At 40.9% G+C, this 72,089-nt stretch overlaps 5 protein-coding genes across 5 annotated transcripts in view; 3 read left to right on the forward strand and 2 right to left on the reverse strand.

The window, feature by feature from the left end:
• The window catches only part of LOC149301047 (E3 ubiquitin-protein ligase RNF19B), a 5,697-nt gene extending 5,213 nt beyond the window's left edge, over positions 1-484 (forward strand). Inside the window, exon 9 of the mRNA XM_089484591.1 lies at positions 91-484. Within this exon, the coding sequence (XP_089340717.1) occupies positions 91-484 (394 nt within the window). The remainder of the gene's footprint in view (positions 1-90) is intronic.
• Positions 485-7,564: 7,080 nt separating this feature from the next.
• LOC149301048 (transmembrane protein 54-like) lies at positions 7,565-9,895 on the forward strand. The gene is made up of 5 exons (XM_089484592.1): positions 7,565-7,703; positions 8,436-8,629; positions 8,758-8,817; positions 8,926-9,114; positions 9,731-9,895. The coding sequence occupies exons 1-5, from the start codon at positions 7,565-7,567 to the stop codon at positions 9,893-9,895; spliced, it is 747 nt and encodes a 248-aa protein (XP_089340718.1).
• Positions 9,896-12,636: 2,741 nt separating this feature from the next.
• LOC149301049 (hippocalcin-like protein 1) lies at positions 12,637-15,015 on the reverse strand. The gene is made up of 3 exons (XM_089484445.1): positions 14,638-15,015; positions 12,942-13,047; positions 12,637-12,734 (listed from the first exon to the last, which is right to left on the reverse strand). The coding sequence occupies exons 1-3, from the start codon at positions 15,013-15,015 to the stop codon at positions 12,637-12,639; spliced, it is 582 nt and encodes a 193-aa protein (XP_089340571.1).
• A 5,143-nt stretch (positions 15,016-20,158) lies between these two features.
• Positions 20,159-44,892, reverse strand: LOC149301050 (S100P-binding protein-like). Its single transcript, XM_089484594.1, has 6 exons — positions 43,489-44,892; positions 42,928-43,025; positions 42,495-42,586; positions 42,055-42,139; positions 41,005-41,096; positions 20,159-20,328 (listed from the first exon to the last, which is right to left on the reverse strand). The coding sequence occupies exons 1-6, from the start codon at positions 44,890-44,892 to the stop codon at positions 20,159-20,161; spliced, it is 1,941 nt and encodes a 646-aa protein (XP_089340720.1).
• Positions 44,893-52,733: 7,841 nt separating this feature from the next.
• LOC149301051 (tyrosine--tRNA ligase, cytoplasmic) lies at positions 52,734-67,203 on the forward strand. Its single transcript, XM_089484653.1, has 13 exons — positions 52,734-52,790; positions 55,463-55,609; positions 56,591-56,766; positions 57,023-57,152; positions 57,247-57,327; positions 62,819-62,911; positions 64,496-64,631; positions 64,720-64,805; positions 64,912-65,047; positions 65,467-65,564; positions 65,983-66,176; positions 66,823-66,964; positions 67,093-67,203. Exons 1-13 carry the CDS (start codon positions 52,734-52,736, stop codon positions 67,201-67,203), a joined length of 1,587 nt encoding a protein of 528 aa, XP_089340779.1.
• The last annotated feature ends 4,886 nt before the right edge of the window (positions 67,204-72,089 follow it).

Raw genomic sequence — 72,089 nt, forward strand, 5'->3', positions numbered from 1 at the left:
CTGCCTGCAAAATTGGAATTTTATTTATGTGCCATTTACACTGCCCACAGAGGGTTAAATGACTAGCCTTTCTCTGTTCACATCTTGCAGAGAGGTAAATAACCTGGAAATTCAAGTTCATATAGAAGCAAAACCTTCCCGCTACCAGCTGATGAGTGAGAGCAGCACTGATGAATCTCTGCATACAGCAGCCCCTCTTGTGGAGGGCGAGGATGATGATGCCTGCAAGGATCAGATGCCGCCTTGCGACATAACACTAGCACAGCCTGAAAGCATCCGTAGTGATTTGGAGAGTTCTGATGCTCAGTCCGATGATGTCCCTGACCTGGCGTCAGAAGAATACGACTCTCCTCACCTTCTTCCACCTTCCCCTCCAGATCCTCCTCGTGATAGCCCACCTCCTCGGATGTGTGCTCAACAGGAAGGCCTCTGCGCCCGGGAAGAGGGGCTCTCGAAAATGGAATTCATAGAGGTGCGCGTGTGAAGGAAGTATTCTTCTACACAGTGACTTTTTTGCCCCCTCTAATTTTTCCCTAATGAAAATTCCTAATACTACTACTACGAGCGGACCGGATCACTTAGTGCGAAGCTCTGCTGTAAACCCTTCCCAAATGCTTTGTCTTGAGCATTCAAATATGTTTGCACCTCACTGTGAAAGGCTTTGTCTTGCTCTTGTAAATTTCTCTAATTTATTGGCTTTAACTGGATGTATAGGTAATCTGATTTTATGTAATATTTGCAGGGAATTTGGTGAATCTGATTTTTGTTTTCCTTTGTAAGGAATTGTTGAAAATAAAACTGGATCGACATCTTGTTAAAGTCCAGAGTTTTTTTTTTTTTTAAATTGTATTCTTTTTGTTCTGCCTTTAAGTTGAGTGATTGGTTTTGGTCATATCTAGAAAAAAACTTTTAAATTGTGTATGCTTTTGGAACCTGGCATAGTTTTATGTTGTGTAAATTATCATTTCTCCATTTATGGGTGTGTATTTTTTTTCTTCTTCTTCCTCTTAGCAACATGGCTAATTTTAGTGTTACATGTTTGATACTATATGTTCATACACTTTATATTGCTTGGGTAAATACCTTTTTTATTGGTCCCAAAGTAATCAGATGTGTATGATCCTGATCTACTAGCGCTGAAACACTGAATAGAAGGAGTTAAACTGGGCCGTTTGAGAGCGTAATGCAGAGATGTAGTTTGCGTAATATATAATATATAATACAATTAATCATTTTTCTTAGAGCTTGATAGGTCCATTGTACAAACGAGTGAAATGAATCATGGAAACCAAATTATTCCGAAGCAATATGATGTTTCACCAAGTAATTGTCAGAAGTGTTTTTATATGGCAACAAAGCTGCAGCTAATGCTCTGTGGATTATTTGTTCTTAGTTCTCCCAGAGGTAGTGGTGATGTTTGGATAAGATGATGCTGTCGCAATGATCCCAGATGGCGCATCGCAATAGTAGAACCTGTTTCTTATGAAATGAACACAGGATAGGGCAAACACTCTGCCCCGGGGTTAGGCCTCTACTTATGAAATCAATTATAAAATTCTAAGTGACAAGATTGGAAACAATGGGTTAAAATGAATCCGGGCCGTCATTAAACTGGAAACGATATAGGGCTCTGTAGTTAGGGGTTGTGAGTTTGGATTTGGGAACCAGTGGTGGGTCTGTTATAAGCAAGGCAGCAGATGTCGCAATAATCTAGATGGGATATCGTGAGGGCATACATTTGTTTCATTGTGTTTAAAAAAAAAATAAAAAAAATCCAAGAGATTTTGCAGGTGAAGGTAATGTGAGGGGAGAAGCTTTGCTTTTATTCAATCTCTCGACAGAATGTATTGGGCATCTCCGATTACAATGGTGTACATTTAACAGACAGTAACCATAAATACAATGCTTGTAATATAATAAACCGGATCCTCCAAATATATTCTCCAGGGGATGTCTTTGGTGTGGATCCAAGATAAATACGGCGCTGTGAAAAAGTATTTCTTTTCAATTTTGCTTAGTTGTCTCATTTAAATGTTTGCGATCCAACTAATTTTAATATAAGACAAAAACAACATGGGTAACTGCAAAATGCAGCTTTTAAATGATTGTTTGATTTACAGAAGGTAAAGCGGTAAAACCTGTATCACCCATGTGAAACACTCCAAAATCTAGTGGAAAGCCTTCCCAGAAGAGTGGAAGTTGTTATAGCTGCAAAGGAAGGGACCAACTATATAATGTCTATGTATTCAGAATGTGATGTCATCAAAGTCCCTGTTGGTGTAATGGTCCGGTGTCCCAATACTTTTGTCCATAAAGTGTATGTGTGTGTGTATATATGTATGTGTATATATATATATATATATATATATATATATATATATATATATATATATATATATATATATATATATATATATACACACCAATGACCATAACATGTGGGTGGGAAGCAGGTAGTAAGTGAACATTTTATCCTCAAAGTTGATATGTTGTTAGAAGTAGGAAAAATGGGCAAGCGTAAGGATCTGAGCAACTTTGACAAATTATGATGGCTAGATGAACATCTCAAAAACTACAGCTCTTGTGGGGTGTTCCCGGTCTGTAGTGGTCAGTACTGATCAAAAGTAGTCCACAGGCTACAGGGCATGGGCAACCAAGGCTTATTAATGCACGAGGGAGGTGAAGGCTGTCCCGTGTGGTCAAATCCAACTGAAGAGCTGTTGTAGCTCAAATTGTTGAAAAAGTTAATGCTGGTTCTGATAGAAAGGTGTCAAAACACACAATGCATCATAGTTTGCTGTGTATGGAGCTGAGTAGCCACAGACCGGTCAGGGTGCCCATGCTGACCCCTGTTCACTACCGAAAGTGCCTATGATGAGCACAAGAACTGGACCACGGAGCAATGCAAGAAGGTGGCATGGTCGTGTGAATAGCCGGGTGCGTGTGCGTCGCTCACCTGGAGACGACAGGATACACAATATTATGCAGGTGGTCCCTCCAATTCACATGTGGTTACAGAAAATAACTTTCATTGCACAGATGGAGGAGTTGGTGTGGTCGACCAGAGCGAAGGGGTTCCAGCACACTAGGAGGTGGTTTTGGTGGCATGAGTTTGTCGCCTCCACAGATTTTCAGGTTATCCTTGGCCCTTACTTAGCTACTACCCCTATATCATCATAACCCCTACAGGCATCCTGAATGGTGACACGTCTTGGACAGGTAGGGACAGCGGACAGAACTTAAATTTTGACTCTGTTCTTTATTGGTATATTTGTCTTTTGCATTCCATTGGTGGTATACTTCATTACTATATAACGGTATACTTACCTATTTGGACGGCTTGGCATTTCTCTTCTTTCATATTTTGATTTTGTTTTTGAAATGGTCGAATGTTCTTAATTGTTTTTGGATGTTTTGACTCTAAGTCTTGCAAGAACCAATCTTACCATACATTTACGCAAGATAATCTATGCAGCGCTTTCTGATCACCGATAAAATGTTGGGCTTGTCATGACGAGTCTCACGCTCTTGTGTATCTTAGGGACTCATGTAACATTGTATGTTCTTCGCTTCTCGGTAACATCTTGATTTTGTACCCTCCATTGTTCATCGACTTTATATTTTAACCTGCTCAATAAACAGAGAATATATATAAAAAATATATATATTATGCAGGTGGTCATAATGTTATGGCTGACCAGTGTGTGTATATAAGTACAAAACACATGTTCAAAGGGTATATATATTTGGTGTGGATATTTACTGTGCCTAGGGGTTAGTTAAACAATATAGACTGTGGAATCTGTTCCTATGCTACACAATGCTATTGACTGTGTCTTAAAAAATACCACTGATATTTACTCTCTTTTCTTCCACTAGTCTAGGTGGCTCCCCGTTGACAATCCCTACTGTGCTACTGTACTACTCCCTTTTTCATGCCTAATGACTGCGGGAATCTTACTTCCATTATACTGGGATGTGCTGGGGGGGGGGTTTAAACAATTATTATGCTCTTTTATTTCTATTCACGCAAAAAAATTTATAGATGGAAAATAGGAGAGTTGCTAGCACAATGAATGGGTTAAGTTTATTACATAGTTGACTGTGACATACCAACAATGTACCCAACCAGGGTACCATTGAGTCACGTGTAGAATATGCCATATAAATAAAAAGAATACGTAGGAGACGTTGCGCCATCATGTGACATTTAGCCCATGATTCGTAGAGGGTGGCATGTTTTGCACTTTTGCACTACCAACAGCCCAATAAAAAGGAAACTTAGTGACAGCATAGACATTGCAAATTTGGGACAGCTGACAGCTATGAAGTCAGATGACAGAATGTATCCATAGCCATCTCAGGTTATATGTGCTCCGTGCATTGTAATGTGGCTTATTTTTACCAGGTTTCCCCATAATGGGTACATTACCTGCATATTATTTTATGGATCTGCAAAGAGCCTCATAAATCTATGCATTTACTTGGCTCAAGGAACGCGTTCACCATTTTCCTCAGAAGGGTTATAAAGATCTGCTTCTTATGAGCTGTTCATTATTCAATAGTACTAAATATTTAATAGAATTTTGATGTTGGAATCGTATATTAACAAATGAATAATAAATCCGGCCACCTATGGTCTCTATAGTTCCAGATGTATACTATTCATTGTTTTTATGTATAAATATTTGAGTGCAAGGCTGTAAAGCAATTTTTTTCACTTTCATTTACAGCTAATATGAAAATCCTCCAAATACCAAATAGGTGTATTTCGGACCTTGCGCTGACATAAAGAGGGTTATTCACTAAAGAGTTTGCTGGAGAGTTGTGTTTCAGCTCTTTGACTTCACTATACATTACAAAGGTCCATCCCAGTGAGCTTCTACTTCAGAAAGGGCTTGACTGGCCCCGTATAATGTATAGTTAAGCCATTGGAATTTACTCAAAGTCTCTTCACTCATTGAGTTATGCATTAAGCAGATCCAGCTCAAACCTTCTTGCTAGAGAAACTTTTTAGTGTTGGCTCTTCGTAATGAACAGTGAATTCCCTTTAGTGAATAGACCCCTATGCATTGCAATACTTTGCACATGTTTCACGTATGCAGGACTTAGTAAAACTCTGGGTGGAACAAAGCCTATATATGTCAGGGCACAAATGTACATAAACACGGAAATCTCTTACAGCATCAAATAAATATAATGACTGACGTACAGACATTTACTGCAGGATTGGTGAGTCACTATTATTACCTCCTCTCACAAGCAAAGATCATAGGTGCCCACAAAACACATATCTGCAAGCACTGGACTCACGCACACACACACATTCTCGCTATAAAGCATACTTTACAACCGTGCACGTTATACCCCGTCATCAACTCATTCATCTCGGCATCCAGTGCTAATGGGCTTCAGCTTGGCAAATCATCACCGAATTACCAGATTCCTTATTATTGAGCACGGCATCAGCAAAACGCTTTCACCGCATTTATGTAGAAGGGGAAGCAGTCGTATCAATAAAGCAAGCAATGCAATGGTGCAATGAACCCTACATATATATATATTTTTTTATATGTGTATATATATATATTTATATATCTATATATATATATGGTATATATATTTATATATATATATATATACCATACCCTACATATATATTTAAAACATGGGAATAACATGGGAGCGGGACTAAAAATAAAAACCCTGTAAAGGCGAAGCAGCCCAGTGTGAAGTGAACAGCTTGTAAAAATGAATAACTTTTTTTTTTTATAATCCTTTATTTTGTCACCCCCGTGTGCAGGAGGAGCTCCTAATCCGGTTTGACTAGGTAGGAGCTGCGCCTCTTCCATGGGAGGGACTACAAATTTCAGACCGGGGACCAGTACATGGAGAGGGAGTTTTGAGACAAACATACTGAGGGGCAGCAGGCACCATGTGCGGACCCAGTAAGTGATCTTTCATTGGGGATGGTAACAGGGCATCTTGGGATCCTGGGATAAACTAAATACATAAGACACTTCATTTCAGTAATTGCATTGATCTCGTTGTAGATTTGTATGGCAGCAATGCCTGTCGATAGAAAATCTCAATGACAATAAATCCCTCTGCCTTGCTTATTAGTATTACAGCAAAAGACTTCGTCAGTGGGACAAATGGGTTCGTAAAGTTCTCCTGCACTGTAGCCCTTGGTAAAACTGCTCGATTGTAAGCCAGTCTGAGAACGACCCTTGTTTCTTCAAATCAAGTTGTTATGTTTTATACTACTTTTTATGTCCTGGTTATCCATTGTACAGCGCTGCGGAATATGATGGCGCTACGTAATAACTATACATAATAATATTATGCCCTATAGCTAATCGGAAAGTGTTGTTGATTAAGGAGGCATATAACCTAATGCACATACTAAAGAAATGACAGTATTGGTATTGTTATTATTTGTTTAGCTAAAACTTTCCAGTTATCACCGACAGTATACATTTCCAGATCTACGTGATTTGGATTAAAGCCGGGACGTTGTTTTGGTCTGTTTTGTGAACTTTACCCGGTGATTGAAAATTTTACATTTGTGCAAAGTGCCTTATAAACATTATTGTTTAACCCTTTGTTTCTTGGTGTGTGTATGTGTGTGTCACTTCCCTGTGACACCTAGGGGCCAGTATTGCAGTAAATGCTCAATATCACTACATAAATGAAACTTTGCATCTAACTGGAGATAATGAATCTCCTGAAGTATGATTCACAGGGAGATCGTGTTAACGAGTAAAATTCAGTACATGCTATGGCCACTGCTCTTAGTAGTACCAAAAAAAGGGGCAATGTCACTAATCCACCCAACATTAATTAACAAGTGAAAGCCCCTTATCGGTTAGCAAACTTCACTGACCTCCCTTACAACAACAGTCTGTTAATAATTACGTTATGTTTATTCTAAAGCTACATAGTCCCTGAAAGAGACATAAGAATGATGCATCCCCTATAGTTTATGCTTCAGAGCCCAGTTTAGGTAGAACTGCCACCCTACTTAGTGGTGAGTAGGACAGCTTAATGCTAGATCTCTTCTTTTTCCTGACCAGTGTTCTTGATATTTAGCTATTTTCCCATTGCCCAATCCATTTTTAGATCATTCACCCAATGCACATTTTCTTTTATTACACAAGCCTCTCCAAGCAGCTTTCCAAAGGACATTTTAAACCACCTTCTAGGCTCGTACAAGCCACAGCTCTAAGACCGTTCTGTGTTTCATAAGTATTCATAACTTTTGATATTTCAGGTGCCATGTTCAGGTGCCACTGTAAGCGCCACCTTTCTGGCTTAATGTAGTGTGAGTTGTAGGCATAGCAAATGGACCGGCAGGTCACCTTTCCTTTCACATAAATTATCCCGCTTTGCTCACTCCTCATCAAGTGCAATCTAACATGAAGATGCTCATTTTGAGCAAATGCAGGGTCAATGGCCTTCTATGCTCCTCTGATTTAAAGACTTTTGGGCCACTACCTAAAGTAGTGGCTGGATATGAGACACTACGTTCTTATGTTCACATAGCGTGCGGCCAGTGTTCCAGATGGCCCGTCCAGGCCTTTATACAGACGCTGGCCATGTCCATACCTGGGAACTTGTTGGCCCGGAGCTTCCCGGAGCCTACCCTTGCGGGATGCAGCCAGGACTGCCCACTCAACTGGCCACATCCGGAGAGTTCCCAGGTTTGGGCATGTCCAAGATAACAATGGACTGGATCCTTTCTGTCCTTTTCTAATGGATAGGACAGAGCCGAGTAGTGCGTTTGCATGAACTTGCGCCCATGGCAGATTGTTACAAGCTCTCTACTGGGAGTGTGCAACCCATGTGGTGGCCATTTTGTTGCTTATATTGATACCATACAGCAAATTGGCCAGCACAATAAATATGATGGATCTTCCATATTTGCATGAGAGCTTAACTAGTCCTGGCTATTATTATTGACAAGAGTCCCATGATGCTTGGTCAATTTAAAGACAGTCTGAGAATCATGGGATATGTAGTCCCCAAAATAGTGCTGATTCTAAGGATCGGGGGAAATTATATATTGGAGGATTGGTGGCGCGCATCTTTGGTCTGAATAAAAGACGACCTAGATTATAGGATGAGGTCTTTGTTTCAATTTTTTTTTTTTTTTTTTTAAACTAGTCGTATAACCGAGCAAATATGGCAATTGAGCTAGAAAGAATATCAGGCTTTGCTTTGACCGAGGGGAAAGGACATAACTTTTATTGCAACCAAACTGTTTACTTATGGGTTGACATAGCAACAAAACACAAATAAACCTGTTAACACACAAATACTAATATATTTAAAGGTACCTGTTTATCTATGTTTCTAGTTAATGCTATTTATTTCCCCTCTTACTACGAATGTGATAGTTGCAATATTTAACGTATTACTCAATGGTTTTGCAGGAAAACTTGAAGCCCCGCCATTTGGGAAGATTCTAATGAAACAGGGCCTGGGCTTGATTGTTGTCGGGCACCTGAATTTTATAGTGGGGGCTATTGTCCATGGACTAGTCCTGAGACACGTGGCTAGGCTTCAGGACACAGCATCGTTGCAATATTCCGTAGCCAACATCACAGCTGTGATATCTGCGATCTTGGTAGGTGACATGTAGGTTTGTTTGGAGTTAATATTCAATTTTCAATCTTCAGAACAAGTAATATTTCAGTCTTGTTTGTGTTGTATGTAGTATGTACCTTTTAATACTATGTTTTTATCTTATATCAGAGCATCTCCTGTGGGATCGTGGCCATTGTCCTATCTCGATACCTTAAACATAGATCTCTGGTGAGAATAAATTGTGTGCTCATAATGAAGTTTCTAGTAGATTTTATTGCTCTTCACATCAGTATTTTGTTCTTATTTCAAGCATTTTGACCATGTCTTTTTTTTCAGCGCTGGGCAGCAGTGGTACTCAGCATAATTAATGCCCTGCTATCTGCTGCCTGTACTATTGGTATCGCCATCTCCATTATAATCACTGTGGTAAATCAGGGTAGCACGCTGCTATCCTCTTGCACGTTTCCCGACCTGGAACTCATTCAGATCTCATACGAGTGTCCATTTGACCCAACACGGATCTATGTAAGTGATGTCTGCTATCTATATTAAAGGATGACCGTAAACCTTTCAGAAAGAGATAGATAGATAGAAGAGATACATGCCCTGCATCATGAGAATAAGCTATGGAGTCTGATGCTCCATTTACACATTGAAAGGTACATGTTGCACAACAGGTGATGGACGGATAGCTTTAAGCCTATTAGACACAGTTACTGAGAAATGTAGTAGTTTGCCTGGGCACATATTAAGGAAAACAGGACAATTCTGGTGTGACATGCTAGAATTGGAGCAGTCAGCAGGTGCATTCCATTGGTTGCCATGGTGATTGCTCTATATGGGCCCTAGAGTGTCCTCATCACTACAGCCCTTCTCCACACCCACCCACAACACGTGTAGGACACGTGTAGGACATTTCACAGGTTTAATGCCATGTACTATGTGCACCTGCAACCCCTTAATATCCAGTGCATCAGGAAACCATAACATACTGGACAATCCTGTCCAGTCCTCACTTGGACTCAGGTATGACAGCTTAATATTGTCATTTATCTACTATAGGTATTATTTCCTGTAAAGCCCTTCTTTTCTTGTGAGGCACAATTAGAGACTACAGCTCCCTAACGCTCTTTCTTTGCAGAGCACTACTCTTTGTCTTTGGGTACTATCCATCTTACTGGATATCACAGAGGTTGTGTTCAGCTGCCAGTGTTTTTTCACTGTACTTCACCTAATGGATATCTACCTCTGCCACAAATGGAGGAGAAGAAGGAAGGTGAGTACTCTTTCTCAAAGTGTATTTTAATGATGTCAAAGTTAGCATTGAACATTGTTTTAGCTAAAATGTCCATTGTTTAAAAAAGAGAAAACACAGGCAATGTAACAGTTAAGCTGAATGACAAAGCATTTTGTATCATCTAGGTGGGTCTAGGTATTAAGGGCCCCTAAGCAAAACAATTTCAAGGATACGTTTCTAGAACATGAAATAGATTTAAATATACACAAAATAACAGAATGTATTTCACATGCTCACAGCTTTTGTTCTGTAGATATATTCTAGAAATGTAGCTTTATGATAACTCTTTGTCATACCTGGACACCCTTCAGTTGGGACTGAAGGATCAATAATGACCAAAAACAACTGCCCAATCCATTTATGTGATACCACCACCTGTAGATCATTCCAAAACAGGGTCGGCATCAGGAGAGGAGCTGTCCTTTTTTAACATGGGGGCACATCTTAAAATCAAGCCTTTATTATGTTCTCTGCTGCCATGAAAATAGTTGTATTTAACACCTATTATGACTGCATGGAGAACCATTGATCAAGTAGGAGTGCAAGAAGCCTTGCTGGAGCCAATGGCCTGTGTCTCATGAGAAAAGGCCACCCGTGTCCAGAGTATGTACCCTCAGTCAGGGAAAAGTGAAATTTACAGTATCTATAGTCATCTTTACATTCAAGTTGTTGCACAAACATATAAAGTTCATACATGCATGAGTATAAATCATTCCTATAATTTTCCTTGTCAGGTCAAGCTACAATTTGCACAGGTAGCGAATGACATGGAATCAGAAAACGAAGGGTTAAATCCTGAAGAAAGTTGCAGTGTGTGGCTGTGACAACTGACCCATATGGTTGTAACACAAGGACTGAACACACAAACTGAATTGCAGAGAACCCTTCAACATCTGAGGTAGAGGACAAGATTCCATTGGTGTCATGTGATAAAGGATGTTCTCTAAGGAGAGGTCTGATGCAGGAACAAGTACGGCCGCCGTGTAAACCTGTCTGCACAAAAAACTATCCTACCAAATGGAGGGATACACTACTGGGTAGTATTTATGTATGTAACATTGTCAGTCATTTCTAATGCAGCCAGTAATATACGACTAAAATGTAGATCTTGTTGGTGTTCTACAGGGTAATATACTTCCAATCTGGGCGTCATTTATATGGAAAATTCAGGTACAGAGAGATGAAATTGCCATAGCAACCAGTGATATGTTCATGCTGATTATTCCAATTATATCCAGTACCCCCATTGTCTTGACAACAAGCTCTAATATCAGAGGTTTCACGGTGGTTCATGAGATCAGTTTTCATTTGCGACATCTTCCACGAATCAAGTCCACACAGAGGGACTATGTGCCAAAGTTTTGTAATTTGTGCAAAGTTTTGCAAAATGTACTTTCCATACCGCGATAGAAGCATTTAACTTGGTCTAAAAAACCAAACTGCAATTTGTGAGGCCCCTGTTGTTGGATTGGTATAGGTGTGAAGGTACACTGGGGTGTGGTAGACAGGTTACCTTTATATGACGAGCCAGTCATTCAGTAAAAGAAGCAAGTATGTTCATTACATGCCAGTAGACAGTACAGGCACTCCCTGACACTTAGGAGGTGATTTATAAATGGTGGCGCTATGAGAAAACTAGCAATAAATTCATTTTGCAAAAGTCATAACTAATTTCTAAACAAATCGCAACTTTTTAAAATATTTTTGCATTGTGTGCCAAGATTTTTTAAAATGTGGAAATTTCCAAAAAAATATCGTTCACAATCACAATCGCACCTACAGTCACAGACATAGAAGATGTCAAGTATTGGTGTTTTATAGAGAACTTCTTGTGAATTTTGGAAATGTATACAAAGGTTGTATAGATGTCAATATGATGATACATTACATTTACATATCATCAAACTTTTCAATAGCGCCACCCTCTAAAAATAGCCCCCATAGTACATAGCCCATACTAAACATAACATCCTATCCTGTAAGGGGTAACTGTACATCCATCAGTAGCAGCTATGATGAATACACGTATAGAGGTGTGTGCAATATGCTTTTCTATTTGCATATTATCCGAGTTAATTCTTTTTATATGCCTATGAACAGACGGACTGGAAGAACTGCACTTTAATACTGTGCTGTATCTACACATTGGTAGTGTTCCTAAATTCTGGGCTATGTACATATATGCAGTATATAAATAAGATATATCAATCTGGAAATGATCACCTGGCAATGGAGGGTTAAGGGCAACAAATTTACATGCAGCTTTTCCCCCTGATACTAAAATACACTAAACCTACCCCTACCAAAAGGAACGTGCATAGATATTTTATGTGTTTAGTGCAACAAAGTTGCAGCTCACATTAATGTGGCTGCTGTGCACCTCTGCCAAGCAATATGGATCAGAACCACAAAATACTGCTGCTGCAAAATTATCCCTACTATGCAGCATCTGTAACGCTCTCTCAACGTGGCCCTGGCCCCTTTCATTCTGTTCAATACCCCCACCCACTCACTCTTAGATCCCAAACACTCCATGCACCCCAATTGTCCCTCCATAAAATATACAGAATAACAATATATAGCATAATAAATAAACAGGGGATGGGTAATGGGCTGACTGACTGGCAGTGCATTCATGTCCATCTAATGCCCAAGAGGATTCTGGGACAGGCCATTGTATGTAGTAGAGAGTATCTCTCATTGGCACTGCCTCTGGAAGAAATGGACATTTTCCCATGATGCATAAACACTCAGAACTGGGAAGCCGTGCTTGGATCACATTGCAGTAGCCGTACAATAGATGGGTCACTCTTGGCACCTTTAATGAACTCCTCGAGGGAGAGCTTACCTACAGAGGAGAGTCAAGAAACAGGTCATGAGAAAAGCAGTGATCTTGGTGGGAAAGGCAAAGAAGATCATTGGGGCATAAAGAACATTACCAATCACAAGACAGCATTCAAATAACATAGTAAGATGAAATATAGACCCTTATTCCTGCAGATGGTGGCGCAGACAGTGCCCCCTTCCATCAATACAGATCATTAGAATTGCTCACCATCATTATTTGTATCCATCTGTCTGAAAATTTTCTCTGTACGCTTCTCTGGTGTAGATTCATCCTCTGGCATCTTCATTACCGAAGAAACCATTTTATAAATTGCCTAAAAACAAAAAAAATTGTTCACACGTAGTATTAAACAACCAATAAACACCTGTTGCCACCTTAGTCCTTCTAAATTCAGTCGTAGACATTGAGGGATTTTACTAAATAATGATGAAACACCCCCTGCAACACAAATCTCTGCAACCTCAGTTGGAATATGATTCTTTTTGTGAAAACTTACCAACCAATTAGGATTTTAGTATTAAATCAACATAAAAAGAAAAGATCAGCGCACTCAAAGCCAAATATAGTTCACTTTAAAGGCTGGTTGGACGAAAATCAATTTTTTTTGTACATAACCCCTGAAGGAACACAAAAATGCTTTTTTAGATTAAAGCGCATGACAGGAGAAAGTCTTCAGATTGCATAATTATTTTATACATGTTAGATCTGTGACCACCAGCTGCTTCTAAAGTTGTGAATTGTTGGGTGTGAACGTATTTACAGGAAAAATAGTCTCCCGGGAGAAATTACAGCCACTCCAGGCACTGGAGAAATATACCTGTAGAATAATTACATGTGACACACGTGCAGAGTGAATGTGCGGGACATATCTCAAGTCTTCAACGTGAAACAAGCAGTGTGTTTGGCCCACGTAGCTGCCCATATGCTCTGTACTGAGTATGCAGTGGCTTCCAGTAATTCCTGGAGCAGAGCGCATGTAGGAGGCCTCTATTCATACATGCTGCTCTATGAGATCCAGAACGCCTGTGCCAACAGAGGGTGAGGCAGCTGTTAAGCTAAACGGGTGCACCTAGCAACAAACATTTAGACAGCTAAACATGCTGAATCGTCCTGCAATCCATATGAAATCTGTCAAATGAAAACAATTTTTTTATATATATATGTACCCAATGATTATGATTTCGTTGGAAGGGACATTTCGCACATTTAAAGTTTTTTTTGTTATAATAAAATATCTATGGTATCTGGGGTTTTTACTATCTGTTATGTATGCACTGATCTATTAATGTACATTGTACTATAATGAAGAATTAAAGGGGAAGGTGTAGTCTTATTTTTGCAAAGTACCAGCAAAGATGACCAAAAATTGAAAAACATTTCTGTGAGATATGATGTGCTTGCGCACACAGTGTACTTATACATCCCACCTAGTGACTGGGCTTAGAGTTTAAAATTTAACCCGTGTGGTAGTAGCGGCAGCTCGCATACAACGTGCAAGCTGCACTACAGATAAGGGCTCCATGTATGAGGTAAGAGGAGGGAACGTTCTACTGCAGATAGTATAAGGGAAGAGAAGGAGACTAGAAGAGGTAATAGAGGAATGGGAGAAGGAGAGGGTGTGTGTTAGTGTATGGTGTTAATGTGTGTGTGTGCAATGAAGCATGCGCATGAAGGTGTTAAGTGTGAGTGTGTATGAGTGTATGAGTGTATGGTGTCGAGGTTGATCCTAGGGTTAGCAGCCCCTGGGAGAGGAAGAGTGTCTATGTATGCTTAAGTGAATGCTTCTTGTAAGCTTGAGTGTTTGTTAGCACATGGTGTTATAGCGAGTTTGAGTGTTAGTGTGTGTTATTTACAAATGCTGCACCTAGGCTCCAATAACCCTAGACTCACCCCCTTCACTTACCTGAACAATCTCCAGCATCTCCTCCCGACTGATGTAGCCATTTCCATCCAAGTCATACATGCTGAATGCCCACTTTAGTTTCTGCTCCAATTTCCCCCTTGACGTAACACTCAGGGCAATGATAAACTCACGAAAATCAATAGTCCCGTCGCCATTGGTGTCAAACGTGCGGAAGACATGCTCAGCAAATTTTGAGGCATCTCCATATGGGAAAAAATTGGCATAGATCTTCTTGAACTCTTCCACATTAAGAATGCCGGAAGGACAGTCTTTCAGGAAGCCTTTATACCACTCCTGCAGCTCATGGTCAGAGAATTCTGTGTTCTCACGCAGGTCCTGCAGCATCTCTGGCCGCAGCTTGCTGTTCTGCTTCCCCATCTTCTGTGCACCCCCCCAAATAAAAAAACTGCATATGAGGAGACATAGAGTTACATCAAATGTCATCAAATGTCTTCTAACAACACTGCAGATTTTCAATGAAGACACTAATTGAAATACGCAATAATCATGTTATCCAGCCAGTTGAGAAATGTGTACTAGTCATGCCAATCCTTCATTAACAAGAGCTTTGGTTTGGAGCTCTGTGGTTTAAGATTCTGACATTTAAGCAGGCACACCCAAGGTACTCATTGTAAGTGTTGCCTCTATTAGATTTTCCACTCCCTTTTTAATACAATAGATACTGGAAGATTTCTTAAATCCTGATGAAATTGGGAACCGCTCTTTCCATGTACATAGTACTTAACCCTTTACATTCCATAGCCTTGCTCACTCTCCTTACAGGGAAATGGTTAGCAATAGTTCCAATCGCATACATACACATAGGGTTAAGGCTGTTGCATACGATGAAAAGGATACCCTGACCTAAATAGGTTACAGTATAGCACTCGATATACTCTTGGTCATGTATAAACGGTCTTCTTGCTAGGCGTACTTAATGTCAATTATTCATCTAGTATTTGTCACTCAATGTACTGAAATGTCAAATACGTACAGAATTTAATTGGCTTGCTAGAGAAAAGTGAATTAAGTATCGTCGATTAAGTAATATTTAGTGTGGCTCCATTTAATTGCCATTGTGCAGCCTGGGAATACTGTAAAGCTTCTGGTTTAACCACGAGCCCAGCAATGTTAATTTGTGTAAAAGGGCTCGGATGGACATAGGATGAACCATGTACATTATGATGCGTGTGCACACGTTCCTGAGATGCTGGTGTGTGTGTGCCTGAGTGTCTAGCACACGCGTGTCACCTCCTCCCTGCGTGTTAGGGGAATTCATTACCGGCTGGCTGATCTTGGATTATCCCAGGGTCGGTTGCAGCTGTTCAGCACAGCTGGCGTGTGCAGACTCTCTGTGCACACCAAACCCGGCAGATGTGACCCCTTTGGGGAGCGGGGTCCATGCGGAGAGAGAATAAGAGACTTCCCCTCTTTTTTTGGCTGTGGGTGCACAAGACGGGCAACCCGTCACTAACCCTTTAGGGAAAGAAAGGGGCTCTATCCCGTGTCATGAATGAGGTTTACATTTGGGGATATGCATTTCAATAGAAATATAGAATCTGACGGCAGATAAGAACCATTCGGCCCACCTAGTACATTTTTTCCTGATGTAAAGACTCAGACCTTAACAGGTCTTTGGCCTTAAGATTCAGGGCAGCTTTATGTCCATCCTATGTATGTTTAAATTATCTCACTGTGCTAACATAAAGTTTCACTGTCATCTGTCTTATCCATCCATCTACATGTATAAACAGGACAGATGCTTATGACAACATAGTAGAACTGACCCCTATAGCGTGTTTATATTAGTAGCGCCAGAGGGACAGGCACAGAGGGGGCAAAAAAGTTAATATTATGGCGGATCATATAATCATAGTGGGATAAAGCCTTTAACTGCATTGTGTTGAGCTTCACACTGTCTGTAGATTAAAGGATCAACTAACTGATCCATTCCTAAAAACTTTGTAAAAATCAAAAGTGAAATGAAATGTACTATTAGATACATGATGACAACTTACATAATAACTGAATGAATTCGGAGTTCTGAATGTAAGCCTTTAGGTCAATTTATTAGGGTCGAGTATGTGTGGGGATTAGACTAATAGGAAAGAAAGATAGATAGATAGATAGATAGATAGATGATAGATAGATAGATAGATAGATAGATAGATAGATAGCTAGATAGATAGATAGATAGACAGACAGACAGATAAATTTGATCTTTACATATCCACATACTTGAAACAAACATATATATATATATATGTTATAGACAGGCAGTCTACTATATGCACACACCTTTATCTATGTGTTACCGTGTGTCGGTGTCCTGTCTCCGGATCAGGCTGTATTCTTCCAGTGCCCCGGTGTATGTATATTCCGGGTGTATCGTGTGATGTCCGGTGTCTGTTGTGTTCCCGGTGTGCCCCTCTCTCTCCACAGTCTCTCCGCGGTACACCAACCTCCGGTATATCTGTCTATTCTCTCCCTCCCTGAAGCAGCTGAGCGGATTGTGCAGCTTACAGACCGGCCGGGATCAGGCACTACACAGCATGAGGGGGTGGATCGCTCAAATATATATAAATACACATCCTGCGTATCAGGGTAAACTCGGATATCAACACGACAGGATAGATAGCGAGCTAACCATTCAAAAAGAAAAATGGGAATCCCGGCAGGTACGCGACAGTACCGGGGAATCTAGGAACAGTAGTTTTGCACCCCGCCCCAAACGGTGAATGGATCAGTCCAGATCACAGCTCTGGCTGAATGAGTCTGTATGGGCTAGTCACATTAGAGGTACATTTCATCTCTTGACATAAATACATGTGAATGTGTAGTAAAAAGTCTTGTTTTTATTCTTTATTGTATAAATATCGCATATTTATACATTATGCTTTCACCCCTATAAATGAGTGTCAGCATTTAATATAAAGTGGGTGAAGACTACTTAACACATGCTGTGTTCAATATTAAAGCCATAGGTGTCATGCTGTTGGTGATGGTGCCAGTGCCATTAGAAGGCCATAGAGGACTCATAGCTTTTTTTCTAGGGCTACACAACTCAAAGGGATATATAGACCCTTGCTTCCCTCTATGGTAGGATCTTCTTGACCCCCTTTCAAAGATGGGGACCACCAAAGTCTACAAGGGGATGTAGAAACCAAATGTTCCACCCACAAACCTCACCCAAAAGCCAGGTCATCAGGGACTTGGCTCAACCGTGACATTTCCAGTGTACCTTGAAAAAAGGTAACAGGTGTGCAAAAAAAGTGCAGTGTGCAGAAAAAAAGTATTTCAAACATAATATTTAATAAGATATAAAATAACTGCTTTCAACTTAAATGCTGCTTGGGAAATTAGAGTTGCCATTTTATTTGGGAAAATGTATTTGGGTTACATTTGTTACATTGCAAAAAAAGTGAAGTAGTAAAGCCATAATCAGTATGTGAAAAGAATATGTTTGAGCCTCGAGAGTATTGCAAAATTGTAAATATTTTTGATGACACTTTAGGACTTCTCATGTACTTCTTTTTTATTTGAACTCAGACTTTGCAATATGTATTTGGTTTTGTAAAGTGTGAATATTATTTTGGAAGGTCACCAAAAGCTTATATTTCACTATCAAAGCTTTTCTGATCTTGTAAACTAGGCCACACATGAAACACATTGCATAGATTACATAGAAATGACAATTTCAGAGGGGTCAATATGCCAAAAGTTAAGCCCATGAAACATGCACCAATGCCTGGGTAAAGAGGTTGCTTGAACAGTTTGAAGCTCATTAAACCGATGCTTTTCTTTACCATTTCCTACAGGCCCTTATCATAAAACATGTTACCACCATGTATGCAGCAGCTTTGTTTTTTAAGTTTGTCAAGGTGTATAGATCTCAATATAGGATGGGAACTGGCTAATTTTAGTTGAGTCCAAAATGTATGAATGGGTATGTGTGAATTAGTGAGTGCAGGAGTATTTGTGAATGAATATGTGTGAATGAGTGAATTAATATTTGTGAATGAGTATATGTGAACAAGTGAATGAATGAGTATGTGTGTGATAGCATGGACGTGTAAGTGGGTGGCAAAGATGGCACGGACAGGCTGTTTGGGGCAAAGATGGTGCAGACAGGCTGTTGTGGGGCAAGCGTGGTACAGGGAGGCCGTTTGTGGCAAAGATGGCACAGGAGGGCTGTTTTGGGACATATATGGCACAGACATGTTGTATGGTGAAAAATATGGCAAGTTCAATTTGGGTGCTAGGCAGGTCCTGTGGATGCAATCTGGGTGCTGGGACAAGTTCTATGTGTGCAATCTAGGTGCCAGGGCTGGCCTTTGTGGTTTGCGACCTGTGATATATGCCTGCAATTTAGGGTTTCCATTCATTATTCATTTTATATATACACACCTGAACTACATGAGGGAGGAAATTGAGGTGAGGTACAGTAAAGGAGGGGACAAAGAAACACTGGGGGTGATGACAGGGGACTGGGAACCCCGAGGGTGGCCTGCACAGGGTGCCTGAACACCTAAAGCCAGCCCAGACCTGCACCGTTCATTTGCTATGTGATCGGCAGAGTATTGTGCTCCTCCTCTGCCCTGCCTGTGTCACAGTAGGTTCAGAAGGAGGGAAGACCACACTGACTCTGTCAGTCTTCTCCTAATCTGCAGAGTCACTGCAGAGTCAGTTGTTGTTTTTTGTGGTGTTCCTTTGGTGTTGGAGTGGAGGGAGTATTTATATGCTAGCGGTGTGGGGGTTCCCAAGCAAGTGCTTTCCCAGGGTCCAAGAAATATTAAAAGCATCCCTGCCGTTTCCCCTCCTATCTCATCCAATAGGATGGTAAAAAAGAAAAAAACCTGCTTTTCAAACACATTTTGCATTGCTGCTTTGGATTTGCTGTCTAGGTTATATCCAACTGCAGAAAAGAACGTTGTTTTGTATATCCCTGTTTTGGGGTCACTATGAGCCAATTTTAGAACATGGAGTGTTTTTTTAATAGTATTTTAGGGGTACAGGGTGGTATAGGTGATTATTTTTGTGTTTTTATTATTTTTTTCACTTTTTTATTTTACAGAGCGGTATACTACAGCTAGAGATCCCATATTGGGCATTTTCAGGGAAAGGGAAACCTTTGTGATGTCATGATGACATCACTAGATGGGTTTTTCCTGTGCTACCAAAGTTGTGTGCTCATAGAGTACTGTACACTTAGTTTATTATTAGTTTTAATTTTCTAGAGGGAGAAACGTCTAACCTCTGCAGGAATTCTTTTTTTAAAAAAAAATCTTCACAAAGGGGATAGTAACTTAATATGCATAGTTCACAAAGAGCAAGAATACAAAATGTAATTATGCTACATCAATCCAGAACATGGTGTCCAATGACTAGTGCTGAGAAGAATAGTTGGCTGAACATATCTTATTTAAGGGGGCTTGCTTTTTAGTGTCTGTGACGGGCACGCCTTGTACCCCGGATGGGTACGCCCGTTGGTTCTGCTATGCTTCCTGCCGGGACCGAAAGGTTAACCACTACCAGCACTAGACGATTCTAGCGAGGCAGCGTCCAGGGACTGGCCTGGTGTCCTCCGGAACGTAGCACTGCAGCTCACCGAGGCGTAGCTGAATACAGTGCTGAGATTGTCCTGAAAAGGACAATAGGTTATATAGCGGGTCCCTGAAGCATTAGACGAGACTAATGGCCAGGGAAAGAAGAACACTTTATTGGGGAAATAGAGGTTAGGTGTGAGGAAGACCATAAATTATGTCCACACCTTCCCGCCCTGCCCAGACAGTCCAGCGCCACATTCAGGCCACTGAGCCCTGCAATGCCCGTACCACCTTAAACCGGCGTTTTCAGGATGATCCCGAAGGAGCGGCGGCAATCCTGGGGTACCGATAGATAGCTCGGGCAGCAGTTCAACGTTTCCCTGGGATGGACCGCGAGACAGCCGGCGTGCGATAACCGTGCCGGCCAATCTCCGCTCTCCTGGCAGCACCAGCGGCCGGGAATCTATAGGAGGCTTCTTCCCCGAATCACCCCTGGTCCGTGCCCCCACCACCTGTAGGGTATCTCCGTGCAACCGTGCTGTGGTCGGGCCGATGATGTCCAGGCTATACAGGGTTAAAAGTCCGGGGGCAGGGCATGTGGCACATGGATAGGGTAGGACATGAGGGAGAACAAAGTACACACAAGTAAACACCATGTATATGGGAAAAAAAATACATAAATCACCAATAAATCAGTACATTTTAACCCCCGGATGGTCATGACAACTACTTCAGAAGGCACCGATTAACCCAGGGCTGTCACAGTGTCTTTTTGTCTCCAGATTCATAATATACATATTCCTCTATATACATAAAATACATTTATTTTGGCCAGCCGTAGCTACTCCTAACATGACTGTTTTGCTTATCATGGAGCTGAAACAGTGAGACTGGACTTCCATTTAACCCAATGAGACTCTCCTGCAATTTAAAACCCTCTCTGGACGCCATTAATGAGGCACCAAAGATCTGGGCAGAACCTACAAAAAAGGAAGCACACCTTAAAAAACATATACATTCACATTTTGGGGTGCTGCTGAAATGGGCAACATCTACATATTACAAAGCAAGGAATCAGCCCACACAGGGGCGTAACTAGAAGCCTCAGGGCCCCCCCACCGCCAACCCAATCTACCCCCTTTCTCACACTATCTACCCCCTCTCCCTCCCTTCTCACTATCTACCCTCTCCCTACCCCCCTTCTCACTATCTACCCTCTCCCAACCCCCCCTTCTCACTATCTACCCTCTCCCTACCCCCTTCTCACTATCTACCCTCTCCCTACCCCCCCTTCTCACTATCTACCCTCTCCCTACCCCCCCTTCTCACTATCTACCCTCTCCCTACCCCCCCTTCTCACTATCTACCCTCTCCCTACCCCCCTTACCATGCAGTCCTGCGGTGGGGGCGCAAGGCCTCTGTCTCGCTGCTCTGCCGCGGTGCGCACGGCTTCACTGCTGAACGCCGGCATATGACATCACATGCCGGTGCTTAGCGTGAAGCGACGGCACCCGAGACAGACGCCTCACGCTCCCACCACTGCAGTTGGGGCAGCGCTGAGGCAGGCGACGGCAGGGGAGACAGAAGGGTGCCGAGCGGTTGCTGAAAACGACCGCTCGGCACCCCTTGGACCTCCCTGACTGGCAGAACTCCAGGGCCCGGTCCCCTGGGACCCCGGTAGTTCCGCCACTGGCCCACACCCAGCAAGTACTCGTTAATATCTGACTTGACCCTGACCATCCCTTGCGCCTCCTCAACGGTGCCAGACTACTGAGGTGGAAGTTTCTGCAGCTGCTGTGACAGGCCTCTTATAACACTTTTCCCTTGCTGTTGGGGAGCACTGGGATATGATGTGACATCCAAGTGCAGACCACTGAGGAAGAGGTCAGTGCTGGCGGCTGTGCAGGCCTCACCCTCCACTCAGATACAATTGGGCTGGATGAGGGAGCTCGCCACCAGGCCTCTTCACTTTTAATGAGAGTGCACTGGGTGTAACAATGGCCCAAAATTGCGGGTGATAAAACATCCTCATCTAAATGTGGTCAACACCCTAATAGTTTATAACTCTGGGAGTAATTCTCCCTGGGTAGTCACAATGCTATCTTTAATTTCTCCAGTTGAAAGACAACACTTGTAGAAAAACAAAAAATACAGAAAATTAAAAGTTTAAAAATTCATTGGAATGCATCAAAAGTGTTGGCCAGAAAACAGCTAGGAATACATTCATAATTTTTTCATTCATATGTTTTAATGATCTTAAATGCTATTGGAAAACACTTAAAACACATTGAATTCACTAAACAATAAAATGGTAACAAAGAATGCAACAGTAGCAGATAATTAACTTTAAAATGTGTAAACATTTTGGGTTTTTTTATGGCTTTGGGAATGTATTATCAGATAAGAAAAAAAGAAAATAGGGGTGCTTCATTGAAGGGGTTGTTTGCTAGGCCTTATTGTTTTTATAATGAAAATATACGAAATCTGCTAATGATTTACAAAAGTGACTTTACACTAAATGTGGACAACAGATTCTAAATAATGAGTCATGAGATGTTTATAAGCTTACATGTAGATACTTGTGGATGTTCAGCTAGTACTCAATTAACCGATAACCTGCGGCAGGAAAATGTTGCTTAAAAGTCTAGCATTGGATAAAAACATATAATTGGATAATAATAATAAAAGTAATGTATCTATGTAGACCATTGACGGATTTGTAACAAAGTTAGAGTAAATTAATTTATTACATTTGTAATTGTCTAAAGACAAAATACAAAACATCATAATTTTATGAACAAAGTAAGGTATACTAAATAAATTGTATAGAGGAAATCCCAAAGGTTTTTTTGTAATTTTTGATCATAACATACAGTGCTAAGGGTTTAGAGGCTACAACCATCATGTCCGCTCTTGTCTAGTAATTACCAAAAATGTAATCCTTGAAAATGTATGTTACTATGCATTTCAGCAACGACATCCACTTAAGCCACGACCCACAGTCTGTCAGTTTCCGGATTACTGGGCATGTTTACTGAACACGAAGCAATGGCTGTTTTGGAGGCTCAGTAGGCTGTTGCCCCTTTTACCCAGTGTTAAAAATGGCCCTGAATTGTTAAGATGTGTGATGTAGAAAGGTAATAGACAAGCTCTGTCCTGATCGTCCCTTTTCTATACCCTAAGCAATAAATTACGCAAGATGGATTGAGTCATGTTTTTAACACCTCTCACTTGATTTTTTTCATGAATTAAGTCCATGCTCTAAAACATGGACATGATATATCTCTTTGTTGATTAATAAAAAAGTGTGATTTAATTTTCTATTTATTTAGTATACTTTTGTAAACTAAACATTATATTTGCAAAGAAGACTCTACATACCCATTTGTGTCCATTGTAAGAGAAAAGCCCCCCCCCGAAACCTTAAAATGCCACCATTTTTCTGCCTATGCTCTATGCCAGGATAGGACTAACAATTTGTCACCCTCCCAGAAACAATATTTCGTAGATGCCCATGCTTGAAATGATCTCTATATGCACTGTAATTTTACCCCAAATATTTTAGATTTTTTCCTTATTAGGTAATGCTACTGTGCGAGGCAAGTCAATATATAGAGGGTAGATAGACATATAAAAATATTTTTTATGGAGACATAAATACACAGGTACACTGAAAGCCAGGTACATAACTGGGCCACACTTTCTCTCATGGGTACAGCTCAAAGTGCAATGTTCTGAACGTTCCTAACCTACTTATATAAATGACAGACACAGTGTACTCATGGGGCAAGAAGTGAAATGGCCTAAATCAGAATTTCCTAACCTCTGTTATGTGTACCTCGAGTTATTTCTGACAGAGCTGCGGCAAGAGTGTGCTTGAGGTGGGTGCAGGGGATGCACTGAACCAAAGGTGCAAATTTAATGCAACATCAACAAAGTATTTTCAGATTAAGGATTGTACTGTACTGTACCAACCTGGGGCGTACCTAGAGTATTTGGCACCCCCTCACTTTAAAATGTAAAGACACCCACAAAAAAATAAATGATGGCAAGAATACTTATTTTACGAATTTGTAAACTGTATGTCAACTGGAAAAAAACTAGAAATCTGAAAAAATAAATTAGTTTAACCCCTTGATGACAATTGCCGGTCCGGGCACGTCACGGAAATTCAAGTCGATAACGACAAATGACGTGCCAGGACCGGCACGTCTTTAAACGGGTGCAGAAAGCGATCTATTTTCGCTTTCTGCACCGAAACGGCGTTGCTGTAATGCCTCGACCTCGATCAACGATCGCCTCCTAAACTTAAATGGTGTCGCTGGAATGCCTCGATCAGGAGGCATCCAGCGACACCAAACACTTACCTGGGGATGGACTGTGACCACTCCAGAGAGCCGCAGCTGCCGGTGATCTTCGCCATCAGCAAGATGGCGGCGGCCCGGGAAAAAAACCAATAAAGACTAAAAATTTCGCTAGATGGTCTCCAGACCCTCTAGAGAACTCTGGCTCCACTTGCAGGTTGAATATAGGTACTGCATTCAACCATGCAAGTCAATGGAGCTCAGAATAAAATAAAATTAATAATAATGGAAAAAAAATAGTAAAAAAACAGTAAAATGTAAAAATAATTTCCCACTGATGTCACTATCAGGGGAACCTTCAAGTTGAAAAAAATGTTAAAAAAATAAAAAAAGGCAAAAAAAATATATATATATATAAAAAATATATTTTTGTGAGCAAGTCCTAAAATTAGCATATTAGCTTAAAACAATTCTCGCATGGAAAGAGTTAAAATACTGGCATATTAAATGCCCATGGGGTGTCTACTTTTAAAAAATGTACGATTTGATGGGGTAAATTGAATTGGCCGGGTTCAACAAGGTCCCAATTAACACGGCGGGAAGGATGGCCACACATCTAATTTCCAACTAGAAAAATGCACACGTACCAAATGTGGCCTTTTAGTTCCCCCCAAAAATGACAAACCCATGCATGTGGGGTATCACTGTACTCAGGAGATGTTGCTGAACACATATTGGGGTGTCGTGTGACAGCGGCATATACCAGGAGCTGTAAATTCATACATAAAGTAGGTGTGTGTGGGAAAAATACACACAAAAATCCTACTGCAAACTTTGAAAAAATGCTGGTGGTAAAATGTGTGCATGCAAAGAGTTAAAATACCAGCATTTAAAATACCCTGTGGTGTCTAGTTTTCAAAAATATATGGTTTTGTTGGGCACACTGAAATGGCCCGGCTCAAAGATGTACCAAATAGGGGATGGGCAGTGGATCCCCAAATGCCAAAGTTCAACATTGAAAAATGTGTATGCCCCAAATGTGGCCCTTTTTGCCCCCGAACAGCCAGGCAAAATCATTCATGTGGGGTATCACTGCGCTCAGGAGATGTTGCTGAACACATATTGGGGTGTTTTGTGATAGTGACATATACGAGAAATTTTTAATTCATACCTGAAGTAAAATGTGTGTGACAAAACAAATGCAAAAAAATTACTACCATAAAGTTTGACAAAGGCTGATGGTAGAATTAGTGCTTGGAAAGGGTTAAAATACCAGCATTTGGAATACCCTGGGCTGTCTAGTTTTCAAAAATATATGATTTGATGGGGTAAATTGCATTGGCCGGGTTCAAAGATACCCGAAATGGCACATGGGGGAAAGAATTACCAGATTTGGAAAAAATGGCTTTGAAATAGCAAAACGCTACCTGTACTTATTGCTCCATAACGTGCAGAAAAAAGCAAAAAAACATAAAAACATTGGGTATTTCTAAACTCAGGACAAATAGTAGAATCTATTTAGCAGGTTTTTTTATTACCTTTTATAGATGAGTAAAAAAAATTTCAACTAAAAGTTATAAACAGTCCTTTTTTTCTAAATTTTTCACCATATTTTATACTTTTTTTAATAGTAAATAATATGATACAATCAAAACAATGTCATCTAAAGAAAGCCCTTCTTGTCCTGAAAAAAACAATATCTAATGTGTGTGGGTTCAGTAAACGGGAAAGAAGAAAATTACAGCTAAACACGAGCAGCGCAGAAATGTTAAAACGGCCATTGTCACAAAGGGTACAAAAAGTAAAATCAGCCTTTGTCACAAAGGGGTTAAATAAATAACATTTACTGAACAGATATGGTACAGCGTAACCCCAGCACTATACACTATACACCATTGGGATGCGGGTCCCACGGAACCCGCCAAAAAACTTGCGGGCGGTCTTGCTGGTGTTGCAGGCGGGAGCGGGCGGTCAGACACTGCACCTGTGGGTCCCGGTAATCCCGCTAGGGTGCCTTCGCGCTGCTCCCTCACAGCGTCTCTTCTCTTGCTCCGCCCAGGAACACCTCGGAGTCACGTGATGTGACGTCACTTTCGCACACTGGAGCGCCTCTGTCAAAAGCCCCATTCAGCCCTGAAACAAGCCTGAGAACAAAATCAGTGCTTGCCTTTGACCTATACTGTCACCGGAGTAAGGAAACAAGTTAAGTAATAACAGGCCCAATGGCCTTCCTAAAATACTCTTCTAATTTCCCTAATCCCTTTTCTCTGTTCCAAATTTTCCCACCGTTGAAGCTGGCCCAGCCTACCGCCCTTTGTTCTCTATAGAGTACTCTATAGGAGTAACTGGGAAAAGCACCTTAATGGTGCTCGCTCCTAGGCACTCCCTCACTAGTTTCTTTGGTATGAGACTGTTTGGGACAGTAAACTGTCCCCTAAAATCTTCATGGTGTTCCATGGTGTCATAAAAACATGTGCAAGAAAACCTATCATGGCAGCAGTCTTAAGAAAACATCATTCACTCTCCCTATGGTCTTATGCAATCATGTGAACACACGAGATTTCTTTTTTGAATGGCTCTATTCATGGGAAGTGGGTGCTGCTGATCATTCACAAACTGATCAGCAACCTCAGAAAGGTTAAAAGAAAATTGTGATCATTGCATGGAGATGAGACTATGGTTGCCTGCTTTAATGCCAACAAAAGTAAAGTAAAAAAAATAAATATTAAAAACAGGCAGCCAGCTGACTTGTAATGACTGGAACACTGGAAAAACATTTAGGCATTATGCCACAGCCAGCCCCCTAGCTGGGAAACCACCAAAGTGTTTTTGAAAAAAGAAATAAATAATAATGGCTTAATTTTGCAAAGATTGGTGGCGAAATTGCTGCATGACAAGAGCCTAACTGCTGCTAGTTGTCCAGCTTTCCAAAAATATGTACTATGTGACTATCATACATTTTAATTTTTAATATATTATTCATACTAAATGTTGGACTATACATCTAAAACTGATATGACAAAAAAGCCCTAAAAATAAAAAGGGCAATTATAGCTAACCAAACATATTGTAAAGCCACAAAAAAAAGCTCCAGATTTTGGTGTACCCTCAGTAGTGTAGTACCCTTATTCAAGAAGGGGTTAATGCTATAATTTATTTGATCTAAATTATATATATATATATATATATATATATATATATATATGAACTATTTATTATATAGTATATCCCACTGGAAGGTAGTACCCCACATAAAGCTAGTTGCACATTCATCTGATGGCTGAAAAGGTGCAGAAGGCTAGATTTTGCCTAGGGTTCTTTGACTTTTAGATTTTAGGGTCACTGGGAGAAGGGTTTCACATATTGCATGCATGTAAAGTGATTTTGGATTTACACATGCATGCTGCCCATTTTATTGCATGTGTATTGTTAGGACTGGATATTGTGCACAGTTTGAACAGCGTGGTATGCCATTTAATGCAAGATAATGTTAATTTGCATAATATAGCTACTGCTATTAAAACAATCGTACCAAATAATACCATGTGAATGGGACATGATAACCAAAAAAAAACCTCCTATTGTGGATACCACCTCTAAGTTATCGGACTGAAGGACTTTGTTCGGTTCTGGCTGTGTTTTTAAGAATATATAATGTTATAAGCCATAACATTATTGTGTAGGTTCCCCTTTTTGCCCCCAAAACTGCCCTGACCCGTCGAGGCTTGGACTCCACTAGACCTCTGAAGGTGTGCTGTGGTATCTGGCACCAAGACGTTAGCAGCAGATCCTTTAAGTCTTGTAAGTTGCGAGGTGGGGTCTCCATTGATGCATCCCGATGCCATGTGTTCTCCAGGTAAGCGACTCACACGCATCCATGTGATGTAAAAAAAAAACACAATTCATCAGATCAGGCCACCTTCTTCCATTGCTCCGTGGTCCAGTTCTTATGCTCACGTGCCCATTGTAGGGCTTTCGGCAGTGACAGAGGTCAGTGTGGGCACCCTGACTGGTCTGAGGCTCTTACATTTTTCTCTCTACTTTTCTTTGGAGAGCTACTAGTTAATTTGCCATGTTTACAATTTAAATGCTTTAAATAACTTTGTTTTAAGTGACTTAAATACATTTGATAATAATTTCATACTTAAGAAGTTTTTGGTTACTCTCTCAGTTGGCCCCATGATGTCATGGGCCAAAGTGATATTAGAAATTATGTGTTAAAATGTCCCTTTTCTAATAAAAATATTGTGAACCTGACGTGCAGTGTGACCAAAAACCGGCACCATGAAATATGGGGTTTGTTAGTGATATACATTTGCATTATACAGGACCATCCAAGCTGTTTCTGTAGAACAAACTCACTGGGGATGGCTGTTCAGAAGGTACAGTAAAATGAAACTGTAGCTCTCCTGCAAATAACCCCAACTGAAAGTTTGTTTGGGCTAGGTAGTTAAAGTCAGATGAGAGATTAAACCAATTTTGAATCTGCACCTAAATCAGTGCAATCCATCATCTGATCACGTATTTAATTTTTTGTTTGATGTTTCACTGCTGTCTAGTGTGAAAGGTCTTAATCCTTTCGTGGCATTATACATTTTTATGACCTTGGTATTTAAACATAAGCCTTTAATAACTGAATTCAAAACAAATATACAATGGCCTGGATAATAATAATCTCTTCCTCAGGCCAGGTTTTCAAAACATTAATAATCCTTTTTTTCTGAGATTAATTTGTTAACTGCACACAGAGCTAAGCAATTGCAACAACTCCTTTAGAGTGTCCTTGTTAAGGTGCATGGGGTATAGAACCATGGATTTTAAGTACCGTATGTACCTGAACAAGGACACTCTAAAGGAGTTAGTGCAATTGCTTTAGAAATGTTTACATGACATGGACTGGCACACTCACCACCTACTCAAATGCCATCACCCACTAAACATGCAGAATTATCAGGGGCCACTGGGGCCCATTGCCCACTCTACCCCACATGGCATAGCCGCTTGTAAAGCCCCTGCTATTATCGGTTTTCAGCCAAAAATTAACACTTGTTTTAGTGGTGGTTAAAGGTGTGGCTTTAGAGAAGATGAATGTATTGTATTTACAGTATCTCCCAAAAGAGAGTACACCCCTATTTTTGTAAATATTTTATTATATCTTTTCATGTGACAACACCAAATAAATAACCCTCTGCTACAATGTAAAGTAGTGAGTGTACAGCCCTCAAAATAACAACACACAGCCATTAATGTCTAAACCTTGGCAACACTCATGCAGGCCCAGACCATGACACTCCCACCACCATGCTTGACTGTTGGCAAGACACACTTGTCTTTGTACTCCTCACCTGGTTGCCGCCACACACGCTCGACACCATCTAAACCAAATAAGTTTATCGTGGTCTCATCGGACCACAGGATATGGTTCCAGTAATCCATGTCCATAGTCTGCTTGTCTTCAGCAAACTGTTTGTTTCTTGTGCATCATCTTTGGAAGAAGCTTCCTTCGAGGACAACAGGCATGCAGACCAATTTGATGCAGTATGTGGCGTATGGTCTAAGTACTGACAGGCAGACCCCCCACCCCTTCAAATTCTGCAGCAATGCTGGATATGACGCTGAGTACGTGCGCTCAACTTCTTTGGTTGACCATGGCGAGGCCTGTTCTAAGTGGAACCTGTCCTGTGAAACCTCTGTATGGTCTTGTCCACTGTACTGCAGCTCAGTTTCAGGGTCTTAGCAATCTTATAGCCTAGGCCAGGGGTGTCCAAGTTTTTTCTGCAGTGGGCCACTTAATCAGAATTGTATACGTGCGAGGGCCGCACTCATTTTTCACTGTGAGAAAATATGGCCTTTAATAAAATATGCAGATTAAAATAAAGTAAATGACACAAAACCTTTACTTTTCCTCTCACTGATTTCTGGGCCTACAAAGTTTTGTGACTACAAATTCAGGATTCTGGATAAATAAAAATGAAATAGTTCTATTTATTTTAGGGATGCAATAAAATGAAAATTCTGGACCAAAACTGAAAATTCAGGGTTCACTTAAACGAAAACGAAAATGACCCCCCCTCACCTTTAAAAATAATAAAAAAAATCCCACACTTTTAATAAAAGTAAGTTACACACCAAAATTGTACAAAAAAGTTATATGATTGTTAACAGCAATACCCAGATTCCAGCATGTACTGGTTGGCTGGGCATGAAAGGAGTGCTGTCAACAATCATATATAAATTAATAGTTATTGTATTTTTTGTCCAATTTTAGTGCGTTAACACACCACAATCAGTGGCGTCGGCAGGGGGGGGGCCAGAGGGGGCCATGGCCCCCCCTAAATCATGCTGTGCCCCCCGGTGTGCCCCCCCAATTGAAACGCCGTCTTTTTTTTTTTTTTTTACTAGATCCGGAGGAGAGAGAGAGAGGCGCCGAGCGGTCGCTGAGGAATAAGTTCTCAGCGACCGTTCGGCGCCTCTCACTCTTTTCCGCGACCGCGAGGCCTCTGCCTTGGTCGCAGTGCCGGCATTTCAAGCCGAGCGCCGGTATATGATGTCATATCCGGCGCTCAGCAATGAAGCCGCGCACACTGCGGCAGAACCAGGAAGACAGAGACCTCGCGATCCCGCCGCTGGACTTCTACAAGCCCAAGGTAAGTGAACTTCAAAGGGGGGGGGGGGAGGGTAGAAAGTTAGGAGGGGGTTAGAGAGTGAAAAGAGGTAGATAGGAAGTGAGAAGAGGTAGATAGGGATACATTGGGAGGGAGAGAGGGGGTAGATAGGATAGATTGGGAGGGAGAGGGGGTAGTTAGGATAGATTGGGAGGGAGAGGGGGTAGTTAGGCTAGATTGGGAGGGAGAGGGGGTAGTTAGGATAGATTGGGAGGGAGAGGGGGTAGTTAGGATAGTTTGGGAGGGAGAGGGAGATATTAACATATATTGGCAGCAGGGGCTAATATTAATATTAATTGGCAGCAGGGTCTAGTATTTATATTCATATTGGCAGCAGGGTCTAGTATTTATATATATATCGGCAGCAGGGGCTAATATTAATATATATTGGCTGCAGGGGCTAAGTTTATATATATATTGGCTGCAGGGACTAATAATATATATTGGCAGTAGGGGCTAATATTAATATATACTGGTAGCAGGATCAAATATTAATATATATCGGCAGCAGGGTATAATTTTTATGTATATCGGCAGCAGGGTATAATATAAGTATATATCCGCAGCAGGGGCTAATATCAATATATATCCGCAGCAGGGGTTAATATTAATATATATCAGAAGCAGGGTGTAATATTTCTATATATTGTCATCAGCAGGGGCTAATATTAAAGAATGAGAAATAACTGCCTAACGTGTGTGTGTATATATGTGTGTATATATATATATATATATATATATATAGTGTATATGTACCGTTTTATAATTGGCCCCCATACTTTGGTTCCTGGCCCCCCATGTGCCCCCCCTAAATATGAAAGCTGGAGACGCCACTGACCACAATTGGACAAAAAAAAAATCAACAATATGACTTGGCATGATAGGAGTGTGATTGCTAACAGGAAACACACTCTTTTTATACCCAGGCAACCAGTAAATGCTGGAACCTAGGCACGATTGGACTGTGACTGCTGTTAGCAGATTGCTGTTAGCAATCACACTCCTATCATCCCAAATCAGCCAGTACATGCTGGTAAAGGGTGGCTGTAAGTGCAGACCCCATACTGCTGGCAGCATCAATACACAAGGGGGGCAGCTATCCAGGTTTCAGCATGTACTGGCTGACTTGGCATGATAGGAGTGTGATTGCTAACAGGAAACACTCTTTTTATACCCAGGCAACCAGTAAATGCTGGAACCTAGGCATGATGGGACTGTGATTGCTGTTAGCAGATTGCCGTTAGCAATCACACTCCTATCATCCCAAGTCAGCCAGTACATGCTGGTGGTACAGGGTGGCTGTAAGTGCAGACCCCATACTGCTGGCAGCATCAATACACAAGGGGGCAGCTAGCCAGGTTTCAGCATGTACTGGCTGACTTGGCATGATAGGAGTGTGATTGCTAACAGCAATCACAGTCCCATCATGCCTAGTTTCCAGCACTTACACATCCGTGCTATCACACACACAAATTCATTCATTCACAGATTCATTCCCTCAATCACGCATACTCATTCAAACACCCTCCCCCACCCCCTTACCTGCACTACAGCTCTTGATGCCGCTCACAGACTTCAGCAGGGGGCGTGGCCTCCCGCTTCCTCTGTACAGGACAATAGACCCTCCCACAAGTAAGCAGCAGGGCTCTTGTGATCCTGGCTGCTGATCTCACGCGGGCCGCACATCGAGGTCCCGCGGGCCGCATGTTGGACGCCCCTGGCCTAGGCCATCTTTATGTAGAGCAACAATTCTTTTTTTTTTCCAGATCCTCAGAGAGTTCTTTGCCATGAGGTGCCATGTTGGACTTCCAGTGACCAGTATGAGAGAGTGTGAGTGCGATAACACCAAATTTAACACACCTGCTCCCCATTCACACCTGAGACCTTGTAACACTTACTAGTCACATAACACCGGGGAGGGGAAATGGTTAATTGGGCCCAATTTGGACATTTCCACTTAGGGGTGTACTCACTTTTGTTGCCAAGGTGTTAGACATTAATGAATGTGTGTTGAGTTATTTTGAGAGGACAGAAAATTTACACTGTTATACAGGCAGTACACTCACTACTTTACATTGTAGTAGAGTCACATTTCTGCAGTGTTGTCAGATAAAAAGATATAATAAAATATTTACAAAAATGTGAGGGGTGTACTCGCTTTTGTGAGATACTGTACATAATTTAAGAAGCATATTTATTTTTGGGTGTGTAGAACTCATTAAAAAAAACATAGAAAAGGGGATTCGGGCCCCAAAGCAGAAATGTTTCTTTTAAAGAGAAGTTTTAATACATGTAAAAGTAGCACTGTATGTTTTCTTTGCTTCTGGTTACATTAAAGGGATAAGTGAAACGGACAAGGAAGGTTTTGTGTGTAACGTATTGTGAGAGAAATCTCTGCTTTAAAAAGGAATAAGAAACAAGGTTTAAATCAACAGTGAAATAGTCTATATTAGTGTTCTTTTTGTATACATTTAATTAATTAATTAATAAATGTGTCTTACTGAGTGTTAATCACAGAGGGGGGTCTGGTTATTGGCTGAGGGAGTCTTTTTTTTTTTTTTTTTTCTTAGCGCTTAGTAACAGGAGAGTTTCTGATCAGGGAAAGGTGGTTGAATGCTGTGATAAACTAAACATGTTCTTGTTAAAACTATTACCATCTGGAGACCACATTATTATCTGAAATTAATTAGAACAGTTATGATTACCCCCTTTGCAAAATTATGTAACATTCCCTTAAAACTGTAGTCTGAGTCAGTCAATGTAATTTAGCACTGTATTTTTCAGAATGGCTGGAAAAAGAATCTAGTTGTTGCAATGAAGCAGTCAAAGTCCAGTCCTCAACCCGATTGAAATGCTGTGGCAAGGCCTTAAGCTGTGCATAAACAAATGCCCGCAAACCTCAATGAACTGAAGCAAAATGTAAAGAAGAGTGGGCCAAAATACCTCAACAAAGATGTGAGACTGATAAAGTCAAACAGAAAATGATGAAGTTATTGCTGCTAAAGGTGATTCTAAGGTCTACCTCATATTTCACACAACGCTTCTCCATTTTGGCTTTATTTTTGTTGAATAAATCAAGACACAGTGATGATCTAATATTAAATTGGATGTCTTTACGTGCACGAGCTATCTTATGTTTGTTGTTATTGGAATTTAGAATTTCTTCTCTCTCTTTGAGAGCCAGTTCCTCTATTGCCCTCTCAATAGACTCTTTACCATAGTTTTTGAAAATAAATACTTTTTTAATTTTTGTGTTCTGTATTTTTTAATGTCCATGCAATTTCCACGTATTCTAATGAATTGGGGTATTGCACTTATTTTATATTGTGGGAATATGGTGTTTTGCTTTTTTTTCATAATCCGATTCCATATTGATCTTATCAACACCCTATCTTTGCAGCCTACCTGTAGCTCTTTTTTCTCTACAAATGGTATTTCACACAAATATGATACATGTTGTAATTGCTATCTGTAGACCAAGACTTCAGTTTAAGAGCTCGTCTAGGTACAATGAAAAGAGCGAAAACTCTGCCCATCATACAAATTCTATACCTGTGTCACCATTATTGGTTTTGATACACAGTAGGATATCTTTCTCCCTGCCACCTGTAGCCACATCATCATGACTGACCTAGTTGCAATGCCAAGTCTGAATATCACTGTAGTTGCACATTTTGTTGTGCTGTCTGCTTTTCTATCCATGGGATCAGAAAAGCGAGATGAATCTTACAATGGGAAAGCTGACCATCTGGTGGCCCTTGCCTCTGGTGTGTCAATCTTTGGCGCAGCACATTGCTCACATAACAGCAATAGTCGTCGCCCTTCTGGAGACCGTAAGACTATTGAAGGTCTTGAATTACTCCATGCTCTTAAAGGATCCTTAAAAAAAACAATCCTAGTCTCAAAGTGCGGGGTTACACATGAATTTTGGCCAGGTAAGGATAGGAGCAGCTTGGATGTTTGCACATGATACATCATCTTCAACAAGGGGAGATAACATGGCATAATTGACCCATGGGAAATAGATTTAGCAGAGGTGAGGAGAAAAAACTAGCAGACAAAAGCTGGGAGATTAACAGAGTATTTACAGACACACTTTTCTCCATGGAGGAAATCACCTGCACCTGTGATATCATCATATTGAGTCTGGGGTATTTGCTATCATTTGGGAATCAACAAGAAATTGAAAAAGAGAAAAAAAGGCCAAATGTGTGCTCTCTGCAACATCACAGAGTCTCTGTACCTACTTTACTTCAACCAAACAACCACAGTACGCTTCTGCTGCATGGGCCTGTATAATGTATAGTTAAATCGGTAAAGATTCTCCAGAGGCTTATCAACTATTCAGTTAGGGATTATATAGGGCCAGCTCAGCCCCCCTTGCTGGAGAAAAAAAAAAAAAAGTGTTGACTTTTCATATCGAATAGTTAAGCGAGAGAGCCAAATCTCACTAACATGTGGATTTCCCTTTGTTAGAATGGCATATGCAAACCAATTGTTTGGTTTAAGTGTTCCCTTACTCTATGCAGAAAATCTCCAATCACTAGAAATAAGAGATGTAGGACTGCAGTGTCATGTAGGTTTGATGGAAGAGGTCACTCTAGATATATGAAATCGGTATTGTACTTACTAATAGGTACTAGAATAGTCTCATTAGAATAGAACTGCCACCAGCCAACACAGTGTTAAAATATGACTGTAGGCCTGTTAATGGACAGCCCTTTTCCACTAACTTTTTGGTTAGTGGAATGAATACATTACGAGATGTCTCATGTATCTGTATACTTACTGTCAAGAGCATATGGCTAATCAATAAAATAAAACTAAATATAAATATATATATATATATATATATATATATATATATATATATATATATATATATATACACACACACACACATTTATATACGTATGCATATGCCAATACTCATATTCCCTCGGTCAGGATTAATCTGTGAACTGGTTTTTCTGACTCTTGCTGGATAATCTGTTAGGATTACTGTGTATCTGAAATCAGATTTTATATCAATATTAAACAGTCAGTGTATAGAGGGGGGAGGGGTCACGCAAGGACACTAGGTCACCTCTCCCCAGGAGGGAGACCTATAAAGGTTCACTGTGTAATTACAATGTAACAATGAAAATTCCATTACAACGTTAAATAAAATAACAGCAATAATTTAAAGCCATGTGACAATTTAGTACCATCTACAATACGTTTGTTGAGTTAGGCGAATTATAATATTGCTCCAAAAAGCTGCTTTTACATTCTATGGCACTGCAATATTACAACAGAGATAAAAAGAAATACTATGAGAGATGCATGCTATACTCTGACATTTCTAATGCTAGACATGATCTCTTTTAGATTTATTTTTGCCTAGCTCTACTTTGATTGATTTTATACATGAGCAAATTGGCTAAATTGTGACTTTGTGTGGTTTGACACATTACAGCCTTTTGCCACGCAATTCTGATGGCACAAGGCACAGAGAGACACGAAAACAGTCTATTTGCTTTTTTAAGATGGAAATTCCATACATAGGACAGAAAGAGAATGTTCTCTCAGTTCAGATCATGCCAGGCAAGGGTGAAATATCCACCCCTGGTTTCATTATTACTTTGCAGATCTGAGCGGTGATAACTGTGTGTATTTGTAAACCGTGGGAGAGCACCTCGCTCATCATGGGTTAGAAAGAGACAGATGTGCTGTGATGGAGGTGATCCACTTGCAGGTGCCAAGCCGCTGATGACAGATGGCACAGACAGATTGGCACATGCGGGTGACATCCACAGTGAACTGAAACCACAGAAAATCTCCCAAATGTCTTCCTAGAGAGGTGGCATGAAGGAGATGGCTTCAACGCACAATGCAGCCTTGGTACAAAAATGGGATGACTAGGAAGACCAGATAAATCCTGAATAGCTGTTTAGCACCATCATTCCAAATATCCACCTCTAACTGTATACGTCTTACTCAGTGTTACCACGGAGCGGTTTATGGCCTTTACTAATCCCCATAGATGATATACACCTATCAGCCATAACATTATGACCACTGACCGGTGAAGTGAATAGCACTGATAATCTTGTTATCATAGCATCTGTCAGTGGGTGGGATATATTTGGCAGCAAGTGAATATTTCGTCCTCAAAGTTGATGTGTTAGAAGCAGGAAAAATGGGCAAGCGTAAGGATCTAAGCGACTTTCACAAGGGCCAAATTGTGATGGCTAGACGACAAGAACTGCAGCTCTTGTGGGGTGTTCCCGGTCTGCAGTGATCAGTACCTATCAAAAGTGGCAACAGGGTCATGGGTGGCCAAAGCTCATTGCTGCATGGGGGGGGGTGGTAAAGGCTGGCTTGTGTGGTCAAATCCAACAGACATGCTACTGTAGCTTCAATTGCTGAAGTTAATCCTGGTTCTGATTGTCAGATATTTTATGATGGAAAACATGTATTCTATATATTCTGTATTTTACATGAGCACAAAATGGAGTCAGAGCCACTTTATTTTACTTAATCATATAGTGATTATTTCTTTCTGTCTTTGTTCCCTCTATAATTGAGAACAAAGAAGTATTCATGTATATAGATGTTTCAGTATATATGATCCAATTAACGTTATCTTCCATGAGAAAGTTAAGGAGTAGTGTCATGATTAACTCATATAACGTAGTGGATGCATGGAAGGGTAACCCAGCAGAGGTGGTTAGTTTCTTTGTTTAAGCATTCAATGAGTTAATCTGAGGTTGATTTAATGTGTTTCTTTGTGAATGCCCTCTGTATCTGTTCTGGCTAGAGGTGTCATCTTCCCAAAGGACCCCTGTGGTGATTCATGGCCTAACAGATAAGGACCCTGAGTTATAGGAATTCCATTCCTATCTTAAGTGGAGGGGTTTCCATCACCTTTACCCCACCATAACTTATTGGCACATCAAAGATGGGACCCGATTCTTGGGGATGGTGTCATATAATCAGTCATGTGGTCAGAGGGGCGTTTGCTTGCAAAAGTCTGATTTAGGGACAAAGCACCGACCTCAAAGCAGAACTCCATGATATACTCTGATCGGAACAACATCGTAAGAAACCATCTGGACTTAAGGAGTTCCCACAGGCCTGCTTATTGGAGAAACTCGTGAGTGAGGGTCCTGTGTTTAAGTCCCATTGTTTTTAAGAACTGTTTGCTGTTTTACTTTTATTTTGTATGTCTTGTTTTTTGTAATTCTGGCACTGTGTAATCTTTGTCTTTTTGTTATTAAAATATTCATAATCCAAGTCTGTCTTTGGGCTCTAGTATCGATATCCACAAACCCTAAAAGAGGATAACACGTTACCATATTGTTATTAAGTTCTACAGGGTATATATATATATGTTGGTTGCCCAGGGGGGTTGATATATATATAGAGATAAAGGTTCTAATTCGGATTTCTCACGAATCCGGTATCAAAATCGTGAGTGGTGGCAGACTACCTGGGGGGATACAGGCAGGATTTGGGGGTTAATTTGGTGTAAACAAGGAAAAGAAAAAATGTCGGTGCGCTAAGCTAGTCTCAGGCTCAAATAATACAAATGTATAATATGAGGCCTACCAAACAGTGTGAGCATGCTGCAAATACAGTGTGTTGGCTGTACAATGTATACAAAAAACAAAATACTGTCTGCGCTTCTCACCCTAATAAAGTTGGCAACAAATATATAAACATAATATAAATGAGAGGTTTTGGTTATATGAATTGGCCAAAGCATAATTAAGCTCACCCGCCACGTCAAGGCACACTCTCAATAGGGTGAGATCCTACTCTCACCTCCTACATAGTGGGCACACAAAGCAGTGTATACTGCTACCAAAACCTTATTAATGTGTTGGGGGAGGTACAATTAAACCTCCTCCCATAATTAGTTAATTTGGTGTAACTTATGCCTTGTTAAGGGGTGAGGTTAGTAAATCCAGAGGCCTGGTGCTATTAACCCCTTCATGCCCACGCCCTCCACACAGTCACGGCTTGGCAAGTAGTCCTGACCTTGACAAGTAGACACTACATATCCTTAGGAATGTAAATTGGAATGGGGGATACGTCGTAAAACCACCAAAACCTAAAGTTACTACCTAGGAGGCAACGTCTGGAGATATGGGTGACTACAAAGACCTGATTTACTATCTAGGAGGTAATATCTAAAGATAAAGTGACCAAGGATAAATTCCAAACACATTTGTAATGGTCTTAAGTTATTTCTTAGACCAGAGCGTCTCTCGCAGGTAAATTAAGAAATTACAACGGTGTAAATATGAGTAGAAGTCCTAATTATAATGGGTAAAACCCACCGTTATGATTGGAGAATTCCAATCAAGAGGTGGAGGCTATGATAATAAGCCCTGTCTTTAAAAGCTTACATCTTTAATAATAATAGAGGAACTCACCCTAAAAAAACTGACCTAAACAAACGGGGCCACCTAAACCCTGAAACGAAGTCACCTAGACAAACAGACAGACCCTGACGGACTTATTCACCAAATTTACCCCAGAGAATTTGGAACATCTTAAGATCCTGACACCATATTTTACTCTTAGAGTTACTTTGAGTTCTAACCTATATAACTTTTAGAAAGTTATATTTCTTCCCACTGAACCTGGATTAACTTCTACAAGGACCAGTTGGACCACAGCAACAAGTGGTGGTAAATATAATTGTTTTATTATTCTGAATAGAGGTGAATTTTGTCTTCTTCATATAGAATTTTTTCCCTTTTTCTGGGAAATAGCAAGTATTTGACATTATTGTATATGACAGCTTGTGAGACTGCAGTTTATAACCCGTGATAATGACAATGATGGAAAAGGTATTTTTTACCTGTAGATGAAGTTTGACATTATTTGCATCTATTAGGAACGTCACTAATACTCTTAGACATTATTAAATTATTTTTAATTGTCATATTAGTTGAACTAATATATAAAGAAAGTAAGTGATATTTTTATTACTGCCCTGATTATCATTTTTGGTTGCTGAGTGGACTGGAAATTGTGTGTGTTAGACTCAAAGTAGTAATTCATATTGATAACTTTCGATTATATACTGTATTTGGAACTGATTCAATTTGACATGTTTTAAGAATTTTCTGTTTTATATTATGCACTGTGTGACTCATATAGATATTTTATAAATTGTGTTTACAATAAAGAATATTTTTGATTGATTATCGTTGTGATATCTATCTAATTTGAATTATAATTTTCGGCGATCTGAAAGAATTTAGGATATCTCTTTGTATTAATATTGTGGATGTTGTACTAGAATATTTGATAGCGTCGTTATTTTGCATGTGTGATAAAATATTGGTTTTGCCTATTTTGTCTCATTAATATCCCTAACATGATGGAAAGGTGTCAGAACACATGGGTGCCCATGCCGGACCATGTCCACTGCTGAATGCGCCTAAAATGGGCACGTGAGCATAAGAACTGGACCACTGAGCAATGGAAGAAGATGGCCTGATCTGATGAATCACGTGGATGGCTGGGTGCATCTGCATTGCTTACCTGGTGAACACATGGCACCAGGATGCACTATGGGAATAAGGCAAGCGGGCAGAGGCAATGTGATGCATTGGGCAATGTTTGGCTGGGAAACACTGAATCCTGCCATTCATGTGGCTGTTACTTTGATGCTGACCATGTATACCCTGATGGCATTGGCCTCTTTCAGCAGGATAATGCGCCATGCCAAAAGGCAAAAAATGGTTGAGGAATGGTTTGAGGAACGCAACAATGAGTGGCCTGCAAATTCCCCAGATCTCAATCCATTCGAGCATCTATGGGATGTGCCGTCTGATCCATGGAGGCACTTACAGGATCTGCTGCCAACATCTTGGTGCCGCCAGATACCACACCACACCTTTATAGGTCTGGTGGAGTCCATACCACGACGGGTCAGGGCTGTTCTGGTGGCAAAAAGAGGGGGGCCTACACAATATTAGGCAGGTGGTCATAATATTATGGCTGATCAGTGCATAAATATACAGTGTGGCCAATATCTCTATTCCAAATTAAATGAGTTCACACAAATGTCTGTCCAGTTTTGCAGGTCTCATGTTATCCTTAAAACCAAAATTTTCCATTTTGTGATCTGTATTTTGGCACCCTCACCATCTGCATTCATAGTAATCGTGGTTTTGATTTTAATCCGATAAAAAGTAGACGGGGGAGGGGATGAGGGGCACACTGATTTACAGATAACTCACTCCCTATCCATAAATCATTCTTAAACCAAGATAACCTGCAGGTGGGAGCCATTCCTAACAGAGAAGTGGAAAAAGACAATAATGTGAAAGAGGTCAAACAGGATGGGCAGCCTATAAGACAGGAATAAAGTCAAAAGAGAGGTACCAGTAGTAAGAGACAGAAAGGGGAAAACCAAATGTCTTAACGAGTATGCAAACAAAGTGTGAAAACAATTTATTAAAAAAGTAAACATCAGGGCCAGTACAGCTTTCACAAGATATAAAATGCCCATCAAAGACAATAAAACCAAAACAGAACTATAACAATATATACAAACTGAACGAACACTCATAGGAAATATGTTCTCACCATGGGTGCATCCTTCTACTGCTATCGGGTACATTCAGGTAGGGCAGGACACACCATACAAGTGTTATGTTACAATGGCCTAGAAGGGAGGACATCAGGAATTGGGCTCCTTTGAAATGTGCAGGGCAAATCCTGGAAGCGCTGCTTGTTGCCTCCATTTTGTAGCACCCATCTGTCCAAGGTGCACCATATAGATCTCTTCCTACCAGTTCGGGGGTGATTTCTGTAAGAATTAAACAAGGTAATATCAGACAGCCAAAGTTTCTCCTTTGGTCATGTAGTAATAAGAATAGAGAGAAACGTAAGTACCTCCTGGTAAAATCAGATGGGTGCTGCCAACTGGGGTGTTCTCTGCTGATCCTGTTCAGTAATGAGGCCAGCTCATAATTGGGATCTGGGACAAAAAAATACAGGAAGGTACAGTATGAGCACTCCTAACAAGGTATCATTACAAAACAGTATAAGTGTTGTATGGGTTTAATGACTAGCGCAGAAAATAAGGCTGTTGTGTGTGGTGGTGGTGGTAGGCAGATCATCCATCTTCTGAACCGTTTTTTTTTTTTTTTTTTTTTTTTAATACATAGGTTTAAAAATAATTGGACTTGTCTGGCATGGTGCGACAAAGCATGTGGTACAATATATTCGTCTACTAGTGTTATGCGTACTTCTCTTGGTGCACTCATGCGTTTTTGTTATTGTAACACTTTGTACTATCCCCAGAATAGCCGAAAAAAGGTTACATGACTAACCTTCTGATGTACTAAGTCCGTCAAGGTGCATTTCTACACGGTCAAAGTACTGTTTTTGGTTTTCCTTTAGCTGACACAGAGAAACTTGTGGTCTGAAATAAAGAATATAGAGGCCCAGAGAGGTATTTTGGGTGAATTGTTGGATTCTTTATTGGTAACTGATTAGGAAAATCACTGTCAAAGTGCAATGGGGAAGTAACCAGAAGTGGGTAGTGCAAGCCTTCTGCTGTATTTTACCCAGTCCTGTTGGTGGCCTGAAACGGATAAACGTTTTTTGTAATATGAAAAGTATTTCAATACAGATGCCTCCGTGCCAAGTTTTTCCCAAGACAAGATTATACCGTTTCAGACCGATTATAGGCCGCACTACCCCCCCCAGACTATAAGGGTGTGGCCTATAATCGGACCAATACGCTCTTAGAGCTACTGATACCTGAAGGTGGGTTTTGGTAAAGGAGCTACACTCCCCAGTTTCCTTGTTTCTGGCTTGACAGGAACTACTGACGTTTTGCGGGCTACAGAAGATGATTCCTGAATTACAAAAAAAAAAGAAACCAAAAGAAATAAGCTTCACCAAGTTGAACATAATAAATATTGGCACAAAGTTGTTTGTTAGACGACTAGAGGAAGTGTATTTGAAAAGATGAGTATATCAGATGCATAGAATAGGAATATTGCTTATTGGAAGTGATCTAAAAATTACCAACTGGAAGCACAAGCATAAATCTATTTTATGTGTTTATATGGATTTATCTAAAAAAAAAAAAAAGAGAGAACCCTGCAACGTTTAAGCATCTTAACTGTTGTGCTTGCAATTCTAAAAGTGTGTATACTCTGCGCAAACACTACTAACTCTGCCTTAGTATGCAGGGTCCCTTCACTACGGGGTATAGAGGTATAAGCAGGTCCAATACTTAATTTACACTATAAAAGAACAAACGGCATTGATTTTACAGTTTTGTGGTTAATATATGTGCTTGCAGGTAGAGTTTACCGGTGATGGATTTTGGTTCCCTGCAATGTAATTGCCATCAGGAATACTTGGAGGAGCTTCAACAGACTTGTTCTCCTGTTCAACTTCAGTGAGGGATGGCTGATCAGGGGAGACAACAAAATGGCCAGGGTCCATCTCTTGCCCGTTTTTTTTCAGACTACATGGATCTGTAATCACTGTCTGTTCTGCGAGAATAGAGGACTTCCCCATAGCTATCGGTAGCACTTTGGGACACAGTCTGTTATTAAATGAAAAGGGAAGCTGTGGGTTGTCTGAAGCTTTAACAGTAGCGAAGGAACTAGGCAACTGGAGAGAGTTGGAAGGCACTGTGGAGACTGTAGAGTCAGACATGTCCAACTCCAACTTCTGGCAGCTGGGGTAGAGAACAAGCGTGCAGTCTTCTTCTGCCGATGAGCTATCCCCAGGACTTAGAGCTAGGATATCATCAATGTCACAGTCAAAAGGCAAATCAGAACCCTCACTCTGTATTTCAGCAACATCAGAACCCATTCGTGTAGTGTTTGTAATACATGGGACCTCAGTAGCACCTTGATTTCTGGTGGTATCCCCCATGTTGAAACCAGGCTGATGCAAAAAGTTGTTTGGCAGTGAAGAGGCTCCAGATCCACTATCTAGAGTTAATCTCTCTACCACTGATTTACAAGGAGATGGAGCCCTCATGGTGTACAAATCAGAGGAGTTATCTCTAGGTACCTCATCCAGCAGTTCATTAGAGGGTAATGATGGGCGGGGGGATGGAATCATTGCAGCATAGTTATCCTCCTCTTCACTCTCCACTGTCCCAATTAAAGTACTGTCTTCTTGCTTAGGATGAGGGGCATTTTTTTCCACATCACAGTTTTGAGACTTTAGAGGGAGCAGAGTCCTGTCGGAAGGCACCTGAATCACAGTTTGTTTAGAAACTTCCACCTCGCTTTCCCAACCTGAAGGCTCAGCAGTACAGCAGGAGTCATCTTCCAATAATGACTCAATCTGATCCACAGTCAAATATAAGGGGGAATCACTCTCATTATCTGAGAGATCCAATAAAGAGTCATCCCATTCATTAGGTTGCTTGGATACCACATTCAGATTATGGCAAAGAGATACATTAGTGGTGCAGGGAGCAAAATCAGTGCGTAAGGGACAGTTGTACGCTTGTAAACGGCTGGAAGAGCAAGGAGTGCTGCAGCTAAACACAGCAGTGTGTATTCTCTTAGGGCTTGGGGACAATGTCGTTACCTCCTCAAGTTTGTGCTTTGTTCCTGTCGCTCTCTCATTTACAATTCTAATCCTCATTGCTTCCATACTGTCTGGTTGCAAATTCCCCAAACAAAACACAACTTGACGGTCAGAATTCTCTTTAGGTGAAGTCCATCCACAATCGTCACAGGAATTTTCCATGGAGCCGTTTGTAATTTATACTACTTAAAGGAAACAGAAGTTTAATTAAACGGCATCATTATCATTGTCCAAGTACAGTGGAGGTGCATTATGGAATGGCAACACCACCGGTACAAGCAAAAGCTCTAATGGAACATGTCATACAATTTTAAGCCAAGTAGATACAATTATCTGCTATGGGTTTTCAAGCAGATTGGGTGTCATAACAAATATCTAGAGGGCTATGACAAACCACATTACCAGGTGGACAACAAAGATATAGGCAAAGTCTACCTTAAGTCATTATGGAATTCAGCCTAGCCAAAGTTTACAGGTAACACAACCCTTATTTTCTTCATACTAAGTAGAGCGTCTACATACAGGAATAAAAACGCTCACACAGTACGCTGTACACACAGTGAGTATTGCAGCGAGGTTCTCATAGCAATGCAAATAAGTACAGAGAACATTTAATGGGGGCAACCATGCCAGAAAAACAAGAGGCCACTGTCACGGTTAGGACTACTTGACAAGCCGTGACGATGTGGACATGAAAGGGTTAACAGCACCAGGCCTCTGGATTTACTAACTTTACCCCTTAACAAGGCATCAGTTATACCAAATTAACCCCCAAATCCTGCCTGTATCCCCCCAGGTAGTCTACCACCACTCACCATTTTGATACCGGATTCGCGCAATAGCCGATTGAACATCTCTCCATATATCTCTCTCTCTCTATTGGCCCGAATATAGGCTGCACTTTTTTCTTTAGGTCTTTAAAGTGGGGGTGCGGCCTATATTCTGCGATTAGCAGTTCGTATCGCCCAACGCCCGGGACATGCAGTTCCAGGCGGGTGTTTTTTTTTTTTTTTCTTTTTCATTTAGCCCTGCTGCGGGTAAGCAGCAGGGTTAGGATCCAAATCCCCAGCAGCGCTGCAGGGGACCTGGATCCTCCTCTCCGGCAGCCACGGACGTCTGCGCGATGTGCGTAGACAACCTTTGCTGCTGGAGCTTTTTCCAGGGCTCCACCATAGAAGCCCCGGCGGAAGTGCCGACAGCGGAGGTTGCCTACGCGTATCGTGCAGACGTTCACCGCTTGCGACGATGTGCGTAGACAACCTCCGCTGCCGGCACGTCTCCATCATAGAAGCCCTGGCTAAAGTGCCAGCAGCAGAGAATGTCCACTGGCCCCGCTAGACACCAGGGAGTCTGGGGCTGAATGTAAGTGGGAGGGTCAATATAGGAAGCAGAGTGGGATATCAGGGGGGCAGAGTGGCACTTCTAGGGGGCATAAAGCATATCTGGGGGGGGTCAGAGTGGCATATCTGGAGGGTCAGAGTGGCATATAGCAGGTGGGCAAAGTGGCATATCTATAAGTAAGGTGGATGATGAATTAAGGGGGGGGGGGGCCTTAAAATGGCTATTGGTTTTCTGTTTGTATATAACATGCTGACAAACTGATAGATACCAAGAATGTTAAAATACATGTATTCCTGTACATTAGACAAAATACTGCTTTACCATTGCACTAATGTGCATTTTTTTCCTTTAAAATAGCACCAAACTTTAAGGGTGAGGCCTATATTCGAGCCAATATGGTATATATCCTCTAGAAATTAGCTAATAATTTGGTAACGTGTTATCATCTCTTAGGGTTTGTGGATATCAATACTAGAGCCCAAAGACAGATTTGGATTATTAATATTTTAATAACAAAAAGACAAATAGTACACCGTGCCGCAATTACAAAAAACAAGACATACAAAAGAAAAATAAAACAGGCAAATAGTTCTTAAAAACAATGGGACTTAAACACAGGACACTCACTCACAAGTTCCATCAATAAGCAGGCGTGTGGAAACTCCTTAAATCCAGATGGTTTAGGATGTTGTTCCAATCTGAGTATATCGTGGAGTTCCCCTTTGAGATCGCTGCATTGCCCCTAAATCAGACTCTTTTCCAAAGAAAACACCCCTCTGACCACATGACCAATTATATGACACCTTTTCCAAGAATTGGTTCCCATCTTTGATCTGCCAATAAGTTATGGTGGGGTAAAGGTGATGGAAACCCCTCCACTTAAGCCAAGAATGGAATTCCTATAACTCAGGATCCTTATCTGTTAGGCCATGAATCACCACAGGGGTCCTCTGGGAAGATGACACCTCTTGCCAGAACAGATACAGAGGGCATGCACAAGAAACTGAATTAAATTAACATCAGATTAACCAATTCAATGCTTACACAAAGAAACAAATCACAGTTCCTGATGGCACCATTCTTGCTACCATGGATGTAGAATCCCTCTACACCAACATTCCCCATTGTGACGGTATAGCAGCTTGCTGCAAATACATATAACAGGAGAACCTAGGAATGGAACCCATAACACAACTAATAGAGTTTATCCTCAACAACAACTACTTCACATTTGGAGAGGACTTTTATCTCCAGAAAATGGGGACCGATATGGGCACACGAATGGCTCCACAATATGCCAATCTGTTCATGGCCAAACGGGAGGAGGACTACATCTCCACCTGCCACACCAAACCACTGGTATATCTCCGCTACATAGACGATATACTAATCACCTGGACCGGTAGCAAAGAGGAACTCCTCAGATTTCATGAAGACTATACACAACAGCTTACATCCCAGACATACCAAAAACTCAATCATATACAGCCAAGCCATTAGATATCACTGCATCTGTTCGGATCCTATGGACCGGAATAAACAGCTCCAGAATCTCAGGAAGGAATTCATCAACCATGGGTACAGTATAAAAATCACAGACTCCCAAATACAGAAAGCTATCAATATCCCCACAAAAAAGAGATCCAGTACCATTAGTGGTCACCTACAATCCACAAATGGAAGCCCTCCGCAAGATCTCAAAGGAATTACAAGAAATCCTGCACACTGATGAAAGACTTCAGGCAATATTCCCACATCCCCCACTGCTTTCATTCAAACAGCCTCCCAATCTCAAACAATGTATGGTGAGGAGCACCCTTCACAGGCGAACAACAAATGGTACCTCTCCTTGCCAACAAAAGAGATGCGAAACCTGTGCACACATCCTTCCTACAGATGAAATACAGATACCAGGCTCACACTTACACCACAAAATCAATGGCTGCTTTACGTGCAAATCATCTAACGTGGTGTATTTCATCATGTGTGCTAAATGCCTAACAGCGATGTACGTGGGGGAAACAGGCCAAGCATTGCACAAACGGTTTAATTCCCACAGACATACCATCAACCAGAAAAAAATAGATACACCTGTTGGAGAACATTTCTGCCAGCCTGGACACATCATTTGGCATGTGAAGTTGTTAGTACTGATGGGATCGTTCTGCACCCAGAGGGATAGAAAAATATGGGAGGTCAAACTAATCTGCTGGTTTAATACCCTACTGACGGGCCTCAATAGAGACAGAGAATTCATCTCCCATTATAACATCACTAACCATTAATCCTCTCACAATTCGAATTAACTTCAAACAACTTATTCCTGTGAACATTTGACACCTTCATGGATCTGGCCTCTGTCAAATGGTTTTATGGCCCCTTTAACAAGGGAGTAAACTGACCAAAGATGCTCTGACTGAACCTTATCTGTCTATTAGATCTCTGCTAGTCCAGCTAATGTACTGCTGTACTCTGTGTTTATTTTAAGTTTTTGTTAATGTGTAAATTGTGCTTTTGTATTTAGAAAATTCTGTTTTAGCTTCATTAATGCCTGAGAAAGGGACCTAACAACTTGGCCTCGAAAGCTCGCAATTAAACAGTTAGCCAATAAATGGTATCATTTATCTATACTTTTCTGATGTTGTTCCAATCTGAGTTTATTGTGGAGCTCTTCTTTGAGATCGCTGCATTGCCCCTAAATAAGACTCTTTTGCAAAGAAATCACCCCGCTGACCACATGACCAATTATAAGACACCTTGATTGATTGATTCTATCTTTGATGTGCCAATAAGTAAGGGTGGGGTAAAGGTGATGGGAAAACCCCTCCACTTAAGCCAAGAATGGAATTCTTATAACTCAGGATCCTTATCAGTAAGCCTAGGCTCCTCCAGCTGCTGAGGACTACATCTCCCATAATGCTCTTTCAGCGAAGGGGCTGGCTGAGGAGTATTGGAGATGTAGTTCTGCAGCAGCTGGAGGGTGGCAGGTTGCACACCCCTGAGTTAGGCCATGAATCTCCACAGGGGTCCTCTGGGAAGATGACACTAGCTAGAAGAGATACAGAGGGCATGCACAAGAAATTAACATCTGATTAATCCATTCAATGCTTACACAAAAACAAACCACCTCTGCTGGATTACCCTTCCACGCATCCACTACATCATATGAGTTAGTCATGACACCGCCCCCTTTAAGATGGTGGACAGAGGAGGTCAGCACACGCTGATCTGCTATGTCTGCCTAAATTCTAGTCTCCACCTGACAAGACAAACTGTCAGCATTCCCATAGAAGCTGACTCGTCACACAGGACAGTTAAACCATAATACCCCTGTAGCACCGGACCCCATCTGAACAACGTGCTAAGCTTCCCATCTACTCTATCTGACTGAAGAGGAGGGTTGTGATAGATTCAATTAATACATTATGACTTTTTTCAGACAGTGGCTGTAATTGTGAATGCGTTCTCCTGCAAAAAGTTACCGGCATGTGTACATTTACAACAATCACCAATAACACACACCCAAAAAAATCATTTTAGGGAAATCTATGTCTAGACAAGAGAGGAGAGGGACTCGGGCGTGATTATTTCTTAAAGAGTTAAAGTTAAGCAAGCAATGCAAAAAATTGTTGCAAAAAGCAAGCAGGGTGCTGGGTTGTATAGGGAGAGCCATTAATAGCAGGATGAGGTTCTGCCACTTCACACATCTCTGGTACAGAAGGCAAGGGAAGTCAATTCCAGAGGAGGAAACATGTTAGGGCAAGAGGTCATAGTCTAAAACAAAGGGCCAGAAGTTTACATATAATTTAAGGAGGTTATACTTAACTGAGAGGGTGGTAGATAAATGGAACAGCCTCCCATCAGGACTGGTACAGGCACATATTGTGTAGACAACACAACTCAACACAGCACAACTCGAAAAGGGATCTTTATCGGATACTAGTAATAAGTACTTTGGTATAGAGATTAGTCTATATTATCAGAACATAATCATCAAGTTCCACAAGATGATGTTCTGCCTGATAGAGTTGTCATTATAATTCCAGAGTCTTTAACTGTTCATTAAGTATTTTAATCGTAATAATAATCTATTGGTGACCCGTTTGTCAGTTAGCTAGCATTTAAAGAATATGGAGAATGTTAAGTAAAACGTCTGAGAAAGACCTTTCCACAATACGGAGATACCAAAAAAAAAAGTTTGCGTGACTCTTCTTTTTTAACGAAAATACTAAAAACAAGCGCGTCCTGCTTTACCGGACTTCGAGAGTGAGGGTCATCCACGCAGCTCAATTTCCGGTCACACAATTTCGTTAACGGATCTATTAAGCGTCTGCCTGCACCTTTAAGATCGATGCGCTGCGATTCGTCCGCACCATGGTGCACGAACCTGCCAACCACTAGCCAGCCAGCCTAATCAAGTGCCGAGCGCATCGAACGGAACACGTCTGACGCAATCACCGGCGGCGAGTATCAGTGGACGCCTTTAGAACCACGTGTACCGGCAGGTAAAACGAAACGGCTCGGTTAGGATGTGATGTTATTAAGAGTGATCGTAACGATTTACAAATAAGGGAAAATGTCTAGTATGTCTGTCCGTGTGGTGGTGACACAGTTACAGAGCATGGTTAATTGTGTTCGAGGATCTGCATTATAAACGCAGTAGATCGGTGTTCTGGGCGTGGCTACTTACGGGCCACAAATGCCTATCATGCTTTGTAATGGCAATAAGTCAAAGTCATTCAGTTGATCTGTTTTGTGGGGGGGGGGGTTTTATCATTAAATAAAAGGCATACAGGTAATTTTTACGTGGGACCACTGTATTGGTCAGGATCTGATTGTGGCATTAACCACCTGATGTTACCCATCACAGGAAATGTCAGCTGATCCATTTCTTGTCGTATTATTTATGCAAATCTGCCTGAATGGGTTGTAGATGTCAAACGTCTAGTGTTTACAACTTTAAGAAATATTTACAATATCAAAGTATGTTCACAGTGTCATTCATATGGTATTAAAATCATATTTCACTACCTCATCCTATTTGGATGGAATGTGTACACCTGGAAGAGTGCTGGGGAATCTGAGATCCAGACACTTGTGGTGACATCTGGTTTTAGGAAGCAGTGAGTGAGCTCCGCTGTAGGAACTTGGCCAATATACTGTAATTAATGTAACACAGTAGGTGATGAGTTGTTTGGGAACCTGTCCGATATCTAATGTCCAATCTGCTCTATTAATGGGGTGTCTGTCTCATGTCTGTCTTAACCAGCGTTCTTTGCTTTATTGTCACTGAGTGTGAATGGGGTAGTAGTTCAGTGTAAACATTGCTCCAGTTCCTATTTCCTGGAAGCTTCCTGGTGTTGTGGATTCATACATTGAACCTCGACAATTATCAGTGTCCAGCACAAGACTAGTGCAGCTAGTTCCACTGTTCAGGTTACGAATCAAGAACGATGTTGGGGCAATATTGTAAATGAATACATAGCCTCGTTCAGTATAGCTGCTTTAATAAAAAATATTTTGTGAGGCCTGTCAGAAAAGGTTAAAGGATCTTAGCATATACAGCCTGGAAGGAAAGACGTAAGGTTGGGCGTATCTGCCGTCACTATCTATGTTTCTATATATGACGTAACCTTCGTTAGTGTTTGGCGGTATAATAACAACGGCAGGACAAAGCTGCAGCAATACCAGATGAGGCCGCAGACACAATACTGGTCCGCCACACCTCAAAACCATACCCCAAATTAATGATGAGATGCAGCACCTCAAAACACATGACGTTTTCATGGCACAGGACAGGCCTTGTTTTGATCTACGCGGGGGTTCTTACACCGTTGTTAAGCAAAGCTTGCTAAAGGCCGGTATAGGTTGAAATATTGATTGTAATGTAAAGTAAAAACCTTAATACAAAGTCCGATTTGGGTGATTTGGAGCTTCAATTCATCCTTTTGCTTAGGGTAATGTGTTAGTGATTAGACTGTTATCATTCAGTCTAATAATAGTCTATTGGCTTGTCTAAGAGAAAGCGGCATGTGACGTACTTGTTTTCTATTGTAGACAGGGGTGCTTCTGAATTATTGGGGACCCTAAGCAAAAATATTTGCTCCCTATTTGTACCTAAAAGCACCACAAAAGAAGGATGCGTATTACGGTACCCTGTGAGTTCTGGGATATGGATTCTCCAAAGATTAAAACAAGCACTTACCTTAGGTGCTACCTGCAGCTCTCCTCCTCCATAGTCTAACAACTTTTGTATCTGATTGGGTGCTTGAAGCAGCCAACCAGTGGCAGGAAAGCTCTCCCATTGAACGCAATGGATGCACATACCCATTAAAGTATGTTTGGTGGCTGGAGCGTCCCTTTAATACAAAGAATAATGATGCATGTGCTGAGGATATAGTCTTTATTTTATATAATATATAGTATAATAAAGTATTATTATACTTAAAATACACTTCAGTGATAATTTCATGTGGAATTGGTGTCACAAATGTATAGGTTTTTTCTTTTATGTTACAAGTTGGGTCCCTAAGCAGTTGCGCAATCTGGTTACATTTTGTTATTCTCCCTGCAGACACATCTGGGTAAAGTGCTGACAATGGTTATACATTTCTCTCTTATACAGGGTCTTGCAGAAAAGCGCGTGTATTTAACAAGACAATATGGGTGACAGTGTAACTCCTGAGGAGAAGGCTCATCTCATCACACGCAACCTGCAGGTTTGTGTTTCTGTACATGCATCACACGTCATACTATGTTAAATTAAGACGAAATGCACCTGACACCCTTACATTCCTACACCCATGTCATCAACAGGTGTGATGTTACCGTTTCCTTACAAATCCTTTGCAGTGCTTAACTATATACTAAACTTGTGTAGTAGTAGTAGTAGTAATAGGGATAGTAATAGTAGCTCTAATTTGCTCAATGTGCCGCTTCACATACATATATGGGGAAATGGGGACAAAACGACCTTTTATCATTATAACGTAACGCGGTTTGCCTTAAACTAGGTATCTTGGAATAGATTAACTCGTCCTAAAATATTTCCGTGGTTAAGTGTACATTACTTATATGCCTATCACTAAAATCCCGTTCAAGCCAATTTCATGGTTTAGCTAGAACTCCAGTGCTGAAAGGGTTAAAAAAGAATGTGGGCTTAAAATGAATTGTGTGCAATGTGTGAATATCTGTTTTATTGTAAACTCATGTCCAAAATGGCAAGGAGAGCAGATATCATAGTAACATAGTAACATAGTTCATAAGGTTGAAAAAAGACCAAAGTCCATCAAGTTCAACCTATATACATATTGTGTCCCTACTGTGTTGATCCAGAGGAAGGCAAAAAACCCTTATGAAGCAGATGCCAATTGCCCCATACCAGGGGGAAAATTCCTTCCCGACTTCAAATATGGCAATCAGAATAAATCCCTGGATCAACGTTCTGTCCCTATTAATCTAATATCCATAACTTGTAATATTATTGCTTTCAAGAAACACGTCCAGGCTCCTTTTGAACTCTTTTATTGAGTTTCCCATAACCACTTCCTCTGGCAGAGAGTTCCATAATCTCACCGCTCTTACTGTAAAGAACCCCCGTCTGTGCTGGTGCAGAAACCTTCTTTCCTCCAACCGTAGAGGATGTCCCCTTGTTATAGATACAGTCCTGGGTATAAATAGGTCCTGGGAGTGATCTCTGTACTGCCCCCTTATATATTTATACATAGTTATTAAGTCCCCCCTAAGCCGTCTTTTTTCCAAACTAAATAACCCCAATTCTGATAATCTTTCTGGGTACTGTAGTCCTCCCATTCCCCTTATTACTCTGGTTGCCCGTCTTTGAACCCTCTCCAGCTCCACTATATCTTTCTTGTACACTGGTGCCCAGTACTGTACACAGTATTCCATGTGTGGTCTGACTAGTGACTTGTACAGGGGTAGAATTATTTCCTTGTCGTGGGCATCTATGCCCCTTTTGATGCACCCCATGATTTTATTTGCCTTAGCAGCAGCTGCCTGACACTGGTCGCTACAGGTAAATTTACTGTTAACTAAAACTCCTAAGTCCTTTTCCATGTCAGTCGTCCCCAGTGTTTTCCCATTTAATACATATTCCCAGCCTGGATTTTTCTTCCCCATGTGCATAACCTTACATTTATCTGTGTTGAACCTCATCTGCCACATCCCAGCCCAAGCCTCCAACCTATGCAGATCCATTTGTAATCGTGCGCTGTCCTCTATTGTGTTAACCACGTTACAGAGCTTAGTATCGTCTGCAAAGATTGATACTTTACTATGCAATCCCTCTACAAGGTCATTAATAAATATATTAAAAATAATAGGACCCAAAACTGACCCCTGTGGTACCCCACTAGCAACAGTCACCCACTCAGAGTATGTACCACTAATAACCACCCTCTGTTTCCTATCACTGAGCCAGTTACTTACCCACATACACACATTCTCCCCCAGCCCAAGCATTCTCATTTTATGTACGAGCCTTTTATGTGGCACCGTATCAAATGCTTTGGAAAAATCAAGATATACGACATCCAGCGATTCACCCCGATCCAGTCTTGAGCTCACCTCCTCATAAAAGCTGATCAGGTTAGTTTGACAGGACCGATCCCTTGTAAACCCATGCTGATATGGAGTCATACACTTATTTTCATTGAGATACTCCAAAATAGCATCTCTTAGGAAACCCTCAAACAGTTTACACACAACAGAAGTTAAACTAACAGGCCTATAATTCCCCGGGTCACTTTTTGCCCCCTTTTTGAATATTGGCACAACATTTGCTATGCGCCAGTCCTGGGGAACAGACCCTGTCACTATAGAGTCCTTGAATATTAGAAATAGGGGTCTGTCTATTACATTACTTAACTCCCTTAGAACGCGGGGGTGAATGCCATCTGGACCTGGTGATTTGTCTATTTTGATTTTTTTTAGGCGGCACTGCACTTCTTCCTGGGTTAGACAGGCGACATGTACTGGGGCAGTTATCTCATCCTGCTGTATATTACCTGGCATTTCATTTTCCTCTGTGAATACAGCAGAGAAGAATATATGTAATAGATTAGCTTTTTCCTGATCCCCGTCTATAACTTCTCCCTCATTACTTTTTAAGGGGCCAACGCTTTCATTTTTAACCTTTTTACTATTTATATAGTTAAAGAACATTTTGGGGTTTGTTATTGTTAAATAGAAATGATGCTTATACACTTTTATATTGTTAAACAAATACCCGTCCTACTAAATGTTATTGAATAAGGTTGGGGGTCAACCCAGTAAAAGTCAAAATGTACCTCTCCGAATATAGAAACATCTTATCTTTTATTTTATAATCGGATTCTTGGTTGTTCATCATGACATTCTCTTTCTAATGCAGGAGGTCCTAGGGGAGGACAAGCTGAAGGAAATTCTCAAGGAGCGAGAGCTGCGGGTCTACTGGGGAACGGCCACCACCGGAAAGCCACATGTGGCCTATTTTGTGCCAATGTCAAAGATTGCGGATTTCTTGAAGGCTGGTTGTGAGGTAAAAAAAAAAGGAAGGGATTTGCTTGATCCATGAGCCAAAAAGCTAGAGAAGATTTATTTTTGTTATTACCTTTTTATTAATTCAGCGCAGCACTGTATAACTTAAATGGGGTGGTTAGCGCACACATAAAAAATATACATTCATATTTAAGTGTTTGCAGGATGCAAAAGAGGATTTCTAAATAAAACAAATAGGTGGGTTAGTGCTTGTGTCAAGATTGTGGCTAGCAAAGGGCTTGCGGTGTTTCAAGAAGGCTACAAGAGGGGAAAGAGAGGCGAATAAGAGGAAATGTTTAAGGTGATAAAAGGGGAGTTATGGCTGTAGAAGGGGAGAGGATCCGAAGCAAAGGAATGTTCATTGAGCCAAAAAAATAAACAATGTCCCCAAAGTATATATTTGGTACATATACAGAAAACATGCATAATAAACTATTAAATGGTAAAATTACTTGTAGATCAGCCAAAGTAGTCCAAGTGAGGGGCCTTCCTTAAGATGGTGGCTTGCATAGGGCTTGTGGTGCTGTTTCAGGAAAGCTACAAGAGGGCAAAGAGCTTTTGGCTGTCTACTGATTCAGCGCTGCTGAATCGGCCGGCGCTTTATAAATAAATGCAATGTACTGATGGAGTTCAGTGTGTATGGAGTGCAGTACAATAAGAGCAAAGTGCAGCTTATCTTGGATAGTTTCTCTCCTCCTTATATAACATGTGATGGTTAAACTTCCTCAACAAGAGGACATAGTCTTAATTTAAAGGGGCAAAGGTTTAAAAGTACTTACTTGAGAGGGTAGTGGGTGTATGGAATAGCCTTCCAACAGAGTTTAAGCAAGCATGGGAAAGGCATAAGGTAAGACCTAAGATAAGGCCAGGGACCATGGAAAGTATTTAGAACTTGGGCAGGCCGGATGAACCGAATGCTTCGTATCTGCCGACACATTCTGTGTTTCTATGTGCGACACCTATCGTTCTATTATTACCCCAGGTGACCATCTTGTTTGCGGATCTCCATGCATATCTTGATAACATGAAAGCTCCGTGGGAACTGCTGGAGCTTCGCACGCGTTACTACGAGCACGTTATCCAGGCCATGCTGCAAAGTATCGGCGTCCCGCTAGAGCGTCTGCGATTCATCCGGGGAACAGAGTACCAGCTCAGCAAGTATGAGAGGAGAGGAAGGGATTGTCCTGTTTCTGTACCTCACATTTCATGACTGTTGCATCTTGCTATGTAATCCACGTCAAATTTGCTATGTGAAACAGGAATCTGAGATCCCTGCAGTATACGTCGAATACGCATATAATCCATTGGCCCTTTTCTGTCTTTTTCTACTCTTTTTAAATTTCAGTGATCTGTACATTGCTTATATATGAACTCTTGCCTGCATAGACACCCCCGTTCCCTTACATTGTTTCAGGGAGTACACGCTGGACGTGTACAGACTTTCTTCAGTGGTCACTCAGCACGATGCTAAGAAGGCAGGGGCGGAGGTGGTGAAACAAGTGGAGCATCCTTTGCTCAGTGGACTGTTGTACCCAGGACTGCAGGTAGTAACAACAAGATTGTGGCAGAAACCAGGGGCAGCAAAGAGTTAAAAAAAACTTTTGCTAAAAGTTCTTTTTTTGATGTGTGCCATTGCAGGCTCTGGATGAGGAATACTTGAAGGTAGATGCCCAGTTTGGCGGAGTGGACCAAAGGAAAATTTTCACATTTGCTGAAAAGGTAAAGTAACATTCTGAGCGTATGGAGAATGATCACAAGTGCGTGTGCCTTCTTACTTCTAGTGCGAGTGCAAATTGGAAAGTATTATGGGAATGTCTTGCGTCCCTGTGATAAACTCTGCTAGTGTTTGTGGTGAGGGACCTCATGCTTGCGGCAGGTTTCTCATTAGAGTACATATAGTGTTGGGCAATAGAGAGGGCAAGCAAAAAAGAGCACCAAATTTACCTTGAAAGTACGACAATGTCTCGTGTAGCGCAGTGTATTTGTCAAACAAGAACATTTTCTCTTTTTTTTTTAATTTTTTTTTTTTGCCTTAATACATTTACACCGTAGACTTGCAAAACTATGAACATTTGGAGCTGGTTTCAAATGCCGCATTGAATGGTAATTTTTCTAAATATAGATATAAATATATAAAAATTATATTTATTAAGTAAATAGTATTCTTCCATAAACCAAGAAAACAAACGATACTAACAGTCAAATAAGCGCTGATGTAAATGTAATATTCTGTGAATTTCACCATTAACACGTATTCAAGTATATTTGCGTATATATTCAATGTATTTTCAATGTATTTTGTGTGTGTTCTTCCAAATATATGCTATAGGAGAAAGTATCCTTCTTTTTCTCAATGTGTGCATGAATAGTTCCCTCTATATTTGTTTATTTATTAACTTAGTTGGGTGTGCTTTGTTGAATATCATTTCACTTATTTAAGTATACATTATACAGGACCAGCTAGCCATTCATGAAGAAAAAGCTGACTTAAACTGGCTCTTTATGATGCATAATACTGTTAGGGTGTTGAAATGGTCAACCCTAATGAATACACCCCATTGTCACGTGTTCTGTGTAATTGTTCCCTTCATGTGCGACCTTGTTTATTGGAACTTTAGAATGTACGAGAGGTTGTGTAAGGCCAAGGAAAGAAACTAACTGTGCAGATTATGTCCCACACGTTATTGAACCAAGCATTGACAAAGTGCAGCCTCCTGCCCATTTAAAACATGTTTGTTTGTGTGTGTGTGTGTGTGTGTGTGTGTGTGTATATATATATATTAGGGCTGCAACTAACGATTATTTTCATAATCGATTAGTTGGCCGATTATTTTTTCGATTAATCGGATAAAAAAATGAATGTACATTTTTCATTTATTTAAAATAATTTAATAAACAAATGATGTTAAATACAAACGCAGAATAAAAAAAAAAACTGATAAAATGCATTTCTTGTCTTTATTTCCCAACCAGCCCCCCCAATTTATGCACATTTGAGCACAGGCTTGCCACGCTGCCTCCCAGACATGCCACGCTGCCTCCCACATATACCACTCCACGCTGCCTCCCACATATACCACTCCACGCTGCCTCCCAGACATGCCACTCCACGCTGCCTCCCAGACATGCCACTCCACGCTGCCTCCCAGACATGCCACTCCACGCTGCCTCCCAGACATGTCACTCCACGCTGCCTCCCAGACATGCCACTCCACGCTGCCTCCCAGACATGCCACTCCACGCTGCCTCCCACATATGCCACTCCACGCTGCCTCCCACATACACCACTCCACGCTGCCTCCCACATATACCACTCCACGCTGCCTCCCACATATACCACTCCACGCTGCCTCCCACATATACCACTCCACGCTGCCTCCCACATATACCACTCCACGCTGCCTCCCACATATACCACTCCACGCTGCCTCCCACATATTCCACTCCACGCTGCCTCCCACATATGCCACTCCACGCTGCCTCCCACATGCACATTTGAGTCCAGGCTTGCCACGCTGCCTCCCAGACATGCCACGCCATGCTGCCTCCCACATATTCCACTCCACTCTACCCCCACATATGCCACTGTGCCTGATACGCCTTATACCCCCTGATACACCACTCCATCCTCCCCAGACATGCCACACTGCCCTCCCCACATATGCCTTATATACCCTATATGCCTTGTACCCCCAGATATGTCTCTCCATCCTCCCCAGATATGCCTTATACCCCCAGATATCTCATAGTCCCCTCATAGAGTCACAGACCTGTTCGCAGCACACTGACGCCATACTTTTATAAATAAGTACTGGGTTAATCTTCACTGCCCCCAGGATTTAGATTCCCCTTAGTCTGCCCCCCCTTTACCTCTAACTGCGCCTTAAGTTAACTTTATTAAATTAACCCTCAGTCCTCATCATTAAATTAACACTAAACACCCCATTAACTCTAAATACCCCATCAAACACAACTACCCTAAATTAACCCTAAACACCCCATTAACCACAGCATCCCCTAAATTAACCCTAAACACCCAATTAACCACAACTGCCTCAAATTAACCCCATTAACCACAGCTGCTCCTATATTAACCCTAAACACCCCATTAACCATAACTGCCCCTAAATTAACCCTAAACACCCCATTAACCATAACTTCCCCTAAATTAACCCTAAACACCCCATTAACCATAACTGCCCCTAAATTAACCCCCACCTCCCCTAACTTTCAGCAGCCCAAATATTAATTTTATACTTACAGTTAGATGAGTGTCACAGCCATGTGGTTCTGGCCTTCTGGGAGAAGGAAGGGGGCGGGGCCAGTTGTCACAGTGATTACAGGGAGGGCCTGGTAAGTAGGAGCTGCTGCTGTGAGTCACTGAAACGGATTATATAATGAGGGGTATTTTTCAGAGCGTTTGCTCTGAAAAAACCCTCATTTTATAATCGATAAAAATCGATTCAACTAATCGATAATGAAATTCGTTGGCAACTATTTTTATTATCGATTTTATCGATTAGTTGTTGCAGCCCTAATATATATATATATATATATATATATATATATATATATATATATATATACACACACACACACACCGTATTTGCTCGATTATAAGACGACCCTGATTATAAGACGACCCCCCAAATCTGAATATTAATTTAGGGAAAAAAGAGCCTGAATATAAGACGACCCTATAGGAAAAAAGTTTTACCAGTAAATGTTAATTCATGTAAACTTTTATAAATAAGTACTGGGTTAATCTTCACTGCCCCCAGGATTTAGATTCCCCTTAGTCTGCCCCCCCTTTACCTCTAACTGCGCCTTAAGTTAACTTTATTAAATTAACCCTCAGTCCTCATCATTAAATTAACACTAAACACCCCATTAACCATAACTACCCCTAAATTAACTCTAAATACCCCATCAAACACAACTACCCTAAATTAACCCTAAACACCCCATTAACCACAGCATCCCCTAAATTAACCCTAAAGACCCCCATCAACCACAACAGCCCCTAAATTAACCCTAAACACCCAATTAACCACAACTGCCTCAAATTAACCCCAAACACCCCATTAACCACAGCTGCTCCTATATTAACCCTAAGCACCCCATTAACCATAACTGCCCCTAAATTAACCCTAAACACCCCATTAACCATAACTTCCCCTAAATTAACCCTAAACACCCCATTAACCATAACTGCCCCTAAATTAACCCCCACCTCCCCTAACTTTCAGCAGCCCAAATATTAATTTTATACTTACAGTTAGATGAGTGTCACAGCCATGTGGTTCTGGCCTTCTGGGAGAAGGAAGGGGGCGGGGCCAGTTGTCACAGTGATTACAGGGAGGGCCTGGTAAGTAGGAGCTGCTGCTGTGAGTCACTGAAACGGATTATATAATGAGGGGTATTTTTCAGAGCGTTTGCTCTGAAAAAACCCTCATTTTATAATCGATAAAAATCGATTCAACTAATCGATAATGAAATTCGTTGGCAACTATTTTTATTATCGATTTTATCGATTAGTTGTTGCAGCCCTAATATATATATATATATATATATATATATATATATATATATATATATATATATATATATATATATATATATACACACACACACACACACACCGTATTTGCTCGATTATAAGACGACCCTGATTATAAGACGACCCCCCAAATCTGAATATTAATTTAGGAAAAAAAGAGCCTGAATATAAGACGACCCTATAGGAAAAAAGTTTTACCAGTAAATGTTAATTCATGTAAACTATTTTTTTAATAAAAATTATTTTGGTTTATTTCCTTCTATTTTCCAACCTGCCCCCTCAGTTATGCACATCTGCCCCAGAAATGCCTTATACCCCCTATATGCCACTGTGCCCCATGATATGCCTTTTGACCCCCTATGTGCCACTCTGCCTCCAGAAATGCCTTATACCCCTATATGCCACTCTGGCATTAAGGGGGTTAAAAGACATATTATGGGGCAGAGTGGCATATAGGGCGGTTTAAGGCATTTCAGGAGGCAGAGTGGCGTATAGAGAGTTAAAAAGGCATTTCTGGAGGCAAAGTGGCATTAAGGGGGTTAAAAGGCATTTCATAGAGCACTCTGCCTCCAGAAATGCCTTATGCCCCCCATTTAACACTCCCCGCCCCTCCCCCCCAAACTTACCGGTGCTTCTGAGTCCCCTGTCATGTAGCCGGGGCAGCGTGCAGATCCCACGCACTTACGCTGCAGCCGGAAGGAGGCGTGGCTAGCAGCGGGGGTTGTCTGTGTCCATCGCGCAGACCTTCCCCGACTGTCAGAGAGAATTCCCCGCACCGGTGCCGGGAACTCTGATCTCTGACAGCCGGGGATGGTCTGCGCGATGGACGCAGACAACCCCCGCTGCTAGCCACGCCTCCTTCCGGCTACAGCGTAAGTGCGTGGGATCTACACGCTGCCCCGGCTACATGACAGGGGACTCAGAAGCACCGGTAAGTTTGGGGGGAGGGGGAGACAGGAGGATCCAGGTCCCCTGCAGTTGCGGGGGATCTGGATCTTAGTCGTCTCATAGTCAGACCTATTTGAGGTCTGATTGTAAGACGACCCCAATTGTAAGACGGGTATTTTTCAGAGCATTTTGAAAAAAACCTCGTCTTATAATCGAGCAAATACGGTATATATATAACACAGCATGTAGATGACCAAAGCAGAGCATGAGAGTGAGTCAGAGAATGAGAAAATACTGTTTTACCATTGTACACAGTGCGTCAGTGTGTGTGTATATATATGTGTGTATATATACATAAAATTTCTATATATATACATATACAACACCGATTTCGGAGATGCACATTTTCTAACAACTAAACCTGGGTGTTTTGGTAACAAGTGGCTTGTTGGTTCTCCGAGAACTAAATGCAAACTACGAGAATATTGAGCTTTTGATATATTGTGGTGGTCTGGTGGCGTTTACCTTGCTCTGGATTCAGCCTAAGCTTTCTGAGTGCAGGGATAAAATATCATATCCCAGCACTCAGCCTCACAAGATGACAAGTTGCACAGGGGAGATGATGAATGAAGGTCTGTGCAGCTGTAGTAGCCCATCTCAGAATGTACCTGCTCAAACAGAAAAAAGTTGTGCACCTAACAATTGGAAGCTGTGTATAATATATTGGATATTAATTACATTTGCCTACCCTCTTGTTTTTAGTATCTTCCCGCCCTGGGCTACGCAAAGCGCATTCACTTGATGAACCCCATGGTTCCTGGTCTCACCGGAGGCAAGATGAGCTCCTCTGAAGAGGTGAGACTTAAAAAAAAAAAAATATATATATATATATATATATATATATATATATATATATATATATATATACAGGAGGTTTATGTACAGGGTGCATTGAGGACCCTAGTTTTAAATGATTTCAATATATTAATACACTATATGACCAAAAGTATGTGGACACCCCTTATTATTGAGTTAAGGTGTTTCGGGAACACCCATGTCTAACGGCAATAAAATTAAGCACATATGACAAGCTCAATGACTTTAAACGCGGCACGTCATAGGATCTCACCTTTGCCGCAAGTCAGTTTGTAAAGTTTCTGCCCACTGTAAGCACTATTATTGTGAAGTGGAAGCATTTACAAGTAACAGCTCAGACAAGAGGCGGTAGACCACACACACTAACAGAGCAGCACCACGAGTGATGTAGCATCGCTTACTACAGAGTTCCAAATTTCCTCTGGAAGCAACATCAGCACAAGCTTCGTGAAATGGATTTCCAGGGCTGGGCCGCTGCACATAAGATGAAGATCACTGTGCAATGCCAAGAGTTGCTTGGAGCACACAGCCACTGGACTCTTGAGCAGTGGATCATGCTTCACTGTCTGGAAGCCTGATGAACGAAGCTGGGTTTGGCAGATGCCAAAAGAATACTACCTACTGAAGTGCTTACTGTAAAGTGTGTACAAAGCAAGCTCCATAGAGACATGGTTTGACAAATTTGGTGTGGAAGAACTCAAGTGGTCTGCACAGAGTCCTGACTTTAACCCCGTTTAACATCTTTGGGATCAACTGGAACACCGATTGAGATCCAGGCTTTCTAATCAGTGCCTGACTTCACAAATGATCTGTTGGCTGCATCTGCACAAATTCCCACAGACACACTCCAAAATCTTGTGGAAAGACTTCCCAGAAGCAAGGAGGCTGTTATAGCAACAAAGTTATGGGCAACTCCATATTAATGCCTGTGTCTTGGAATGGCATGTCCAACAAGCTCATAGGTGTGATGGTCAGGTGTCTGCGTACTTTTGGTCATATGTATATCTCAATATACCAGAAGCTGAGAAGAAGACGACTTTTTCTATAGGTATAATAGAAGTTGCTAAGATAAAGACCAGAATATACAGGTGCGCTAAAACAGTAATAGCTTGACCAAATAGTTCCATAAAAGATAAACTGCATATTACCATGGCACCAGTACCTCTTCTTAAAAGCAGACATTTGAATTGCTTCATTTGTGCTGAGGTGATTCACAACTTAGTTTAGTATACAGACTTTATACAAAAGTCTGTATACAAATGTTATATTATTCTGATGACGGAAGGGTTTAATTTGAATGTCCTAGATGTTGGAGTGTGTGGCGGTAGGGTAGCTCTAACTCTACTTTGGTGGACCATCAAATGATGCCTGTTCATATCAGCTAGGTTGCTGACTGTATGATGGTACTAGTGTTCAGCACAACCAGCAACGTCTGTAACATATGGCACATGTAATACATACTAGGGCTGTAGACAGTTCTTGCAGTTCACCATGGGTTCCTAGACTCAAATCACTGATCTGTATTCTTTTATACTACTCACTTGTGATTTTAAAATATCCCAGGAATCGAAGATTGATCTCCTGGACTCTCCTGCAGACGTAAAGAAGAAATTGAAGAAGGCTTTCTGTGAGCCTGGAAACATAGAGAACAATGGAGTTCTAAGCTTTGTCAGACATGTTCTGTTTCCCCTAAAATCAGGTTGGCTTTTTGATAAGTGCGGGTAAGAGCATGGTTGAACTGTTTCATCTTCTAAACTCACTTGTTTTTGGTTTTCCCCTACATACAGAGTTTGTGATCCTCCGAGATGAGAAATATGGGGGAAATAAAACTTACGTAGACTATGAGACCCTGGAAAAGGACTTTGCTGAGCAGGTGCGATGGTGGTTCTCAAAAAGAGATGTTATAAGGCCTATTTTTTTGGTGATTTGCCTCTGTACGGCAGTGATTTGAACTTGTGTTCTTTGCTTTCTGTCTGCAGTTGGTTCACCCTGGGGATTTGAAGGCTTCTGTGGAGAAAGCTCTGAACAAACTTTTGGACCCAATTAGAGAAAAATTTGCCAAACCAGAAATGAGGAAACTTAGTAACGAGGCATATCCTGACCCTTCCAAACAGAGTGAGTAAACACAAGATTGGGTGTTTGATTCCTGTCTACCTTTCCTCATTAGTCACTCCATGAGATTAACACCTGTAGTCTGAAAGTAATTCAAGCTATGTTTAGGTTGCTAGATCAGTGGAACAGCCTTCCAGCAGGAGTAGTTGATGTTAAGAGTGAGAATTTTTAAACATGCATGGCATAGGGATATGTTTAGGTTTTGGTCCCTAGATCAGACGTAACGGGGTGACTAGATGCCGTAATATTCTATGTAACCAAACTTGAGCACTGAAACTAGGAGCATTTGTCTCTTGCAGGGCTATGATACAACGTCATTAAAAAATAAAATGGCCAGAATATAAATGTCAACCCGCATTCTCTTATTTGTGCCATAAAATGCACTCCTATTGTTCGTGTTGTTTGCCCTTGCTTGTTCACAGAGAATGCTGCTAAAGGTACAACTAAGAATGCTGTCCAGGAGGAGATAGATCCATCTCTTTTAGATTTGCGAGTTGGGAAGGTGTTGAATGTGAACAGGGTAAGTTGTGAAGCAACAATCATGCATCTACCTGGTGTGTCAATCCCACATAATCAGTTTGTTGTAATGTATGTTACAAGAATAATTTAAAATTTAGCATTCTATGCAATATAATGGCTCTGTATCCAGTGCTTGAATATTTCTAGCAAATATGTGAACAATCTTTTGTATTTGGATTGTATAGAATACAAACACGGGCATAGGGAACACTGGAGAGGGGGAAAACACTATAGTCATAAGAAAGATATTAAAGTAAAACAGAAAATGTTTTGGGGTTGTTTTTATGCAATTCAAAAATGCCGATATTGGATGTTCTCTTCTTCTTTAATATAAAAGGAGTATTGCAGATTTACACACACTTTGTAGGTTTTATTACCGCAAATGTATAAACTGAATACAGTTTTTTTTAATCTGGCAGCACCCGGATGCAGACACCCTATATGTACAGGCAGTGGATGTGGGTGAAGAGAATCCCCGTACTGTCGTCAGTGGACTGGTACAGTATGTATCCCCAGATGAGCTTTTGGGGCGACATGTCGTCGTGCTCTGCAATCTAAAGCCTCAGAAGATGCGTGGAGTGGAATCACAGGGCATGCTGTTATGTGCATCTAGGTAAGTCAATAAGGGTTTCATTTCTCGGATTGGTTTATATACGAACATGGATCTGCTGATGCGTGTTAAAATATTAATTAAAAAAAGAAATCCCCTATGATCCGCAGAAGGAACACACATAGTAACAGAATATCAGAAACAAAATCTTGTATTGAGGAATGTTGATTTAGCTTCTCAGTAAATTTAATTATTTAGTGGAAACACAAATGTAAGATTTTCATTTGTTTGTTACCAGAAAGGAATTTAATGTGATTATATACCATCCCCAAGCCACACACAGAACTACTATTGCATTAGAAGAGGAGGAGAGAGCAACTGAAAGCTGAAAATGATGTGATGGATGTTAGGGCTATGGAATGTATCTCCCTAACACTGGGCATGTTATTGTGGCTACGAGCCAGGGCCACCTGAGGAGGTGAGAAAACGACAGGAAAGGACCACAAGCTGTCGTTCTCTCTCCGCCTCAGTTATTGGGTCCTAGGAAAATACCTTTTTTGTCGTGAAGGAGTTGGCTCAAGTCCTGCCAATTATACTTCTCTGCTGTATTCTTTTCTATGCTATTAGTTGGCTAGATTTTATAAACCTCATACAGGTAAAATAAAGAAATTTTAGATTTCCATGTGTTTATACATTTGTTTCATACCAGGGAAGGGGAACAAAAAGAAGTAGAACCACTAGACCCTCCTGAAGGATCAGCCCCTGGGGAACGAGTCTACATAGAAGGACATGAGACTGGCGAGCCAGAAGGAGAACTTAGACCGAAGAAAAAAGTGTTTGAGAAGCTTCAGGTATCCTGGCTTTCCCATGTTCTGGTTGTCTTGATAATCACACTTGTTTTCTGATAGCATACATCATCATCAACCCCTACGTTTGCACCTGTTAACTAACTTTTCACTAACATGTCGTCTTTTTCCAGGCTGACTTTAAGATCTCTGACGATCTCTGTGCTCGATGGAAAGGGAAGAATTTTCTGACCAAGCTAGGGCTTGTGACTTGTAAATCGCTAAAAGGGGGTAATATCAGCTGAGATTCAACCTTGAAACAACGGAAAACGCAGCATGGATTTAAATTCCTAACCCCGCCGCAGCCCGGATGCCAGATACACGTGGATTCAATGTTCAAATATTTATACTAGGTGCATGTGATAAAAGAGGAATGCCACTCACATTGCAAACATCTGTGTACAACTTGCATTAATGGAATAAAAATGTATTTCATTTACCTCGGTGTGTGCTTATATATGTGCAACACTCCATCCATCCCACCGCTACCAAATTTAAGTCCTAGGTCCTGTTTATCGTAAGAAAATGAGTCCAGTTTGGTAACAGCATATATATATATATATAATATATATTATATATATAAGGATTGTATGGTTCATACATATCTCAGGTGAAAGCGTAAGATAAATATACATCTACTGTAAGCAGAACTATAGTTTTGGTCTCTATTCTGGGAGCTGGATCCTGTAAGTGCTCTGTTTATACAAATAAATATCTATTGATATATATATAATTTTGTGCTTACAGAGGCAGTAAAAGATGCAGCTGAGGTGGCTTGTGCCTACCTTTTGCACCCAAGAAAAAAAAAAAAACACCCTGCGGCCCTTCTGCATAAAAGCCATAAAAAAAAAAAGAAATCTCCAGTGCTGTACACAACCGTTTTTTAAAGTTTGGAGCCAGTCTTATATAATCTACTATCCACAACAAGGAAAAGCACTCCCAGGAGTCAAGATTAAATATATCCTATCCCATGCAGGCATCAGTGTTAACACTTGGGCAAATATATATATTTATCTGAGTGGGTATATACCATAGCGTGTAACTTTTAGGGTAATTTGGCAAGTGCTCAGCATCTCAATTCAACCTACTATATATACATTTACAGCAAGTTTCAAAGGAATACCTAAATCCAGCACACCAAAACCACTTTATACAGTGTACTTTTTCATATTGCGTGCTATGAGCGCCTGTGATTTAATACGCACACACAATAGATTCTAAACATTGAAGCACTGTGGGATGTGATTTGTATTTAACCCTGCTCCTGGGGTATATGGTACAGACATGTTCAAACAAGGAGTACCTGATCCATATAGAATATTAATGTGCACACAATGTTTGGCAGTCATTAATTGATGACTAAGCAGACACTTTTCCCCTCATTCCTGTCGACAATCCTCTTCTATTGATATAACTTACTTTGCCTAAAGTGATGAGGGAAGATGCCGCATAAGGTTTGATTCTATGACCTGCCTAGCGGGATGCCAAGTTGTTACTGGCCGGTCGGCGATTCAACCACCAGGGTATATAACCAAGTAATGTGTGATAATTACCCAACCTCATTCATAAAATAGGGGAATATAACGTGACAACGAACACTATGTTTAATCAGCCGATCAAAGAAACACCTTTTGGCAGCCAATTCAGATGAAAGTAAATTGATCTGTTCTGTTAAACTAAACCAGCCGTAAAATGTTTCCAGATCACCTTGATGAAAGGAAACTGGGATGCAACCTTAATATATGTATATTTAAATCCTATGAATCATAATTTACACATTATCACTGTCATATATACATATGATTAGTAATTATGTCTTTTTTTTTAATAATTACTGATAGTTATTACGAATGGCTTAAATACCTATATTTATGGTATTTTAAAAAGGAGGTGCCAGAATTGCAAGGGGTTATATCCCCTTTATACTATATTTGCTACACTATATATTGCACTGCAATGCTGGCACTATACATTAAGTTATTGATTGCCTAGAAAATCTGAGAAAATATTTGATGCCCGTTGTGTTTCTACATTGGATTTCACGGTGGCGCTTTTTTTTTTTTTTTTTTAAGCTTTCATTGTCTAGAATTAGATTTTAGACTGGTAATTGAATCGCAAACCATGCATCATTCACCTCCACTACGAATGATTAGGTCACCGAATCGGACCCTATGTCTACTAAATTAGTGTCATTGTTAATTGTGCAGAGGAGAACCATGTGTGTCAACGAAGAAAGCATATACTCGCGTAACTAAAGGATTGTAGTGGGCAGTAATCAAGTGTTGTGCTTTTTGTAAGCCAGAGGTAGAAACTAAGCTCCTCCAGAGCCAAGATCACTCCTTACACGCAGGGAGTCAAACTGAAAAATCATAAAATCTGGCACTTCGGTTTAGACAGGGATACAAAGTCCTGCCATAGATTAAAGGCATAACGCAATTATCTTTTATGAAATACTTCTGGACAAATCTACCTTGAACTGTGATCTCGCTGCCGTTTTGAGATCATCTGAGAACCATGGTGACCATCTCCGGCCCACTTCATGTTCAAAACGTGACTAACAAAATTAGGATTAGTCACCAAGCGATGCCTATGGCCACTCATAACAATGTTTATGCCCAGTCTCACTGGGATAGCCTTCACCTGCAGTTTGAGCTAGATGTCTAAGAGAGAGATTAACTAGAATGAAAACAGCTATTGTTACTCCGTTTCATAATGGGCTTATTGTCAAACTGGTGAATAGGCTCTCCTCTGCATTACATGCATTTCACCTGTAACAAAGCCTATTACGTTGGATCACCGCAAGGAGCCAGCAAAGCAGTCTCAAAACAGATAGGGAGCTCTACTAGGGAGATGCCTTATCGCATTTATAAAACATTTGAATAGTTTCAGTATCTATATTGAGGCACTTTAACTAAAAGAACAATATTTTGTCTGCATAGCCATGAAGGTAAGGAGTATTCCCATTACCCTACGAAACTGTGCTCTGTTGATCTAAGATTTAACGTTGATGATTGCTAATGGTTCCAAGGCCTTTCAGTAGTTACTGTTTCTTTTTGAGTAGCCACAGGGCTAAGGGGAAAAAAAAGCTGTAGCATTTCATAGAAAAGTGCTCTGATTTCTACCGTTGTGCAGAATACACCAGTATCTGTATATTTCCAAGGCTATAGGAGCAGTGGGCAACTCTGTGTATAGATCAGAGAGGAATGTGCCTACTGATAGAAGCCAAGGAACTTAAAAAGAAAAAAAACTAAAATTATTTAAAAAGCTAAAATTTCAAACAGTCCAGCATCAGTTTGTTGAGAAGGTTGCAGAATCATGTTGTCCCCAACAGAGGGCGCTCCAGTCCAAGGACAGTTAGTAGATTAAAATTAAAGTGAAATCCATCACCAGTTGTATAAAAACCAAGGCTGTCCATGGTTAAGGCAAATTGTGTGAATCCAGTAGTACGCGGGGATCTCCTGCAGAGGCGTCCCTGAGACAGCACATCCCTGAATATCCCCACAACCGGCCAGGCTGAAATAAATTGAGAAGTTATATTATAGCGATGTGCAGAAAAACAGGAAGTGGTTACATCTAATGAAGGACAGGATGTAGGTGCAGTAATAAGTATAGTCACCAAAAACAAACAAACTACCAATAGTGGTAGAGGTACGTGCACTGTACATACATATATATACAACACCAAAACCTATAGCAAGGAGAGCACGTAAAGGAAAAAAGGTATATACCAAAGTAAATCTTTATTAAACACTATGATTTAAATACATATAAAAATATATATATAATATAAAAGCATCTCGGCACCAAGACACATATAGGAAGGTACATATGAACAGAGGCACAAGACTACAGGAACTAGGATGGAAATACGTATGTATATGAAGGCACAAATAAGAAACACAAGGAGGACCACAGCGATAAAGTGAAAAAGAACAAATGAAATAACATACAGCAATGGTACATCAGTTCTCAAAAGTTACTAACCAAACCTAGAAGGAAGGCTGAAAACAGCAAAAAGACTGGTAACGAATGATGCCAAGTCCAAACGTACCAACCCCTTGGTGCCGAGATGCTTTTATATTATATATTTTTTTATATGTATTTAAATCATAGTGTTTAATAAAGATTTACTTTGTATATACCTTTTTTCCTTACGTGCAAGTAAATGTTTAGGGTCAAACAGCACTGCTGTCATTCATTATTTTCGGTAATGGTCTGGGTTTAGTACCAAATGTTGATAAAGCAAGCAGAGACTTTGGGGTAACATATAAAGAGGTGATTCCTGTTCAGTGTGAAAAGTGGTCTTATCACCAATTAGGACCACTTTTGCAACTTTGTTATACAAAACCCCCATTGTTTGAAACTGTTTAACACAACATATATGCAGCACCTACACCGAGTGAATTGGAGGCATTCAAATGAGTCAATAAAAATACCAATGGTGACTGCAGGTAAAAAGAAATTGCAGGACCACCATCAGAAGGGTATGACTAGTACTGGTCTACTGGGCCCGGCGCCTAGCACAAGCTCCACCAACCCTCCCTGGACATACTGGGGCTCCTGAACTAACCTCGCTGTGAACTTCTGTAAAAGGAGGGAACCTCCTCGCACACTCCAATCCGGCATGAGAGTGCACCCAGAAGCTCTGCTATTTTGCAGAAGTTCATGTCACGTTGTCCATGGAGAAGCACCAGAGGAAAGATGACTTCTTGGAGCAGTGGACAAAAAGAAAAAAGAGGAACAAGATGCAAGCGGAGTTGCACAGTACGGAGGCAGCCCATACTGTTGGAGAGTGTGTGTGAATGTATATAAGAGTGTGGTGTTTTGTGTGTTACTGCATTACATGCATGAGTGTATATATATTGGTGTAAGAAGTTAGCACGTGTGTGTTACTGTAAGATGTTAAAAGTTTTCGAGCATACAATGTTAGCATGTGTGTGTCAGGATGTTTCAGCGTATGGTGTTATTTGGTGAGCACGTATGCATGGGTGTCAGCGTATGATGTTATTGTGAGTTTGTGTTTCAGCGTATGGTGTTAGCAGTGTCAGGGTAAGCCTAGAGTTAGTAGTGCCCTCAGGAGGGGAGAGGAGGAGCAGAAGGAATGTGTGTGTATGTAAGTATACTGTGGAAG

Source organism: Sceloporus occidentalis, unplaced genomic scaffold, assembly GCF_023333645.1.
Source record: "Sceloporus occidentalis isolate IW3139 unplaced genomic scaffold, rSceOcc1.0.p SCAF_22, whole genome shotgun sequence".
Lineage (NCBI taxonomy): Eukaryota > Metazoa > Chordata > Lepidosauria > Squamata > Phrynosomatidae > Sceloporus > Sceloporus occidentalis.

Bases quoted from the DNA above. Each gene is read 5' to 3' on its own strand.
- LOC149301048 (XM_089484592.1), top strand. From the start codon at position 7,565: ATGGCCCGTCCAGGCCTTTATACAGACGCTGGCCATGTCCATACCTGG. The intron at 8,818-8,925 runs GTGAGAATAAAT...CTTTTTTTTCAG, and splicing joins ACCTTAAACATAGATCTCTG to CGCTGGGCAGCAGTGGTACT. The intron at 9,115-9,730 runs GTAAGTGATGTC...CTTTCTTTGCAG, and splicing joins TTGACCCAACACGGATCTAT to AGCACTACTCTTTGTCTTTG.
- LOC149301049 (XM_089484445.1), bottom strand. From the start codon at position 15,015: ATGGGGAAGCAGAACAGCAAGCTGCGGCCAGAGATGCTGCAGGACCTG. The intron at 13,048-14,637 runs GTAAGTGAAGGG...TTTTGTTTTTAG, and splicing joins AGATGCTGGAGATTGTTCAG to GCAATTTATAAAATGGTTTC. The intron at 12,735-12,941 runs GTGAGCAATTCT...TCTCCTCTGTAG, and splicing joins GATGGATACAAATAATGATG to GTAAGCTCTCCCTCGAGGAG.
- LOC149301050 (XM_089484594.1), bottom strand. From the start codon at position 44,892: ATGGAAAATTCCTGTGACGATTGTGGATGGACTTCACCTAAAGAGAAT. The intron at 43,026-43,488 runs GTAAACTCTACC...TTTGTAATTCAG, and splicing joins GGAACCAAAATCCATCACCG to GAATCATCTTCTGTAGCCCG. The intron at 20,329-41,004 runs GTAAGTGCCTCC...CCTGGCCATTAG, and splicing joins AGATGTTGGCAGCAGATCCT to TCTCGTCTAATGCTTCAGGG.
- LOC149301051 (XM_089484653.1), top strand. From the start codon at position 52,734: ATGGGTGACAGTGTAACTCCTGAGGAGAAGGCTCATCTCATCACACGC. The intron at 56,767-57,022 runs GTATGAGAGGAG...ACATTGTTTCAG, and splicing joins ACAGAGTACCAGCTCAGCAA to GGAGTACACGCTGGACGTGT. The intron at 65,565-65,982 runs GTAAGTTGTGAA...TTAATCTGGCAG, and splicing joins AGGTGTTGAATGTGAACAGG to CACCCGGATGCAGACACCCT.